General features: G+C 35.4%; 2 protein-coding genes across 4 annotated transcripts; both read left to right on the forward strand.

The window, feature by feature from the left end:
- Positions 1 to 6694: 6694 nt before the first annotated feature.
- Positions 6695 to 22614, forward strand: rnpc3 (RNA-binding region (RNP1, RRM) containing 3). 3 transcript variants are annotated; one of them, XR_001479325.2, is made up of 17 exons: positions 6695 to 6860; positions 7451 to 7618; positions 8154 to 8201; positions 8567 to 8676; positions 8987 to 9073; positions 10300 to 10411; positions 11947 to 12015; positions 14022 to 14161; positions 15281 to 15406; positions 16173 to 16315; positions 18300 to 18467; positions 18822 to 18916; positions 19725 to 19783; positions 20270 to 20402; positions 20832 to 20903; positions 21330 to 21377; positions 22512 to 22614. XR_001479325.2 is itself a non-coding variant. In XM_015355431.2 (16 exons), exons 2-15 carry the CDS (start codon positions 7454 to 7456, stop codon positions 20895 to 20897), a joined length of 1521 nt encoding a protein of 506 aa, XP_015210917.1. In that variant the 5' UTR covers positions 6695 to 6860; positions 7451 to 7453; the 3' UTR covers positions 20898 to 20903; positions 21330 to 22614. The 3 variants fall into 3 exon arrangements, 2 of the variants coding, with proteins under 2 accessions (XP_015210917.1, XP_015210918.1); XM_015355431.2 differs by having other exon boundaries at positions 21330 to 22614; XM_015355432.2 differs by lacking the exon at positions 21330 to 21377.
- Positions 22615 to 22708: 94 nt separating this feature from the next.
- On the forward strand, positions 22709 to 31934 carry amy2a (amylase alpha 2A). The gene is made up of 10 exons (XM_006634878.3): positions 22709 to 26758; positions 26966 to 27112; positions 27378 to 27575; positions 28276 to 28506; positions 28593 to 28726; positions 29093 to 29215; positions 29549 to 29648; positions 30346 to 30467; positions 30878 to 31003; positions 31710 to 31934. The coding sequence occupies exons 1-10, from the start codon at positions 26576 to 26578 to the stop codon at positions 31897 to 31899; spliced, it is 1554 nt and encodes a 517-aa protein (XP_006634941.2). The 5' UTR covers positions 22709 to 26575; the 3' UTR covers positions 31900 to 31934.
- The last annotated feature ends 40155 nt before the right edge of the window (positions 31935 to 72089 follow it).

Genomic DNA, 72089 nt, shown 5'->3' on the forward strand with positions numbered 1-72089 from the left:
TTATTTTTATTTACAAATTAATCAATATAAACTGTAACTTTAACTTTAAAAAACTGACTTTCTACATAGTAAGGTTACTTACAGTAACTCTTGTGACGTATTTCAGTGCAAAAAATACAAAATAAAAGAAAACAGCTTAAATAGTGGTCTGAAATGATTGCTGCCATTATTTTTTGAAGACATCTGCACAACACATTGTTCCAGCATGTCATTTAAATTCTTATAATTTACTTCAGAATGAGGTTTTGGATTTCTGAGTCCAATTAGAAAAATGAATATCCTGATATTTCCCGGCAACTTACAACTTAATATGACATTTTTCAACACTGGAAGTGATAACTTATAGTATATATCATCTGTCTTGATGATATAAACTCATCTGACCACCGGAAAAGGCAATAGCATTTTAAAGTGATTTGTATTCAAACAAACAACCAGTAGCTTAGACTGCCGAAAGAGAAAGAAAGCCTCATTGATCTCTCCTGATGCTGCCAACAAACAAGAGCCAGCTCCAGATGTGTTTGCTTTCAGCAATGGCCTGTGCACAAAACACATCAATCGTTACTCCAATTACTACTTCACTCAAACTTGCTTTCACTTTCTCAAAAAACGCAGCACAGGAAAACAGCTGTTCAGCTATTGTCAGTTTGATTTAATAGCAAGATGATTCAAACTTAAAATAAAACAACCAATCCTATGATGAATAAGAAACAAAAGAATGATGCTTGTTTTGCAACAATATGCTCCAAAGGATAACGTTCTTTAACTGGGATTTTTGAATGTTGTGGGATTTTTATTAAGATATTTTTTGTGTATTTCCTGAAGATCCAAATACAACAAATCAGGCAATCAGCCAATTAGTTTGGTAAGATATATGTTACATACAGTACATCTATTTAATTGTATTTATGACGGAATGAGCTATTATGCCCTATAAAAAAAATCCTATTCAAGTCATGATGATACCAACACCGGAGATACAGTATGTAGGACTATATGTAATTAATAGCAGTAATACGTCTTAATTCATTTTTCTTGACTCATTATGATACAGCAATAATCAACGTATTAGCACAGGCATGAAATGACAGTTGCAATCCACATTGTATCTGCTCCCCACAAACTGTTGGAGGATATATGGCTTTCAATGTGTGAACCAATCTGCTGTAGCAAATAACTTTATGTCAATAGACTGACTTCAAGCAGAACCCTCCCCCATACTGTACGTACTATAGCTTCCATTCACCAAGAGACCTATGGAAACAAAAGAATGGCAGGAATGAAAACCCTGCTAAAAGCTTCCATGTCAGTAGGTTGCCAGTAAATTCTAAGGTACCTCTCAGTATAACATTTTTTCTGTGTGTGAGTATGAAAACTAAAACTTTATTTCCTGCTGACTACTGCAGAAGTGGATCATCAAATTGACTCCATCTGTATTTTTACAGTTGGGTTTTTCAGCCATCCACTATAATGTGGTATTCTTTGAACTTCTTTTTTCGTCTACAGCATCATTAAAACTTATACTATGTGTATGGAAGGAAAAATACTGATGCTTGATCTGTACCACAACTGGTACATGTAATGTCTTTCTGCTTTGCCTGGGATTGTAATTAAACCGTTATCACATTCATCAACGCAATTTTAAAAATAATTCTATTTTACTTTAAACTGATTTATTATATATATATACAGTATGTGCACCCTGCGATAGACTGGCATTCCATGTTTTATTTGCAATGAAATGTCACAATTAGCATTAAACATTCTGTCACTTGGATAATTGTCAAAAGACAAGTCCTGTCTTTACACATGTCTGCTGTGTTAGAGACAGTGTCATATGACTTTGTGATCTGAAAACACACTCACTCTGTCTGACCCTCAGCTTGTCTGCAGATGGTTCAAAATCCCTTGAATTGAGGGGAGCTTCACATTTCCGACAGAGGGTATGCCTTACTGTATGTATTGACTTAATGACATGAGGAAATGGGTTGGCAAATCCTCCATGGACTGGGTAAAAATGTTTTAAAAAACTGCTGCTGACAGAAGACTTCTAATGTAATTACTAGCAGCCACTGACAAAACTAAAGTATTAAAATATAATAGGGAGTATCTTTGAAACCTGGGAGATCTTGTAACACTGCAAACAGTTGTTTTTACATCAAACAAAAAGTTAATAAAAGAGAAGTTCAAAATAAAGTATTGTTATATTTTTCAGTTATATACTATAGATCCACTTTTGCTGCTATTGTTTTTGTATGATAGCATCATGCAAACCATATCTTTATATTTTGGCATATATTAAAAAAAATATTAATACTGTATATTGTATATGTATTAGACAAATTCAGTATTTACCTATCTAAATTCATATGGAAATCCAGCCCTAACTGGAGAAAACAAATCACATATTTAATTAATGCTACATTTTTATCCTGCCTACTCTGGTAAACCTGAACAATAGGCACTTTTACTAAAACCACAGTAGAAAACAGGGCAGTTTAAGGTAGCATTGCACAACTGTCTGAGAGAAGCTTCATCACAAAATTGGTGAAAAAAGAGAATGTCACTACAAGCCATAAACATCCCACAACCTAATTATCTGTCAACACAGATAAAAAAGTAATGTTATGTAAAGTGTTGTTTGTAAATGTACAGACACTGTACAATGTTTGTAGCTTGAAGGTAGAAGACATGAAATTTTTTAGCCACCGTACTTCCCAAATTTGCAGAACTGCCAGAACACATGAAGTACTGAAAACTTTAAAAGAAGGATACAGAATTTGTGAACACATTAGTTTATCCAGCATAAATCTTTAGAATGTCTTTAGAATATTATCCTAAATTCGATTTAAAAAAATGAATATGCTGTTTACAGTTGGTCTTGAAGAGTTACTGTATAGACTGTACAGTAAGTAAAACTGTTTTGTTAAGCTGTATTCCCCAACAAAGGGGATATTTATGTGCTTTGCTTAAATTTCTATTCACCTCTATCTTCAAATGATGACTTATACAGAATAACCTAAAAAGGTCAGGCTCCACAAAACGGTAGAAATTTAAGACACATAATTGAAGGGGCCGATCATTTGTAATGATACCCATTGAAGCAGGAAACACCCACTAAACTAGAGATTTCGAATGTCTGTCTGACTTCAACACCTAAGCTCTTTCTTAAAACTGCATAACCACAGACTACTCAAGACTGATCAGTTTATGACAGTGATATAAGAATGTTGTTATAACCACTCTTGGCTCTACTTCCTGTGCTAATGAAAGGACAATGCATGCTACACTAAAATTGTGCTTTCCATAAGGCCATTATAAATAGTCCAACCATAATAGTGCATTCACCATTTCAAAAGAAAGAGCCCTTTTAGACCTTGGTGAGGTGGCTTAACTATCTACACAAGCATTAGTATTCTCTCCCTACTCAAGGTACTGTGTGTGAGAGTGTCTGAGGGCAAGGGTTGTTTTAGACCATGAAACTTTCCCTGAGGACTTCCTCTGAGGTTGTTATTCTTTGCAGTGGAATAGAAAGCCCATTCCCAACATCTGTTGAACACATCTCTATAGTAAGGAGGTTTCCTTGATAGAAATTATATTATACCTAAATGAGAACATTCCATGTGAGTCTTACAAAACTGCCACTGTGTCACTGAAATCACTCATACATATATACTGTATAGAAACAAAAAAATACGTACATGTTTTTAGCTTGACTTTGATTAAAAACCGTTTAGAAACCACGTCTTATAAATCTTAAATTACTTAACTTGCTAGAACAAAACACCACTTTCTATGGTGACTCAATGCTCAATACCCTTACAGAAGTATTATTAATAAGCTTATTTTAACAAACAACATTAAACTATATACATATAAACTAAATAACCATATTTTAGACACAAGGGTTTGGTTACAATTTTTGCAACTAGGTAGACACAGCTGTGCAAACCTTTGCATAACTGTGTGTACGTTTGCTTTCCTGCTTCAGTAAAATAGTCTAAAGCCCATAAAATTAAATACAATTAAAATCACTGGACTTTTTATTTTGATACCTGTTTAACCTCTGTCTCCAACACATCACTGAGTGGCTCGCCCTGCTCTAGCCCCTAGAGATGACATGTGCTTCACAGGGCTTTGCTAAGCAGCCACATCACTATCTTGCACATTCCTGTCACGGCCTGGCCTTCTGATATTGCTGCCATGAAGAGGTTTCTTCTCTATTCAGACTCTCCCTGCTCGGGTGGAAGTGGGACAAAATGACTGCTGTTCTCCCTTCACCTGTGAAATTTCAAAGCCTGTTAAAAAAGAAGCATTGTTTCCAGTGGAATGCTTGCTTCAGGCCATGGAGAAAATAACTAATTTGAGAAGGAATTTAGCGGCTTCTTTGGAATGTACTAAATATTGTTGAGCAAAACCTTCAATGTGCTTGGTCATTCTAGTATAATCCTAATGCCAACCTTAATTGCATTTTATGTTTCACTTCAAGACCCAGGAGTGACAGGAATATGGTGAACATTTAATTTCTGGACTCCAGCAGAAACCTTTCAATCTGCTCTCATAATTATTGAGAGGGGTAAAATAAACCTAATTAAACAATGCTGGAAACATCTGAGCAAAACATATTCTACTGAATTCTATTACCTATTTATTTCTGTTAAGTCATATAAATTAATAAGAAATCTATACAGTTTTAACAGGGAGGGACAGAATTGGAGCATCACAACGGAAAGGAGAAAGGGTTCTGTCTTGCTATCTGTCCCAGGACCAACCCCTATAAAGTAAAAGTGATCACTCAATAACTTGCAGTGAATTGTTTTCTTCAAAAGAGAACTTCTATAAAATACGCACAGCCACTCTTTGTACTTGGAAAACAATGTTTTTCAATCATAAAAAAAATTTCTGGCATCTTGCAATATGCATATGAACACAAATTAAACATGGGTTTCTGTGTTAGGTTATAAACACATATCATACATCCCAGTATATACTGTATTTAACTTGTACACACTAGGTTTTTATATTTCCCTACTCAGTCTCAATTTAAAATAGATTCACACTGAGCAAACTCTTCTCACCCTTGCTATACCACTGTGCCTAAACAAAGGACTACATTGAGAGGTTCTCCAGTTTATTTAGGTCTGAAAAAATATAGGTCTACTTAACAAAAATTTAGACAGGTTTGCCATTTTTCATGGAAATGAAAAATATGTTTGCCGACCACAACACTGACATTTGGCAAGAATAACTTGAAACGAAGCAGAGACCTTCAATTAAGTTAGATCACACAGACACACTACGCTGGCAGGCAGTCCGTATTCAACCAAGGACTGAGGCAAGAACTAAGGGTTTAACAGGCTAGGTAATTTGGCAGCCTTTAATCCTTCAGAATATGACAGCTGTATTATTTGCCAGAATTTAATTTACTTTTTTCACCCCAACCATTGTAAAAACAACAGCCAATACAATATACTGTCAAAAGTGATATAGTGTAACCTATGGACTTCATGAACCTCATGTCTTATGTACATTTAGCACATACATGCCTCAATATTTTTTCAACAAAGTACATATGTACTTGAAAAATAGTAAAAAAAACCTGAAATTTGACTGCTCATTTCACAAGGTGGACATGTTACCTTTATCCTACAAATGATTTACTAAGCCTTTTGTCTATAGATAATGCACAAAAGCTTTATACTGTATACACTTCTCTTGGTAGGCAGCACATGTGTTACTTTATGGAACAGAGTACCAGAAAATGCCAAATCTTCACTTCAGCATGATTTATTTTGCTGCTAATAGTGACCTCTAATGGTAAATCCTTAGAGTGCAAGTGAACTCTTTCACGTGACTGTAAAAGTCCTTTCCTCGTTTTAAGTTTTAATTGTTATAAGGAGACATTAGTAATACATACATTTTAGTGTTAAAATATATTGACAGAATTATATTCTGCAGCATGTACTCAAACGTATTTTTGAAATAATATGATATGTTCATAAACGTATGCATTTACAGTATAGGGGAAAGTAGTTTCAAAACATCAACTTGGCAACGGATATTGCGTGTTTAAAATTAAATTTGGAAGTAAATTTTAAAAGATTTCAGTCACAGTGATCTATGTGCAGTAAAGCAGACATAAGGGTTGGGTAACACTACACCGCTTAATAAAAGCTACTCCAAACGTATTAAAAACAATACATTTAGAAGAATTACTTTAGTTATAATTTGATTTATTAGTGGTCTTATTGATACATGCTGTATCGTGGTTGGTTCATGAGTGACTTCTGGAGAGCTTGTTATTGATTTTTTTAAAATACTGATAACTATAAAATACAGTACTGTACATATTAGAGACGAACATCTCGTATCTAGTATGGCGCGTCGTGTACTGAGTCTTTCCACGTGAAAAGATTCTCAACAGGGCGGTCAAAAAGCACACCCTGCATGACCATCTCACTCCGCCTCAAGAGCTACTGTACGCTTGTTTGATTGAAAAGACGGAAAACATACTCCGAAGAACATTTCCGCCACATGCTGCTACTACATTTGTTCGCTCACTATTTCTCCACGGCATCTCTTCCTGTACACATGATTGACGCTATTTGTAACCAGTAGAATTTCAATTTCCACGTCCTCCACTACTAGATTACAGGCTATAGGATGTCCTTGCGAGTGTATCCAATCAACTGAGGTTTTAGACGGAAACGTTTCTACGTGGGTATGTTTGGATGCTGAAGTACTTCCTGAAGTACTGTAGTTGAAATACATGCACTAATATTAAACGAGTTTAGTAAAATATGTGATTATGCTCTTATAATCCAACACAGCATTGTGAGTGAGACTTCGGTGCACTGCTGGTAAATTACTGTTTAATTTTCCTTGCTCGGTTTTTTGTATCATTTTAATAACAACGGTAACGATCGTCTTACTGTATACTGTATGAACTTACTGTGTTTTGTACGAAACTAAAGCAACATTTCTATAGTTCAACACAATAAACGACTGTCGAAATAGCTAATAGATGAAAATCTTTTAACAAAAGATCTTTGCATGCAGCTTTTATTAGTGTATAGTTAGGGGGTACATCCAGGGATTGTAAACCTGGTAAAGTAATGAGAATGTAATCCTTATGTCTTGTTGTGATTACGATAGTGTAGTTTAAAGCAAAACTTTTTGCTGTATCGGGTTTTGTTTGAATTCGAATGGTGTCATCGGAATTGATAGATTAATAGAATAAGATGTAATTTGTCTTGCTTTTTCCATGCTTCATCCGCACAATCTGTTCAAATAGTTGAAATGGATCACGCTGCTATACAACTAGAAGGCGTTTAGAGTCGTTTTTCATCTTGGGAAGGTTGTTTCTATTTTGCTTCATATTATATGTGCAGAACAAGCGTTTTGCTGTTTACGTTATAAAGAATATGCATTGTGCTTTTTGTTGGAGCAGAATATGGCTTACTCAGAGGATCCGGATAGGGACGTTGTCCTGACAAAAAAGAGCAAAACGCTGATCGTACGACATCTGCCTTCTGAACTGACTAGACATGAAAAAGAAGATCTTCTGAAGTATTTTGGAGCCACTTCAATAAGAGTGTTCTCAGATAAGGGAAGGCTGGTAAGTCACCAGGTTTCAGAACTTGGTTGTTACAGTAAATATGGAAACAGGGAATTATGTAATTTTGTTTTGAAGTATTGTTACACACAAGAAGGACTTGCGGTGTATGCTGCTGTAGTTTGTTTTCAGGACCGCCCTTAAAAGAATTGCTCTGTTATTGAGTGAAAGTTACAATATAAAGCAGAATTACCTTTTGGAAAGGGTTGGTCTAAACATTAATCTCCTGACAAATTCGAATACATGACATTTGTGTGTTCAGTTTTAATTTCCACATCTTGCAAATTCCACTCACTGGCCATTACATTAGGAACCCTAAATCAAATACATCATTTTAACGTTCGTTTGAGGTTGACTTGTGGAACATATCTGTCATTTTTTTGACACTTCAGTTTCATTGTCTTTGTTATAAATCAATACAAATGGAGCCAATATTACAATAAAGATTGTAGTGAAGTGTAGATTTCTTTTTAAAATAAATAACATTATTAAAATTGTACCCTGTTGTATTAAGAACTTCCTTTGTTTTTTTTTACAGAAACATACAGCGTTTGCAACTTTTGCAACCGAAAATGCATCTTCTAGGGTATGTAACATTGCAGTATTTATTTGTTACTGTTTTCATATCAAAATATTTATTTCTGTGTGGTTGATGTGTGTATAAAATATTGTAGAGGTAAATCATGTAAATAATTATATCCTTGTATTACAGTCTGGAGAGATTAGGTATGTTTAAATGATGAAAACCTAATGTAAAAATACTAACTGTAAAAAAATGGTTTTGTTTTCTTTTAGGTAGCAATAGGTTTTATTTCCTTGGAATGGTTTTAAAGTTAAAATCAAAACACTAGGGGAATACAATTAGTTATAACTAAAGTGAAAGTGAAGATCCAAAATTTCACAGTACCACAATAATTTTAAAACTGCATGCTATCATGATTTTTTTTTCAGGCTCTGGCAAGACTACATCAACTAAAGATCTTAAACCATACATTGGTTGTTGAATTTGCTAAAGATGAAGACAGCATAAATCTTCTGAATCAGCAGCCAGTTTCAGAACGGTATTGAATTTGCTGCCCATTACATTAACTGCTTAAACCGACTCAGCATAGCTGACCAAAATAAAAAATGTGCAGTGCATTATTTGAGAACTATTTCTAGATTTAATATTAATTATTGCCTTTGTTTGTAGTTTTTGCTTTAGTAAATCAAACATATTATCCATTTAAAAACAGATTATATATACATACAGTAAGTTGTTGAGGTAGTTAAATCTGTGAAATTCTCTTATACCTCAGTATATGAATCTAATAATTTACAAGTGTAACTTGTAATGATCACAAAATTAGCATATTTTGTCTCTATTTGTAGTTTAGATGATGAAGCAATAAAAGATGAAAAAGACAAGCAATCACAGAACATTCCTTTAATTGAAAATGGAATTGCCCCTAGCCTTGGGTAAGTATGTAGGGTATGTAACATTGCAGTGTAACCTTGGGTAAGTATGTAAGGTATGAAAAATTGCAGTGTTATTTGTGTGTGATTGATTTTACTGTTTAAAATACAGTAGAGGTAAACCAAAATACATGGTTTTATCCTTATATTTTGAAAACATTAAGTGTATTTTGCCCTTTAAATTATGAAAACCCATTGCAATTGTAGCATCTGTGTTTTGTTTTCATGTAGGTAGCAATATTCTTTTCTTAGAATGCTTTTAAAGTCAATATCAAGAAGGACACTAAGTCCTTATACATAACTTATTCCAGGCTGAAATTGAAAATAACCGCATCAGAAAAGATAGAAATGACAAAAAAAACCAAACCATACTTTTTCCATTATAAATGATAAATGTCTTTAGGCCTAGTGCAGAAAAGTTAAATCATGGACAGTCCCCTGTTTAATTATGTTATCTTCCCTTACCAGGAAAAAATTCTGTCTTGTAGTCTTGGGTAATTTTCATTATCCTCTATAATTAGTACCTAAGTTGAGGTGTTAAGTTCCCAGGCAAAAAAGTTTGCTTTTTGTCAACCTGTTTAATGTTAACAGTGTTCTTTTAATACAGCACTGTTTCAAAGCAAGTTTAAATGTAACACATTACAGCACATTACAAAGTTTTATACTTTTCCTTTTGAAAGATTTTTTAAAAAAAACTACCTGCAAATTCAATAGCTTTGCAATGGTACTAACCATTCCTCTGTGACTCACACTGTTGGAGGAAGAAACAAAGAAAAGGGAGAAAAGCAGGAATTGATTTGCACGGCATGCAGAGAAATGCCCAGCAGGGTTCAATATAGACTAAAGAAAGCCTTTGCATTTGTATAGAATATGAATAGATGGCAGATTGCATGCTGTTTCCCTATGGTTTTGATTCTTTGATATTATTGTGTACTTCATGTGCTGTTAAAGAGTAATCTAATATTAAATGTATTTTTTGTATGTACAGATTGACATTTGTGGAAAGTGGTGTTTTACAAGAAAAGGAAGAACCTACATATTCAGTACTTAACACATATTTCCTTAGTGATGGGATTATGAAATCTGTTTTTATTTGGGGGGGGGGGGGGGTGTTCTTGGAACGTCTCTTTAAAAAAATCAATGCAATAGTATCCTGAAATACTATATCACATTTTAATACTTCTCGAATTTATTAGATATAGATGTTCAATTTCAGTTTTTTTTTTCAGGTTAAAATTTCAAATGAACCCTTGTCTGAAGTATTTATACCCCCCGCCAACAAGTGGAATTCTGGCAAATATCACAAATGCACTCATAAGTGTTCCAAAGTTTTATGTTCAAGTGAGTAAACATTTTAGTTTATTATGATGTGAAGCAGAATTTTATTTATGTTAAAAATGTGGAATTTAAAAGATTTTAATTTAAAATTTAAACAATGCTTAGCGCCAGCTCTGTTAGAAGACCGACTTTGATTGATGTTCTGGGTTTCGAAGGTATTGGATCACTCACAGCTGTTATCCATGAATTACAGCAAATATATTTATTGTTGCTCTGGGTTAATATGTGCAAGAAGTGTCCTGCTGACAGTACCGTGTACATACTGGAGGGAAAACAAGTTATTCCAGGATTATGTCTGATGTGTTTTTAAACAGCTTGCATGAGAAATGACGATGATGTCAGTTTTTCACGAACAAACAAAACAGTACTGTTTAATTTTCAAAACAGTCAATTCTGTTCCAGTTGTCAGTGCAAGATCTGTAACATATCATTTCTACTTTGGATTTTGTTTTCTCTTTGTACATGCCTATTTGCAATAAACCTGTTGTTTATCAGCTCAACTAAAGCCACAGCTAGAACTCTCTTGAGAGCACAAGGGGAGAAAAGACAGTTCATGCTTTCCTCTTAAGTATAAACTTGTCACAACATTTGCAGTCATACACATTGAGTCCTATGGTGTCTTATAGCAATGTTAGTATCCGCTGGAGGAATGCTGAATTCTTCTCTGACAACACTTCACTTCGTTGTGCCTTGTCATTTCTATCATCCCTGTCAAGTTATAAGTCGTATCCCAGACTCCAAGTGGCAATGTGTAGAGATTATAGGGCTTAACTTACCCTTCACTGGTTGAGCCACTCTGTGCCTTTTGTTGTAAAATTAATTTATTAACTCCATAGATAAGTAGGTTTTGGTAGTTCTTTTAAATGGCTTAGGTTCTGTGCTCTCCTAGGGTTAATAACCAAAAGATGAAAAGCAGAACGTTATCATACAATCTAGCAATTCTTTCACTAAAAATGTATTTTTGAAAAAGCAAAGTGGCAGCCGAGAAACATGATTTAGTTCCACTCTTTTCCCCCTAGGGATTCTACACCACTGAATACAACTTGAATCATTAAAGTGGATTTTTTTAAGCTGTCTTCTGGGGGTGCTAGTGTGTTGTTCAGAAATGTAGAGCACCAGTTGCTTTCATAATGATCCAAATTAATTTTTCAGTATACCAACTTTGTTGTTGAGAGTGATTTAGTTTGTTTAGATTTAATCACCTTTGTTATTTTTTTGAATTATTTCTGGAAATCATTATTAATTGTATTTATCTGTGTTGCTTTGAATCCTATAATTGTCTTCCTATGATATAAAATACCATTTTAATGTCCAACAATTTGGGCATGATGTATTCTTTGTAGTGTGACGAAATCTACATGTTTGAGCTTCTGTACAATCCTTATCTTCAGACATAGGTGTTTTGCTGTGTTTTAATAGTGCGATATGAAAGAAAATGATACAGTATTGTGTAACACCTAAAAAACTGCAATATTTATACTGCATGTTTAGAATGAGGATTCAATGAATAGTATAATTAAAGTATGATTATTTTACAGGTGCTTCATTTAATGAACAAGATGAACTTACCAAGTCCATTTGGGCCTATAACTGCAAGGCCTCCTTTGGTAAGAAATATTGAAAGCTTTCACAGTTTGAACTTTTTCTTAACCCTTTAGAAGCTTTAAAACTATAACCAAGATTACATAGGTTAGTTTGATGATATCTGAAAAAGTGCTTACTTAATCTCTTTTTCTTTTGTAATTATTATTTTGTAAACTATTATGTTTGTCTGACAGTGCTCACAAAAGGAAACATTTTAACTGTATTATCTTATTACAAAAGCTGGTGCAGTGGGTGGAGAAATCTTTTTTTTGTTTGTTTCTTAGTCTGGTTAATAATTCTTTCAATGAGTGCATACATGTAAATGCCCTGTAGTGACAATCAACAGAATTGTGTTACAAATATGCTTTTGATAATTATAAAGGAAATCCAGTTGTCTTAAGCTAAGGTATTGGCTTTAACAACATGGCTATGTAGTCCATTCCAGTCTCCCACAGCTATTTGTGCAAAAACAAATTGTCTATTGTTTTCACTTTTAAATGCAATTCCCCATAAGTATACAATTATGTCCTGTGGCTCATATTTCACTGTTAATTCTGAAGAGGTCTGTTAGGTTGACTTTAATTCTTTGGAGCAGTTTAAATACTTGTAACAGTTCCCCTAGTTGCCTTCTCCGTTCAAGATCAAAAAGATTCATTTGTTTTGCCTGCCAGAATAGTACATTGCTTTAGGCCATGAAATGTACTGTACCTTGTAAAAATATTCACCCCCTACTGATTATCACACGTTTTCTCCATTACTAGTAACGTATAAAATTGTTTAAAACCAAAGTTTTAATTCAAAATGTGTGTTCAAACTGAACACTTATATTTGAAAAACCTCTAAAAATCTAGCAACCTCTTTAATCTAGCAATTAATGTACAAATGAATGATTTAGTCATTGCACAAGTATTCACACCCTAAGTAAGTACTCTGTAACTACCTTTTTTCAGCAATTTTTCAGCAAGTTTATTACTTGAAAGGTGTTAACCAGCTTTGCATAGTGGCATGACAAAATTCTTAAACATTTATAAGCCAGTTTAATTAGATTTGTTTGTGATCATAACCGAACCACAATCTTCAAGTCTTGCCATGAATTTTCTATTGGTTTCAAGTCAGGACTTGACTGGGCCACCTAAGGACATTCATTCTCATCTTGTCAAACCGCACCTTCTCCCTTGGGTTACGAGTCCTGCTGAAATGGGGCTTTCCAAGCAAGTCTTAGATTCTTGGCTGACTCACTCAGGTGTCTGTACTTTGCACCATTCATTTCCCCCCTCAATCTGGACAAGCTTCCCAGTCCTTGCGAAAGAGAAGCATCCCCATAACATGATGGGGACATTTGGGATTGTGTTGACTTGATATGTCATTCTTGGGCCAGACGTAACTCATCACATTTAGGCCACGGAGTTAAAATTCGGAGTTATGAGATCCAAAATCTTCTGTGATGTGTCTACAGTTTTTTTCCATATATTTCTGATATGGCTTCTGTCCAACTGCCCATCCAGGCCAACTTTTTGTAGGCACTGGAAGATTGTTACTATATCTATATGAACAGTGACTCCCATCGCAGGCATTGAACTGTGCAAATTCGCTTTTGGCTTCATACTGACTTCTCTAACAAGTTTCCTGTTTGCCCACCTGCTCAGTTTGGAAAGGTGGCCGGATCTGGTTAGTGGCTGGTTGATATTAAGCACATTTTGTATTTTTTGCATTTTGAAACAATAAATTCACTTCATTGTATTGCATTTTGGTTTCTGGTGGAATAAGCAACTGTTTATGCTTTTGATATCACTTTGGAGACCCCCCACCTATTTACTAGATCGACTTTCCCTTTATTTTGTTCCTGATTTACATTCATTTTCTCTTGGTGCTTAACACAGTAAATTCATCTCTGCTCTCTGGTCGTTATTGATAAGTGTTATTGATCTGCACCTTCTAAGGTGGTCATTAGGCTTTAGCAAAGTCTGAGACATGGACGCATCTAATGAAAATTAGATGAAATTAGATTTACTTGTTTTCTTGTTGTCAGTATGAGGATCTAGTTCCAGCTCCACCTCCACCAATGCCTCCACTTCCACCTGATGAACCGCCCCTACCAGAGGAAGAAATGGAGTTTTCCAGTGAAGAAGAGTCAGAATATGAGAGTGAGGATGATGAAACTAAAGAGAGGTATGATATGTATAACTTATTTTTTTTAGTTCAGAAAACAGTACCACCATCAAATAATAATAATTATAATAATTGCTTACACTTCTATAGCGCTTTTCTGGACACTCCACTCAAAGCGCTTTACAGGTAATGGGGACTCCCCTCCTCCACCACCAATGTGCAGTATCCACCTGTGTTTAGTGTGTTTACTTTCAGTGCAACATGAACTTTAGGTGTTAAAGCTCCCATATATGAACAGGGCATTCAAAACCCCTTTATGACAGGAGCCAAAATGTTGCTGCATTGGTGGTGGCATAGAGGTTGTTGGAAGGGAACTTGAGCAAAGATCGCTGGGTGACATTTATTGGCCCTGTCATGCCTCTTTGCACAGACTGTTTTGTTTGTTTGGTTTAAGAGCAAAATCAACAGCATTGTGAAATGTTATGTTATTGTATGTCATTTTGGGGGGAAAAAAGTATAAAAAATAAGTAATATAGGACAATTCTTAAACTTTTAGCAGACTCTGACTTGAAGTCTGAAATGCTATAAAAATGAATAATACTTACATGGACCAGAAACTGTCATCACTGCTTAGAAGGGGATTTTAGAGACTTGAGCGATTAGAAGCTTTGCCTGCAAGCTTTGCCATCCATGACTGCACAGACTGTAATGCTGAAATTTTCTAAGATGAACACTTTCCCAAATTCTGGGATGAAAAACAGACATCTTTTTTTTTCCTTTGGAAATTTGATCTTAATAAAATATTCAGTGCAAACAAAATATAGCATGGCTTTCTTATATCACTGTGAAGAGAATTTACAGTATGGGAAAACTATACTTGTCAAAGACAAGAAAAGTACAACTGTAACTTGATTAGTAAATACTACTGCATACTTTACTGTTTACTACTGGCATTTATATATGCCAGTTTATATATTTGTTCGTATCAGAATTTATTATATTTACGTTTTATCTTTTATACAAAGGGAACATTTTTCTTTTAATATGTGGCCTTTTAAGGCAGTGCAGAAATGTTTTGTTTGTTTTTGTTCTCTGATCATCCACACTCAACAGTTAAATACTACAAATAGTCACTGTCTGAAGTTCACATTCATTAACATTTGTTTTGTTATTTCAAAGAATGAATAGGCTGATGGACCTGGCTAATCTTCCATGCAAAAGACCCCAGAGAAAGAAAGTGTCTGCTTCAAGGAAGAAGCCCAGGTTAAAGGACTTTCTTAATGTACCCAAGCCAGATTCTCACAGGTATGTCTTTATTTAAAAGCAATGCATTGATCTTTTCATTGTATTCGCAGTTTTATACAGAGGTCTGCAGGGCTGTGGGCATAATACAGTTCTGTTTGTCACAGGCCCCAGCTTTGCTCATTTTGCTGCACAAAAAGCCACTGGGAAGTGGATACTGAAATTATATTTAGTTTGACACCTCAAGACAAAATATTTTACAGTGCACCACAGGCACTTTTGCCTTAGTTTAAAGGGACAGCATTTTCTAGGTGGTATTAGATATTTATTTTTCATGACAGTCTGTAATGTATCAAATGATCAGATATAAGAAACCTTTTTGTTCAAGTACACTGCTTCATTCAGACCAGTTCCAGGGGCTAGGGGAAATTTGATTCCTTCAGCAGAATGTAGAAGCTGTTTCAAACTGCCTATACTTAAATTTCTCTGTCCTGTGAAATTGTAAATATAAAAGGTAGTTCTTCTGTGATTCACGGTATTTTAGCCTCATGTTCTTTTCTCACCATTGTCATAGCTGCTAATTATTTTTGAAGGGTACTTCTCTTTTATATGTACAGTACAGTAACTCACTTATTGCTGTTAAGTGTTGTGGTGTAAACACTTCTTGGTCATTTTTTAAATATGTGTTTCCTCTCCTTTTATCTGCTTTACTAGCATTACCTGGAGTTAAACTGGGTAAACACTGTGTGTTCTATTTTGTCTCTTGTGAAATAAAACAACAGGGATTTTTGCATGGTTATTGATGAAATGCTTCAATGTCTTTTGGCAGTTCCAGTGTAGCTCTCCAGCCCTCGGATGTTTTTGAACAGCCTCAATCGTGTGGGCAGAAGAAAATTGAGTTTCACATTTCAGCAGATGTATCAGGAATTCTGCAAGAAGGAATACATCAGCAGGAGACTGACAAGACAGAAGGTAAATACTAAAAAAATGAATTTTTAATTTTAACCAAAGTGATATAAGGCTTGGGTGTATTCCCTGTTCTTTTTTTCCTGTGTTGGTCATAACAAAGTTAGATTATAAACGTAGTTGGATACTTAATACCTGTAACACACCTCTACACACAACAGCACAGAATACCTCTGTGCTGGGAGTTCAAATGTATGTGCTGACAAGTATTGTTTTCTTGATTGTTTTCAAAACAATTTTGATGTTTAAAATATGATGGACATCCAGGGAATAATGTCCCATGTTTAAACCAATAGAAAATGATGACTTCCAGTGCTGCTAACTTTATTTTAAATAAGATTAAATGTACAAGTAAGCAATGAATGTGCCACTTACATGAGAAATGATCTTTCCTTAAATATATTGTGACCAAGGGAAAAAAATATAGGCGACACTTATATAATATCTAAACAAACTTTTAAAAGATGAAAAGTTTTCAAAAGCAATTGGTGAGTCAATATCAGAACAAATTGTGTATGTAATTTTGACATTGTCCACCAGTTTCAGCAATTTGTTTCTTTATAAGGTTCTTTTATGGTTTGTCAATTAAGGTTTTGTTTGTTTATCCTGAGACACATTACAAACACAACAAATTCTATTGGTTCCAATGCAGTCTGTTATTTTTATAGCTCTCCATATGTATATAGTTAAGTGAGGTGTTTATCGTTAATTGTTTAAAAAATAGCCTTGACACTAGTTTGAATACAATTTTTAAAAGTTAAATAATTACAGATCCCATTTGTCAGACAATATCAAGAGACTCCATCTGGTTTCTTTAATTTTCCATTAACAATTTAAGGGTGCAGAAATTACCAAGCAGTTGGTTGAAAGACTAATTTATTATGCTCCAATTATATTAGACACACAAACTATTATTTCCAATAGGAGTGGACTACTTTTAAGTACTCAGCAGAGAAAGTAAATATTTCTAAGGGTAAAAATTAAGAAGGAAGAAAACTTTGTACACATATTTTTTGTTATTTCTGTAAGGTATCAAAGGTAAGTCTATATCAGCCTATTTCATTATAAGAGATTCTTTCTTTTTTGTTTTTTATATACACTAGAAGATGTAATTCATGTGATTTCTAAATCAAAGAAGAATTTTGTGATCCAAGGAAGGTGAAACAGTGAATTCTCTTGACAAACGTATTTATAGGTTATAAACCTTTTTTTTTTTTAAATGCACTTACCGAACTTACCAGATAAGGAGCAGGATGATTTGAAAGCGGGGATGTAACCCTGTAGAAATTTATCAGAACTAGTTTTTCTGTTTCCGGTTCAGCACACATGCAATGTTAGATTTGTATGACAATCTTTCTGAGGATTTGTAGAGGCTTACTTTTCCCCATAATTTATTTGTGTGCAAGCTTCATAGTACACTACTAAAGTGAACTCTTTAACCATGTTTTGGTATATTATGAGATATTTTCTGCATGAATTATTGTGACCTTCTATAAAATAGGGAGTTATAAGTAATCTTATAGTTAAATACTTAATCTGCCTTTTTTTCTTTCTCCTGCAAAGTGTCAATTATTTTAATATAACAACAATGGAGAATATACTTCCATAAGTAGCTTTATAATGTTGCATTAAAATAAATGTGTATTAATACAGTGCACTATACATATAATGCACATGTATGTCAAAAGCACATTTATTGATCTTACCATATTTAGAAATAGGTTGAATTTGACATTAACCCAGATTAATTAACCAGAATATACGGTGTCTTTTGTCTTTTGGAGCTGCATAGAACAATTTAATTTCGTGCTGTAAAATATGTGTGCTGCTTATTTGTTAATGTTTGGTTTCATTGTTAAATCCCTTCATCTTTTACTGTATAGGTATAGCAGTATAAAATATATTAACTTCATAGATTGTTACCTTTTTAAAATTGACAAACTGGATTTGAGAGTTTCGGAAAAAACATATTGTTCTTTACATTGTCTAGATAATGATGAGACAGAGGAAACCACAAAGGTAGAGGCAGTTGGATTTGGGAAAATCTACCCCAAGCCACTGGTAACAGAAAAAGAGGATGAAAGTGGTGAAGATGAGGACATCCCTTCAGGTTTTATATCCAGGAGAGAGCTGGAGAAAGGCAGGATCTCAAAAGATGGTAAATCTAAGGTTTTGTCTTTATCAATTGTATTGTGTGGTTTAGTTTTCTTCTAAAACACTACAGTACAAATATTGAATTATTAAAGGTATAGATATGAATAAAATATATTTTGGTGTAATACAAAAGAAAATATTTGAAATCACAAAAATCAAATAATTTGTTTTAAGCACCATTTTATTTTGGTTACTTTTGCCTTTTGAGGTCTCGAAGCTTTTAGCTTGTCTTTGAGTTGATCGATCATGTAAAAGTGGCAAAATAACATTGTTATATGTAGAAAAAATGTTTTTATGTTTTCCCATCTCATCCACTTCAAATAGAACACATACTATCAATGTATATACTTCTTTGCAGAAATGAAAAATCTCTCAGTGTTCAGAAATTATGAACCTGGTGATCCAACGTGTAGACTCTACGTCAAGAATGTTGCCAAGCAAGTTGAAGAAAAGGTAAGTTTATATTAAGTGAGAAGTCCTGTGTGTTACTTTGGTTGCTTTGCATGGCAGTTCTTGATAAGGTAGATAGTGCAGAATGGAAAGCCCTTTTCTATGCAAAGGTTGCTGGGTGTCTGTATCAAGCTGCCTAACAATTTTGTTCAAGGTGATTCCTTCTATTCTTTCAATTAACCAGGCAAGAAAGATGGGACAAATGCCTGCCTCCATGTAATAATTAATTTGGTCTAACACAATAAGAGTACACACATGATTTAAATATATGTGCATAAATTAGGCAGAGAGATTACTTGGCAACAAAAACATTCTCTTCTTTTGAACAGCTAGGGAATAGTAATGGTTAAAAAGATTTAACTGGAATTTAATTGTGCCTAGTCCAATTTTCTGCCTTGATGGGGAAAAAAAGACAAACACATATAAAAAAGTCATTTCATAAAGTTTGGTTTCCATTTCCACACCAGTGTGAGGAAATTGTTTCCATTCCTGTTACTCTTCACAAACAGGAAACAAATCTGCACCCTTTCAGAGTTACCTCTTAGTTTTCCTGGACCACTAATAATGATATAAGTAAGAAACTGTTCTGCCTGACCAACACTTGCTGGTTATTTAATATTTGGACCTTTTTAGCAGGAAACTATGAAGATCCTTGAGGAATATGAGTTATTTGTAGTCTTTAGACTTCATGCACATCATTTCTCATATTTGCTTGTTTTTTTTAAATTATTTCTGTACAGTTAACATAGATTTTTTTTAAATAGCATATTTAGAGAGCATCTAAGGTATTGTTTCTTTTAAATTCTTTCAGGACTTGAAATTTATCTTCGGAAGATACGTAGACATTTCTTCAGATGCTGACAGAAATATGTGAGTGACAACTATTAATATTATTATTGTACTGAGTGATATTTTCCCCCAATATGCTTAGCATAAGAAATGTGGTTTTAGTAGCATTAACAACAACTCAATAATTTTCAGAAAGAACTTCCATATTTTTATTGCTACCTTATATAAGTTCCTTTGTGATGTTTGTGTAATATGTATTGGACAAACAGGTTTTAGTAAAGTTCTACTGCTGCTCAAGTCAATGCTTTATATATCTTATATGAGATTTGGTATTGAGATTTCCGTGTGTTGTTTTGAACCTTATAATGAGGCATGTCTTTAGCCATTGATTTTGAAATGTAGAACAATATGAGTATGAATGGGTTTAAATTATTTAAAGTTCAAATTATTTTGGTGAGAAACTTTTTCCCCCAATAACTTAAATCAAAGTTACATGTAACCACAAATCATTATTTTTTTATACATTGCTATCCATGGACTTTCTTTAATTCTGTTCTTCACTTCTAGGTTTGATATTGTTTTAATGAAAGAAGGTCGTATGAAGGGACAAGCTTTTATTGGACTTCCCAGTGAGAAAGCTGCAGGAAAAGCTTTGAAGGAAACCAATGGATACGTGCTTTATGACAAACCATTGGTTGTTGTATCCTTTATATTAAGAGAAACATCAGTCTTCTTCGTCAATAGTAATGTGTTCTCGTCAGATGCTTAGCGAATAATGAATGGTGTCCAAGGCAACCAGCTAATTCTTAATGCAAGATAATAACGCATTGCTGAAATAAACAGTTATTTTAACAAATGTTTTAGCATAAAATTGCTCTAGTGGCAAAATACCAAGTCAAAAGAAACCATTTAACATATTCAAATGTATTCAAATATGCTATTAATGTAGTGTACTCAATTAGTGAAAAAATATCATAAATATATTTTGTTCTGGGTAGGAGTTGTACTAATTGGCAAACAAAAGGGGTGTTCTGTAAATGAAATATGTATGATTTTTTTCAGATTCATTGTATATCGAGTCTCTATTTAGTGATGCATTATCTATGTTTGTTAGCCTTTACTGTAAAAGCAATTTGCAAGATCTGCCAGACCAAAGCAGGACTCCAAAGATGAGAAAAAAAGTCATAAAAGGTGAAAACAGGTAAAAAACACTTTATTTCAATACTGAACATATTTAAAGATGCTTAGAAAAGGATGCTTTGGGAAGCATATTACACTTTTCAGATATCTAAAGTTAAGTGGCCTGAAAGCACATTTTTATAACATACTTGTACAAAAACATTCTCAGTAATAGCCTATTGTCAGAAACGACTGGAACACTGCCTTTTAAGTAGTAATTCTATGATTAGCAGAATTATATGAGAAACCTTTTTGGTAATATTTTATTATTTTTTATTAAGTATTTGAAGATCTGGAGTATTTTGAGAAAATAAAACAGATCCCCTATATTTGCATTTTTCTGAAAATTAGTTTCCTTTGCATTGACTTTGTTATGTGGGATATTGGTTCAGTCTATTAATAATTTCTACAAATTGTGATCATTTGACATTAAATTTCTTTGTTTAAGATATTGATGTCAAGGGTCAACCTGATAGTCTGAAGCAACAGAAATGACGTATCCTTCTTTTTACACTATATCCTTTCCTAAGTTTGTATTGTATCATGTTTGTAAAAACATGCACATAAAAATACAAATATTTAATAAACCTCTTTACCGGTAAAACAAAATTAATTTATTCAAGGATAACATTTTTGTAGAACTCCATTAATGCTGCTTTTTGAGTTATTATAGATCTTTACTAATATGAATCAGATACATGTAAACCAGCCAAAAAATGAAATTGGACCTTTCTATGTGCTTTTACAGGATCATAATTACGAGGATTATATCATTTGTTGTTGATTTTAAATGAGCTGGTAATCCCTTCGCATTGACAAAGTTTGCATTTCTTAGGTAAAAATATGATGAGCCCCAGAGATTATTTCACTCAGTGTTGTCAACATCCAGAATAGAATAGCCTTCTATATAATTAAGTTTAATAAAATTCTGGATAGAGTGCAACATCTCCAGTCTTAGTTCGCACTTCACAGTCTCAGATGTAAATAGGTAATTATGTAACACTTGGTGCCTGTAACTGAGATAGATATATCTCAGGCCCTCATGAACTCTCAGGAAGTCAAAGCCCATGTGAAAAATAGGCCCCTGCTCTGATTCTAACTCTTCCAGATACTGGTCTGTTTCCCAACTTAAATGGAGAGCAGTACAGAGCAGGTGGATAAATATTTAGAATGTTATTTAAGTGTTTTTTTTTACAATTATTATTGTGACAAAACACCAGCACTTTTCTATAGTTAACAGTGAAATTCTTTTTGTTACCTGTATTCCCCAACAACTCCAAATATTTGAGGGTACATTGTGGAAATGTTCAGTTCAAATGATTGAGGATGTCTAATGGCCTATTGAATGTTTAGCTTTTGAAATTGGATAGACATTACTCTAAGGTCTGAGATCATGAATGTTATGTATACATGCGGTAGCAACTATATGAAGGTGACACGCTGAATGCTTCAACAAATTAATCATGTGTGTTTGTTTTGCATGACGTGCAAAGGTTGAAATGTTGGAAAATGCTTTGAAAAAATGCACATACAGTGATTGTGGATTATGCAGTGAAAATGTAGCTTGAAAAACTCATTATCTGTCTGACCTTTATAAATGTTATTTAATCCTTATTTTAATATATTGTAGGCTTCCAAAACTGGAGCTGAAGCGTTGTGCATCATCTTGAAGACCACAGCTTTCACAAGTTACTTTTGGGTCTCAATAAAATAAAGATTTTCTTAATTTTTTATTTTCCGTGTAGTTATTCGTTTCTAATAGAGAACATATTTTGGAACATCCATTTCCTTTCCTTTTTAATATGGATTTGAGAGAACATGTAAAAAAGGACTTGTTTACAGTCTCCTTTGTTCATTTAACTGGACCATATAGTTGGTGAGATACAGTATAGTTAGGGATTAATTACAGATAAATTGTAAATATTACACAAATGTAATGACTAGAATATCTAATTTCAAGGATAGAAATACTAGTTTTCTATGGCCTGAGAAACTGAGATCAGAAAATAACTCAAAACCCTGGATGACCCATCTATTCAGTTGTAAATAAATACACCTTACTAGTAAAGGTTAGTACTGCCTTTTAGTCACACCTCATTACTGTTATAAAGTCCCGTCTTTCATTAATAAAATATCATATTTACGCAGTACAGTGTTTCAAACACTTGAGTTATTTATTTCCAGATTCATGCCAAAATCATGGATTATGTGACCCCAGACATGGCTGTAATGTGCATACCTGTATAACATTGAACCAACAAGCTGTTCCCATCTGCTCTGTTTATAGGCCATTACAATATGTGCTTCTGTGTTCTGCACTGTACTTAATTTGTTCATTGTTTTAGTTTTAATGTGCCTCGTTTGTTGTAAAGTGTGTTGATCTTCAGATGTCCAACCACAGTTTTGTACTGTAAATTGGGTTGCATTGAGTCAGTTGTATCTGAAATTGAAAACTATGTGGCTCTTTCTGTGAGAGCCGTTGCAGAAACAATTGGATAATATATGTTAATGTATATGCTACTTTAAACTGAGATGGAATTTTCAAACGTTCGAGGGCATTGAAGCTTGACTCCCTGGGGAGTCCTTAGGAGAAAGGTTTCCAGGGTGTCAGTTTTTCTTTATTTGCACATTGGTAATCTGCAGGTAAGCAGTTTTTGATGTTTTTTCTACATTTACACTTGGTTATATTTCAGACTTGGGGTGAATTGAAATTATAATAGAGTAATCTGTGATTTAGGATACACATATTGTAAAAGTAATCTTGCCTCCACTGTATACTTACAAAATAACATAACAGCACTTTATTAGCCCTATACAATTTCTTGCATTAGGAATTCATCTTTTCACATACCCCAGCTTGCTCTCCATGAGACACACAGATAGGGAGAGAGCCTGGGGTCAGAGCACAGGATCAGCCATTGTACAGCGCCCCTGGAGCAGTTGGGGTTAAGGGCCTTGCTCAGGAGCCCAACAGAGTAGGATTTCTCTGCCAGCTGCAGGATTTGAACCAGCAACCTTCCAGCCACAGGCACAGATCCTTAGCCATGGAGCCAGCGCTCCGTGAGGAATGCTGTATAATTAGTTAATTCACACTAAATAAAAAGGTTGTAACATCAATTTATGAAAACTGGAATACATCCCAAGTCTGTCATTCTCTGGTTATAAATGTAAAAAGGAAATAGTTGTAATTAGTAACACCTATTAACACCACATTGTCAGTCACATTTTCATTGACATCTATCCATTATCAGATTGTCCTGGTAAGCAGTGTAGAAAGCTGGAGCCTATTGTGGGATTGTTGATGTTAAAAACGGGAGAACAACATTGATATTAAAAACAACAAAAAAAGTATAGTATTTCAGTGGCTTTGACTTGATTAATGCTTGTAGAAAGTTAATTTATGATCATAGTTAAAAGCGCTAAATGCATGGTAGTGTGTCTAGCGGTAAAGACAGATCACGGGTGAGGGAGTAAAAGTTAAGATGTTTTTCTGTTTTGGGTTTTATTATTTTTTATTCCCCATTTTTTCTGCTGGAAAAGTAAGAATTTAAGCAGACAAGTGAAATACCATTGCATTTACATTTTTTGTAACCTAAATGTAATTATTCATAATCTTAAAATGCCGCAGAAGGAAAACAAACCTGCTCTTTATGGTATAAAGTAGTTCACATTTTAAAGCAGTTTTAGTTTATATACTGTAAAAGTGTACATTATACTGATAGTCATGTTGAACATCTATCTACAATATTAATCCTATAAACATACCTTCAGTACCTGAAATACCTTTTTTTTAATCTGTAGTAAAGATACATTATATCGTTGCACTTTACCTTGGAATAACCCTAGGTTTAACAAGCAAATTACCTAAGTTATGAGTTCTAGAAAAGCATGAAGACATTATTTTATTAAAATACTTTTTATCATGTGTACTGTAACAAAAAATAAAGACCAAAACAAGGAAATTTAGAAGATTGATGTCTGTGTAACTTCCAGCACTTCTTGAAGCGGTAAAAGTTAGGCTAAGCTTTAATTACAATTTTGGTTAACACTATTTTCTCTTTCATAGTCCAATCACTGGTAACAGACATCTAACATTATGTTGAGGGGGCTGTTTAGCAAAAGATAATTGATTTTTGTAAGATCAAGGGCATGGGTGTGAAACTGAGGCCCTGTCCCTTCTGGCTTGCATTTCACCTGAGTTAATCATTCGTGAAGGGATTGAACTGTTTGATTAGTTGGCCGAGTTTGGTAAACTGGTCAATGTGAACTAAAGCCCAGCTAGCCATAATGTAATTGTTTTTCATGTACGTAGTATTTAACAAATTTTAGTTTGCAATTACTTCTAATCATGTAGGACTGAGACGTGTAATATGTTTTTGTTTATAGACCTGTATTTGAAGAGTAGAGTTTTATTCATTCCAAAATAAAGCAAGAGATTAGATCTCATGCCGGTGATGGAGGGAGAGCAGAGACAGACTGAGAAAGGAGAAATGTACTAAATTTGTATTAAATTGTTTTATAATAAGTATATGATGACAGAAAAAGAAAACGCTTTACTTGAACCCAACAAGTAATTTAATCAATTAGCCTTCTTCAGACAACAATTGTGAAGCAAATCTGTGTGGAAATCATCTTCATCAAGAAGAACTGAGATTTATGGCATACATTGGTGTAAATATGTTAATGATTTTTTTAGCTCTAATTTAAGCTATAATCTAAGTAGTGATCTTGATGTTAGTAGTAGACGAAATATGAACACTATTACTTTCCAGTAATTAATTACAGTACTGTACGTATACAATATGTAGGCTGTTGTAGAGTTGCTATATTAGTACTGTCACTGCTTCAACTTCTTTTATCATGTACTGTAGAACTTGCTATGCATCAGATTGCTTATCTGGGATGACCAGACACAAATGTTTCACCCCAAGTGTCACAAATAACACCATCAGGTAATGATAGAATCAGTACATTTGTCTGTCCAGACCTACATTCTGGCTAAATTAGCCCCTGAGTTTATTCAATCTAGCCTTCCTAAAATTACACTTTAAACCAACCCGTGAAGCAATCTCCTTATCACTTCTCTGCCTGCTCTGTTGTATAAAAGGGTTGCTAGTGTACAATTGCTGCTGTGTGTCACCCAGGTACTGTAGGTACTGTACTTCAGTGGTGGATGACTTCCTACACATCAAATGCAATGAGGTTCTTTGAGACGAAAAGCAAAGTAAAATGGAATAAATTATTATTAATTATTAACTTGAAAATGTAAGAAGCATTTTGCTTTCACTAGTATCTACACATTTTTGTGAAAGCTAGTGAAATTTATTAGTGAAAGTACATTTGCTGTTCTGGGGGATAATTATGCCCTCTGGTTTCCTAAGAAAACAGTTGCTAATAAAAAATTAGTGTTTCTGTGTGTAAAAAATCGCCTTCCGTAAGGACAAAAAACAGCAACGTTTTCTTTAATTACAGAAGAAACGACATAATGTTGCACAAGGAATTTATCAAGCGATTATGATGAGAATTCAGTGAACTGTTTCACCTGTTGTCCAAGTATTATTTAAAGGAAACACACCTGGTATCTTTATTTACAATAATACAAGATAAGCATTTATTTTTGGCTTATAGCATGTGGTTGGTTTCTGAGACTATATAAATTGCTAATGTTTCCTTGCAACTTTTGGAATTATTCCCATGGAACAGGCCAGAATGAGGCTGTTTGTGTTTGTGCTGACTCTTGGGCTGTGCCTTGCTCAATACCATCCCAATACAAAGCCAGGTAGAACGTCCATCGTTCATTTATTTGAATGGCGCTGGGCTGACATAGCCGCGGAATGTGAGCGATTTTTAGCACCAAATGGATTTGGTGGGGTTCAGGTATGTAGCTTCTGTATGTGAAGTACTGTAAATATTAGTATGTCAGAAAAACAATCATTATGTAACTCAAAAACTTCCAAGTGCTAACTCTAACATTGTTTCAGCGAAGTTTTTACCTAGCAAAGTTCACATATTCTGGAAGCATTTTTCTCTTTTATTTCAATTTGTAATCTAGTCAACAGAATAATGTGAAATGTGCTCTTCTAGATCTCTCCTCCTAGTGAGAGCATCACTCTTCAGAATCCCTGGAGACCCTGGTGGGAAAGATATCAGCCAATCAGCTATAACTTGTGCTCGAGATCTGGAACTGAACAGGAGTTGAGAGATATGGTGACCAGATGTAACAATGTTGGGGTAAAGTATCAAGTAAAAAAAAGTTTTCTCGTACTGATTAGTTTGTAGGAAAAAACATGTAATAAGATATTGGAAGTGGAGGACTGCCACATTGATAAAAATCCTTGTTACATTCAGTTAGCTACCTTTATATTCAAACTTGAATCAAATCTGAAGAATACCTCAATTTTTAAGTGTAATTTGCTTACCAGGTTTGGACAATTTCTTCAGCCCTCATTCCTGAGAATTGTTAATGGTACTGTAACAATGCTCATTGTTTCTATAGGTTCACATCTATGTAGATGTTGTCATCAATCACATGTGTGGAGCAGGAGGAGGAGAGGGCACACATTCTTCATGTGGAACATACTTCAACGCCAACACTAAAGATTTCCCATCTGTGCCTTACTCTGCCTGGGATTTTAATGATGGCAAATGTAGAACTGGCAGTGGAGACATTGAAAATTACAATGAAATATTCCAGGTGTGACTTTTCAGCTTATTTTCTTTTTCCATATGTATGCCTACTATTATTATTATTTTTATTATTATTATTATAGATTTAGGATACAGGGGGCAGGCTGGAATACTGGTTTACATTGCTGCAGCACTGGGGCCTTGGTTTCAATTCTGGACTTGGGGTGCTATCTGTGTGAAGCTATCTGTATGTTCTCGCTGTGTTCATGTGGGTTTCCTCCAGCTACACCCATTTCATCCCACAGTCCAAGACATACTGGTAGGTTAATTGGCCTCTGGGAAAACTGGCTCTGGTGTGAGTCTTTGCATAATTGTGTCTATGTGTGCCCTGCGATAGACGGGCGTCCCATCCAGGGTGTATCCCACCTTGAACCCATTGGTTGCTGGGAGAGGCTCCTAAATTGATTGAGCTATTACAAAATGGATGGAAAGATTTTCCATTTGACAAGTGTTTTCTCCCTGCTTTATTTCTCTTGGACCCTTGATTTCCATATGTCAAAGACATACAATTCTCCAGTGTAATATTTAATTATTCAGCATGTGCAAGATGACGTTTACACAGTTGCTGGGCTATAAAATGCAAGACATACATTACATTTCTTACAAACTTAATACCTTAGCTGTAGCCATCCATAAGGATTTATTTAAAGTTGTCGTAATTTAATCATCTTATGAAGGGTATGTTGTGTGCATTCATTTTTCAACAGGTGCGTGACTGCCGTTTGGTGAGCCTTCTTGACCTTGCTCTTGAAAAGGACTATGTCAGAGGAAGAATTGCAGAATACATGAATTCACTGATCGACATTGGAGTTGCAGGATTCAGAGTGGATGCTTGTAAACACATGTGGCCTGGAGATTTGCAAGTTATCTTTGGCAAACTGAAGAATCTTAACAATAAATGGTTCGCCAGTGGTACAAGACCTTTTATATATCAAGAGGTTTGTTTTTTTGTTGCACTTTTTCTTTACATGTAACATATTAACATGATGTACAACAGTTGCTGAAGTTTGTTTTCCTCTTCTAGGTTATTGATCTTGGAGGGGAGCCCATTAAAGCAAGTGAATACTTTGGTTTGGGACGTGTTACAGAGTTCGCCTACAGCGCAAAACTAGGCAAAGTCATTCGCAAATGGGGAGGTGAAAAAATGGCTTATTTAAGGTGAAATATGTTCATATACTGTATTATTTTTTCTAGTATAAACAAGTAGTGCTGTGTGTGCATCACTACATTACTGAAACAGTCTCTTACCTACCACGATGATAAAAGTAAAACATTCTTACAAAAATATTGAATATAAATTGATATGAAATACTTACAGAAAGGAAGTACTCTAGAGAAAATCAAGATAGAAAAGTATACTATGCAAGGTCTGCCCTTATAAAAATGAATTGATATACTATCAACTAAGATGCTTAAGATAATCATATTTGTCTTTTATTTAAAATCTTTTTTATTAAAAATATTAAACAATATGTTAACAAGACCAGACAGTACATGAGTTTTGGTTTAAATTATTCATTACAGGAATTGGGGTGCAGGCTGGGGATTCATGCCCTCTGACAAAGCTCTTGTGTTTGTGGACAATCATGACAACCAGAGAGGCCATGGAGCCGGAGGAGCCTCAATTCTCACCTTCTGGGAACCCAGGTTTGTCAGTTTCCAGTAGTGAATTCTGAGTAACATCATGTTTTTAATTTCAGGATTGCCACGCAAAGTGAGAAATATACAGGCTTCTAGCAAAAGCATTGATGGCAAAACCATTGATGTGCTACTTAGACATATATATTTTTTTTAGGATTCGTATCCATACAAACTAGATTATCTCCATTATTAGAAATACACGTATGTGTTCCCCTGATTTATTACAGACATGACCTGACTAGAACTTACTGTTAACTAAATGCAGGGGGATGACAGTCTGGACCGTTGACTGAAAGTTGCAGGAATAAAACTTAAGCTTGTGCTTCGTTTGTTTTCCAGACTGTACAAAATGGCCATGGGTTTCATGCTGGCACATCCATATGGAGTGACACGAGTGATGTCAAGTTTCCGCTGGGATCGTCATATAGTGAATGGAAAGGTGGGATTTTATTTGGGAACATTTTAAGTAGTGCCAACCACATATACCGTAAAATGCTCGCTATGAAACACAAATATTGCACATTGAAGATGAATAAGAAGTGCAAAAGTCTTTACAATATGATTTATTATTTTGGGACTGAGATCTGATCTTAACAAATGATCCCATGAGTATAATGATCACAGAAACTGGAAAGGGGGGCAGGAGTGTGCTGCTTACTGTGGCATGCTGACAGTGTATGGATCCTGTTAAGTGGATCATCAATGAGTTAAGCACCCAAAGGTAGGAGAAGAAATACAGTATGAGTAAGGGCCACTGGTGGACTCAAATAGTCAAAAGGGGACCTCTACAAAGATATATTTGCAGCTGTGTTACTGCCTCCTGAGAGGGGGTTAATTTCTCTTTTCACAGAACAAAAACTAGACTTATGTGTCCTGGTGTGCTGGAGCATTTCAGCTGAGGCAAGACACCAGAGGTTGTTTAACATGGGTGATATTTTCAGTTATATATTATTACAAACTGAAGTACTGAATGCAATTTTATCATTAGAAAACAGTGATATTAAAAAAGAGGGTATCCTTATCAGTAGGCAACATTATTTTATTTTAGCTTATGGTGATTATTTGGACTCTAATGTGCTTTTGCTGATCAAACTGGTCCACTTCAGAAAGATAAAATGTTTTTTTTGTAATGTTAGGATCAGAATGACTGGATGGGACCACCAAGTTACAGTGATGGAACCACTAAGCCTGTTCCCATTAATCCAGACAGCACCTGTGGAGATGGCTGGGTGTGTGAACATAGATGGCGCCAAATCAAGTCCGTTACTTTTTATCTTTCTTTTTTGGTTGTATTTGTACTTGCATGTAGCACAACACAGTTGAGTCAAAACAAAAAAACAACAACAACAAATAACGTCAAATTCCCTTTGCAGATTACTGAGTGTGCAGACATTTGTTCTTTTCAAAATGCTCAGAATTTAGCATTTTTTTGTTACTCAAATGCAACCATTTCAATTACATTTAGTATGAATTCTTATGTATGTAAACTGTTCATTTTTTTTTAATATGTGAGGAACCTTTGAATCAGACAAAAATGTTATAATGTGTCTGAAAAGACACTGCTGTTGGAGAACAAGAAAAAAACTGTATGATTTTAGAATCACGTCTACAATTTCTGTTATCTGATGTAGGACAGAAATGCATCGACTCCTTGTTTTTTTTTCCCAGAAACATGGTTATTTTCCGTAATGTTGTGGAGGGCCAACCGTTTTCTAACTGGTGGGATAATGGGAGCAACCAAGTAGCTTTTGGTCGTGGTAACCAAGGATTTATTGTCTTCAACAATGATGATTGGTGAGTTATATATTTTCACACTTTGTCATATATTTCAATAGCCATGAAGAACGTTTAGTAGCTAGATGATTCATATTGAGATCCACAGTTTGCAATCAAATGTACTATAATAATCGTTCAACTTAAAAGTAATATTTTTATGCTTATTCTTTTATTACAAGCAGTTTTTATCAATTTAAAAAACTGTATTTGTGAAATGTACAGTTAATATTACACGTATGCAGACCTTCACACGACAAATATTACTTAATAAACAACATACAGTAAATAGCAAAAGAAACATTTTCTGCATTGGTTGTTCATTGATGATTTCATTTCTGAATATGTGGTATTTAGTTTATTTAACATATTAATAATTCTGTCAGAATATTAGAATATTCAGTTTGCATTGCTGCACTGGTGCTCTAACGGTTTTATATATGATGAAAGTGGATTTCATTTCAAACTGGCTGCTTTCTTTGCTTACTGGTTCTTTCTTTGATCTTTTTCATAGCATGGTCGTGAAACTGACTTTTTTTTTTTCTGAGGCTGAAGCATATACTTTACCTTATGAATTACCAGCCCCAGACTTGTAAAATTGTTTTAAAAATAATTAATAATTTTACAGTTGTTTAAAGGGAATCCAAAAATCACAATTTACTGATATGGGACACTAGAAGGTCTTAAAAATAAGGGTTTATTACAGCTATACCTCTGTATTTAACAGGAGCATGGATGTTACACTGAACACAGGCCTACCTGCTGGGACCTACTGTGATGTCATCTCTGGGCAAAAGGAAGGGGGGCATTGCACTGGGAAGGAAATCACTATCAGGGTAGATGGAAAAGGTCGCTTCCAAATTAACAGCACAGCTGAAGACCCATTTATTGCCATCCATGCTGGTTCTAAATTGTAAGTTAAATGCTAAACAATTAAAATTGTAATTGAACTGCACAACCGTTTCTCTGTGTGTTAATGTACTGCCATGTGTCTGCTGGTAAATGAAAACCTCACAATACAAATATTTTGCACATTCCACTGTTTACCAAACTATCTTTGATTACACTGGAAGGGTGAATCTATTGCTGTAATACCTCATCTGCATAAAATCATGGGGTACCAGGATATTGGTAAGTGTAAGTACAGTGTAAACCTGTGCATAGTTTTTAAATACAGGACAGTTAAGGTGTGATTTGCATAGGTTTGTATCTATATATAGTAGTTAGGTCAAGATGATTTATATAATTTATATATAGTATTTACTATAGTGACATAGCTGGGATGTTCAATTGTACACCTATTTGGCCAGAAGAAGGAGCTGCCTCTATTACATTGGCCTCCCTGGTAACAGCAATATAAAATAATGCAATTATTTAAAAAGGCCAAACTTAAAAATATTTCACATACCAACATCCAGTACTAAGCATCAAAAGACAGTGTCATTTTAGTTCTGCATGCATTTTTTAGAGACATCAAGTGTACAGATCTGGAGTATTTAATATTTTTAGTGCAGTTTTGATTAATTGATCTGCCATGAGTGATACACCTGAGTGACTTGACTGTTGCATGAACACTTGATCACCACATTAGTGACAGAAGTGAAAAGCATAAGTGATGAGGGTGTTTTTCCTGTTGAATGTCAAACCTGGTGAAAATCAAGAATGAAAAACAAAGTAAGGAACCAATATGATTGCTTGTCATCTGTGGTGTTTACAGTCAGCAAATTCTAATCTTGGAAGACATTATAGCCAGGCATAGTGATAAGTGCAGTGATTGGCTGGAATCTGGAGGACAGTACACTTGTGTTGTCATTTTCTAAGGTACCATGGTGCATTTGTTGCAGTTATAGGTGGTATAGTATTTTTCTTTTGATCTGCAGTAAATTGTAATTCTTCCAGATGAATGAGGTAATCAAACACCTCAAACAGTTTTATACTGCATATTGTCTGCTTCACAAGTTGTGGAAACGTGGATAATCACTACTGCGTAAACTGAGGACAGAAAAGGCCTTGCTTCCAGACAAGTAGTCTAGAGCTTCATAGATAAATGACACTGTGTATTGATCAGGGACGGTACTTCTGTTAAGTGTCCAGTAATCAATACACACTGCACCTCTCCATCCGTCTTTCTAGTGATGACATTTGTTGATGTATAGGGGCTTTGTGGCTCACCAATGAAATTTGTGGCTGACAGCAGCTCTATATGCCTGCAGACACCTCCAATGTTTGCTGAAGCCTGGAACTCTCTCTTTCAGGTCATAAAGTATATCAAAAATACATTGGATTGCACAGTCGTCAACCTCTTATGTAGTATTTATTTCCAGTTCTCTGGAATAGGTGGATTTTCTGACACAAACAACACTAAGCTGCAAGCAGTTGAATGTTTATTTCATCATACTGTATAACTCTTATTAGCACACAGTACTGTGGGACTATGGTTTCTGCAGGAAGAATTAATTTTTGACTGTTCCTGCAGCTAAACTCCACCAATGATGATACAGGTATCAAGACTGTTGTAGACTCACTAATGTCTGTCTCTGGTTTATCTCACTCTCATTCCTACTGGCCTACATGATTTTCCTAAATCTCCAGTATGTTGGCTTCTGCTTGATAGTGTTATTTTTAATGGGATGTTTCAAATATGGTTATTAGGTGCTGAATGTGTATGAGACTCCTGGTGCCTCATGGCAGGATTTACATATTAAGAGAAAATTATCAGTTGAAAATCATTTCACTAGAAAAAAATGTATGTTAAAGGGAAACAAGATAAAGATCTACAGTGAAAGTCCATGAACATTATTTTAATTTATTAGCATTGCAAATTATTTGTGATTCCGAAGTATATATACAGTATATAAAGAAAAGTGCAACATTAAAGCTTTTGAGTGCTTGTTAGTATTTAAGTATAGTAGTATATACTTTTTTATTTAGTATCTACGTTTGGCTTACCTTTTTTATAGGAACCTAGGAAAAGGCTGGGGAAACATGTATGTGATAAAGCTCTTGTGTTTGTGGACAATAATGACAAACAGAGTCATTATTGTCTACAGAGTAGGAGTAATGTCATTTCCTTTCTTCTGGGATCCTAGATAAAGACTTACTGTTTTGAAATTCAGCTTAGCACCATTATTTTACAGTAGTTACAAGGAATTCCAGGAACAAAATCCTGTGGGATTCCTACAAAAGCCTAAGTGCATTTCATATTCTTAGTTTTGTGGAGTCATAATAAAATCCACCCAGTTTCAACAATTCTTTAGTTGAAAACTGACACCATTTAACACACATAAACAGGTGGATTATCATAGTCTTTAGATTTTAGGAGGACAACTGCAACACCCAGTTAAAACCCCACCAGTTAAAACCCACATAGGCACAGGGAGAATGTACAAACACGTAGAAGAACCATAGATCCACAAAGAAGGCACCCAAGGCTCGCACTATACCATATATTCATGTTTTATATAATTACATGTATAAACATATTATATATTTTATTTAACTTGATATAATTATCAGATCAACAGCTTGCTGTTCAATATTGTAACAGGCATTCTGATCCTTTTTCATTACATATATAGTAGCAACAAAAATAACACTTTCATGTCAGACATTTGGTCTTCTGAATAGCTCAGAACTGTCCCAATTTAATTTTAATTGTTGTTTTTTAGACTATTTCACTAATAGTTTAAATACTGTTAATCACAATGCTAGTTGTTCCACTTTCTCAAAGATCTAGCTATTTTCAAAGAGTGTTCACCTGTCCAGCTCCAATTATCAACAGCTGGGTCTCAAGAACACTAAGAAATATGGATCTGCTTTACATAACTCATTGTAATAGAGAGATGTCACTTTGTCAGGAAGAACTCACTTCCAAATTAGCAACACGGTTGAAGACCAATTTGTTGTTATCCATGCTGGTGTATCAATACATTGTAATTTAAAACCTATTAAATTAAAATTCTACTTCAGTTTTCTTCAGTCATAGACCTAATATTGCAATTTCTATAGGAATATATTCTGCTATGCTTCTGATGATGAATGAAAACCCTAAAATACAGGTACATATCAGTACAAAGTTGCCAAAGAATGAAATCATTTTATATATTCCAAATGTATTTTGCAGTTTAATTGCACATAGATACTTCTAACTACATTGATCAGTTACAAAGAAAGCTTAAATCTCCTATATTAAAAATTATCACACCTGCATGTTCTGATATTGTATCTGGATATGTGTTCCCCAGGGCATCTTCTTATGAATAGTAGACTTACTAAAGTGTTTTGATATGGTTGGGATGGTTACAATGCACATGAATTCTATATGATATTCTACAAAACAAGCACACTTGTTGCTGATTAAATCTTTTCCCCACTCCAAAACCTTCCCTGAGCTTTTATTTTGAAATGGTATTATAAGAAAGAAAACAAGGTTATGTATAGTATATGCAAACAAACACACTGTTTTGATGCTTTAATATTTATCAGTAAACCTTATGCAGAAACACATTCATACTTTGCAAAAACTGGAAATGTTAAATGGAAATGTGTCTCTAAATGCTGAGCCACCTCTAAATTGCAATTTGTCCATAATTTTTGAAAATGAACAACACTACGGTATGACCTCTGTCTTTTTCGTTGTTGTTGTATATGTCTGAAATATTAAAGAGGACCAAGTTTTTGCCATGTGTATTAGAAAACTATTAACACTTTCAAGCAATCTTAAGAAACTTTAATCTTCTTACTGTGTTTTCTTTTGATGGGCATTTATATTCCTTGCCAAAATCTACGTGAAATAATTATTGTGATTAGAGATTTTCCGCAACAAGTTTAAACATTAGCATGACAAACCCCTCCAGGCCAGAGTTAAAGATAAACCAATCATGTGAAAGATTCACTGAAGACCCAGCAATGCAAATCAATTCACAGTGATAGTGACCCATGCGGTAGGAATGATTGATGGCAAAAGGGACCAAGCTCATACGTGACCAGAATGCTTGTCTCACTACTTGTTTAAGGAATACATGAAATAAACATAGCACACTCCACTCCCTGCTGCCAATCACAAACAGACATTCAGGGGATAAAAAATGAAAACTGCATGGCTGTATCGAGTTAGACTTACGTCTGCATGTTAATAAATGCACATTTTATTTGGCAATGCTTTAAAATGTTGTCAACATCTGAAGAGCTTGCCCTGTTATACATATGCATGGATTTGCATAAATGGTAAAAAGCCAAGGCAAATAGAGGACAAACTTCAAGACATCTTCTATGTTTTATGTTTACTAAATCTTAACTGAATATCCTCATGTTATTCAGTGACCCTCATTATTCTCTACAGTTACTGCCAATGTATTTACATTACCATAACTCTGGATAAGCAATATATGATTATTACAAACATCTAATTTTCTACATGGACTCTAGTGCACTCAGTAATCAGAATGTATATAATCTCCCTGTTTTGGTATTGCATCATAATGATTCAGATGCACTGCTACGTTTTAAAATGTACTTATTTGCAGTTTCTCCACATTGAGAGTTCTCGATGATGTGAATTTGAAAAGTTAAAAATGAAGGTTAATCGGAAGTATTTTACTTATACAGATTATCGTATCTTCAGTTATTTTTGCACATACAGTACAGCAACCATGTACAATTTCTGAAATATACCCCTAAAACGCAAGTACTACAGATGAGAGGTCCGGTGGCCTATGTTGCTGGTTTGCAACAAGATAAAATTCCAAAATGAGAAGTTTCATATTCATCCAACATAAAACGTATTATTCCTGGTTAATGGTCAAGAGAATATAAAGGACTACAGTACATCCTGGCCAGGGTACAAGCCCATAACAGGGCACACAAACTAGTCAACAAGGACAGAATTTTGTTAAACGTGGAAGAAAAATAGAGCACCAGGTGAAAATGCATGGGGACACAATGAGAACATGTAAACTCAAAACAGAGTGCGTTTCTGGACCCAGGAGCTGAGAGGCAGTGTACAGTATGTACTAACCACTGCACCACCATGCCACCCTTATGTCCCTCCTGTCAAAGGTGATTCATTTTTCCACAAAACAATGGTAGATATATTACTATTGTGTTAAAATGTCTGATATTTCATAATGTTAATTCACCCCTTATCAAGCTGCAGTATAAACCGTATATGGTATGTTATTCTTCACACAAAGATTAAGGCCAAATGGAAGCAATGAAATACATTACACAGTACCTCTCAATAGTGTATAAAGGCAGTGAAACACCAAAAAGTAATATTTGCCATACTACACATCTATACATAATTTTTAAAAAAGTGATATACTGTACAGCATCATTGTAAACTGGAAAAAAGAAGAAAGAGAACACAACGTTTCGGCCGTGGAGCCTTCTTCAGGTGTGGACACCTGAAGAAGGCTCCACGGCCGAAAAGTTGTGTTCTCTTTCTTCTTTTTTTCAGCATGGAATAAACCTATTACTTGTTCCTTTGCAGCCTACGCATGCTGACGCAGCTACCCACCTGAACTATCATTGTAAACTGACTGTTAAAGCTTGAATTGTGTAATTGTCTATATAACGACAGAACCAGTAGATGGTTTGTTACTGTTCTGTGGACTTTTCATTGCACAGTGGATATTACTGGAAACAGACAGTATATAAATAATCACTTTAAATAAAGCATTAGGGAGTTGTTGGATATCTTTGTAACTGCGAGAGCTGCAGCTGATGAGCTGATCAGACAGCATTATAATTGCACCATTGAAAAGTAATCCCATGATCACATTCATCATTGTCAACCTTGCAAATTAATAACTAAATACGTGTAGCAATGAAGAAAGAAATATTGGTACTATTTTAAGTGGCACAAGGCAAGCTCAATTATCTCCAGTAATATCAAAGCTTTGTAACAAATTTCAGTACATGTAAGTTAAAAGCTACTAAGTGAGCTGTAACATCAGCTAATTTGTTATGAAATCAAAGAAAGGCAATGCTCATACCATTAAAGTCTGACAATCTTTTTGTTGAGTTCATAACTCTAATGTAATGTCAAGTAGCTGCTACATTCAAAGAGCTTTATATTTGATGCAGCTGACAGGGTACAGTCACACAATGGCTGATGCTGTCTCAGTTAAAGATTTAGCTTCCAGAATTTTCTGTTGGAGAAAGACTTATTTGGAACTCCGTCATCCATTTCTTCATGTCCTGCCTGATAGGTGATAGATTTGATCAATTCTCATATTGTAGAATAATTAGGAAATAAGAAAAAAATGTTCACTTCTTTTTTGTTTTTAAGTTCTTTATAACTAAAATGTTATAATGCAGTCAACATAATAGAAATGTGTTTTAGCATTTGTGGTAATACTGAAAAAAGATCTAAGTCAGAGGAAGCAAAGGGTTACAGTTGTAATTTAGGGGATGTTGTACATAATACCTCTGCAACTTCACCTCTCCAGAATGTGTTTGGAGAAAACAGTCTGTCTCTTCCTACTCGGACTTGAAACAACAAGTTAAAAAAATTATAATAATTTAATTCTTAAAGAACTGGTGGAGCTATGGCACTGTCTAAAATTAGCTTCATTCTCAGTCCAGGGTTATCTTTGTTAAGGTAAGAGAAATATGTTTTGTTATATACAGTACTATATATTGTACGCAACATGAATACACATGCTACAGACGCAAATGGTCCTGGCATATTGAAGTCATACTTGATGCCATTCCAAAGGTGCTTAAAATGACCTTGAAAATCACTTGAAAGATTTGTATGCCTTACATGCTACTTCTTTATTGCAAAACCAATTATTATTGCATCCTCTTAATTTATTAGTGGACTAAACATTGAGTGTGCATTCTTTTAATGTGACAGATGCCTCCATTATTAATGGAATAAAAATATGGAACATAACATGCATCCTAATCTTATGGCATTCCCTTTGTATTTGAAAGACTATTCCTCAAAGGAGATGTAAGTGAACTAGAGGCGCTGAATATCAATTAGGGTAAGGGAAATCTGAAGCTGAGGCTGAAGTAGTGCATTGTGAATGCAAATTAAGAAGGAAAAGTTGACCTGCACACACTAATTAAGTGAAAACAGGTTATTTAATTACAAACAACATCTATTTAGATGACAAAGTATGTTTAATCAGGATTATTTCAACAACATATGATGCCAATATCATTTGTAGGGTTCCAAAATATTAGTTAGGTGTTACAGATCATAAGTAAATTTGGAACATGTTAAATATAAATTATAAACTTAGTATTGAAATGAAAATCAGGGCTTTTATTCATTCAAAGTATAATTTCAAATTTTAATGAATGTATTTTCTTTAGCATTGGTTGATAAGGATACAGCTCCATTTAGATATTAAACTGGAAACAATTATGGATATATTTGTAAAGAATCCTAAACACTAGCAATGACCATAGGCCAACTAAGATTATTTTGACATTGTCTCATTATTTTAAGAATGTCTCTAATTTGTCTGCAAAGATGAATTTGCGAGACTGATGCCAATTCTAAACACTTAAATATAAAAAGGGATTAGCAAGACTCATGCATAAATTAAATATTTACAGATATTGAGAATGATGAACCACTAAAATTGCTAAGACTACAGTACATTGTACACAGTACAGTAATTAATACAGTAATTAATTTGAAATGGATTGGACAATTCTTAAAAAGTGCAAACTATAATACAGTAAAATAAGTTATTAATTTAATGTACATTTTTGCTAGATTTCACTGTGTGGACAAGCTACCATACTGTATATGGCAATTACTTATTAGTAACCTGTTATACTTAAACATTTCAACAATTACATTTCTTGAGGGGATAATAGGAAGAATATTTTCTTTTCATAGAAATGGTTAGGTGTGAACAATAGTGTGGATATGCAGTATAGATATTTGTATTGCTCCACATCTTAGGAAGTCACTAATGTATTATTAATTAGTAGATAGAGGAAGATCTTTTAAAAGCACCTTTCACATCTTGGGACACTCAGATAAGATAAACAGCCCTTCACTGAATGGGGGCACCATACCGTTGACAAGTTGAGGCTGGAATTTCACCAAGTTGGACCAGAGAAGTAGGAGAGAAGGAAAAAGGGATAATTGTGTTCTGGAGTTATAGAAAATCTTCACTTCTTGGACTCTCCTACCTGAAGAACCAAAAATAAGGTAGTGGTCACTTAGATTTAAGGAAAGGAGCTGCATTTGAATACGGGTGGAAATATTTACATTTACTTTTAAAATTCAAAACACAAATCATTTGTGATGCCACAAGAGGCAGTCTTTATAGGCAGGTCCCTGTCCAACTGATACACCCAAACACAATTAGTAAGAAAAAATAATGATCATAATTTAATTATAGAATTAGTAATTTAGAACAGTGCAAATACACAACTACCATTAAAGAAAAGCTAAGAAAGAACACCCAGCCCTTCGTTGGGCTCCTGACAATCACTCAATGCAACTACAGTAAAAAGTCGGGCAGGTAGCTGCTTCACACAAAGCATTCACACAAAAACAGAACTTCAATAACAAGGTCATTTGTGGTTACACACACACTTTTCTCTTCTGGTCCATCTTCTCTTGAACTTTAGATCAGGACTCATAGTCCTGATTATTATCATCGGAGTTCTGTTTTATAACGGATCGCTCCAACCTCTCTCACAGGCAGCGCTTTTCATCTCCACTACAGCCCCTCAATCCCAAACTCCTTTTAAATACATAACGGTCGGTACTTTTTTTACTTCCAGCTTCCTCTTTTGTCGTTTCTAGTGTACCTTGCAGCCCCCTGCCCTATACGTGTAAGCTTTCTCTCTCTTTTTTACTCTAGCCCAGTTATTTCTCTTCCATTTCATTTTCTCTCTCTGACGCCTTCTGTAGTGTCTAGCCCTTCCCTAACAGTATCTACTTTATTCTTTTGTGGCGTTTTAGCCTAACGCCGTATCACCCGAACTCTCCCTCACTTTCCCAAACACCACAATATGTTACTCCCTTTCTAGGGCGTCTCTGGGGCGGGGCTACGGGCTTATATCGGTTATAAACACCTGCACCTCATTTGAGCACCTGCTGTAATTAAGCTACAACCCACGGCTCCTGTCAGGTTCCCATATAAGGTCATAAGAGAATTAAAGGCGCATTACGTTTAGGAAAAAGAAACAGCCCTCCATGGACCCTGGCAATGGAGGCAAAACATTTTTGTTTGTACTCAGATACAGTATATTCTTTTATAGGGACAAAAGCTTGTCCCCTTGTACAATCAGTCAAAACTTCGTGCTTATGTGAGGAATCACAGAATCAGGTATAGCACTGGTTACTTTTTGAAAACCATTTATCTTTCCAATATAAACTATATATTGTTAGTGTTTATCGAGTATTTAAATGTGAAAGATCAAATGCAGTGTTTTGCACTCTGGACCTCCCTCCAATATACTGTACATGCAAATATTGGTTTGTGAGTTTTGAGTCTTGTGTGGCTGTAGGTTAATAAATTAATTAAGACATTGCAGATTTTTTTCCACTTCCAAATTGCTCATGGAAAAATTAAGCCTGACCTTGTTAGGTATTCCCTGACTTGTGGAGAGTCTGACTGACCGCAGTATTCAACACCTTCAAATCTGATTTTGGCAGATTTCCGAAATTAAAGAAGGAAAGGTCTGGTCAGCGTTTTGGGATAGGAGAACTCTGAGAAAAAAGCAGGTTACTGGTTTAAGTAGTTTTTGATATCCCTCTGCAGCAGAATTTCCAAACTAATGGCTTAGCATGGTGACCATTAGACATTAAATGTTGGTCCTCACTACTCGGTCATTAAATATCCCATAGCTTTAATCAAAGGAGTAGAAGTATTAACCCTAATGTCCTGGCTAAATTGCATTCTAGCCATTCTACACTTTTTCAATATGACCTAAAATTCAATTTACAATGAAATTACTTCTCATTTCTTGGCACTGTGGCATGGCAGTTAGACTTTGCATCTTTACCATTGTTGGATGCTGGATAAACCTTCAGATAGGAAAAATCCTGTATGGTATAACATCACTTTATTAACCCTTTACAATTTCTTGCATTAGGAATTATCTTTTTGCATACCCCAGCTTGCTCTCCATGAGACACACAGACAGGGAGAGAGCCTGGGGTCAGAGCACAGGGTCTGCCATTGTACAGCACCCCTGGAGCAGTTGGGGTTAAGGGCCTTGCTCAGGGGCCCACTGGAGTAGAACTCCTCTGCTTTCTGCAGGATTTGAGCCAGCAACCTTCCAGCCACAGGCACAGATCCACCACTCCACCTGGAGTAGGATTCCTCTGCCAGCCACAGGATTTGAACCAGCAACTTTCCAACCACAAGCACAGATTCTTAGCCACAGTGCCACCACTATGCCCAATGGGTCATGTGGGTTTTCTCTTTCCTTCCAATTGCCAAATACATGTACAGTAGCTACTTTATGTTTTCTCTGTACTGTATGTACTGTATGCTCTGCAATGGACTGAGGTCCCAAACAGGGTTTAGATTCTCATTATGCTCTATGCATTTGGAAGAAGTTCCTGGGTGTCTAGAAAATTATGAAAAACAAAAAGGCTTTCTGATAAGAGATGAACAGATTGATCTGTTTTAACTAGATCATCATGAAACTACCATAAGCCAGCAGCCATGTCACCCTGCAACTTACAATTGGCAGCCCACTGAAGCTAAGCAGGTGTGAGCCTGGTCAGTACCTGGATGGGAGACCTCCTGGGAAAAACTAAGGTTGCTGCTGGAAGAGGTGTTAGTGAGGCCAGCAGGGGGTGCTCACCCTCTGGTCCATGTGGGTCCTAATGCCCCAGTATAGTGATGGGAACACTATACTGTAAACAAGTGCTGTCTTTTGGATGAGATGTAAAACTGAGGTCCTGACTCTCTGTGGTCATGTCAGCTCAAAGATTTGGTTCAAACCACCAAATGGAGATGGATGTGCCAACAAGCAGACCCCAGTGAGCTGGGATTAATGCTAGGATCATGAAAATACTGTACCTTTAAAATGTACATTAATAATCAATCACCATTAACCTAAAACATTTAGGATATATAAAATTATGGAAAAAAGCATGCACCTGTTCTGTTATTTCTAAGTAATACCTATACTGTAGACTCCTTTTCTCCCCCTTTAACCTCAAATGCATCTGCAAACATAGATCTGTAAACACAGAAATACAGGTCACAAATCCAATAAATTTCTATGGTGGATATCAAGCTATAGAGATGCCTTGGGATTTTCACTTTCTATATAATAGCCAGGAAATCAATAAGACAAGTAAATCCTCCGCACTTGTGTAATCAGCTATGAGCTAACAGGTAATTGCCTAAATTGATATAATCCCCAATGTTCCCCTCATGTGGCAAAGTTAATATCTAAAGAATCATTTGATTCAATAGTGAAAAGCCCAATGCTATTTCTTATTAATCCTTAAATAAAGAACAATTAGGTTGGCAGTTCAAAATAAATGACCTTGACTTGTCTTAGTTAAGAAAAGACATATTTAATACCTAGAGGGTGTGCCTTACTGTGATAGGACACTTGGGATGATACATTTAAATATTCAGATATAAAGTTGTATTGCTGTATGATATGCATTTGCTGTAATTATAGCATATGCATGTTTTAGAACTACAAGTTAATTATTTTCAAAAGCCATTGGACTAAACTTTTAATTCTTAGTTCAGTATTTGCTACATTAAGTCTCATACTTCCTGTGTGAAAAAGCATTTTGGTAATGTAGCCTAAAGTCATTTGGACCTTATTTTCAAGATTTTGACTTAAAATATGTTTTAGCATTCAAAGCATTCTATAGCATTCTGTTAAAGCTAATATCAAGTAAGGGTGGTATTAAACATAATAATATGATAAAGTGTGTCTCACTGCATCTAAGAAATATGCATTTTCTCTATACTGCACCAGTTCTTTGCAGCATTTGTTCAGTAATCTTAGGATTCTGACTTATCATACAGCAAAGATTATATGATCTTATTAGCTCTCAAAAACGACTGAGCCTTGGAGAGTTTCATAAGCATGTGAGTCCATTTTTCCCTTATCATGACATTTCAAATATGCATTCACCACAGTCTCTGTGACTATATTTTGCACTGCAGTCTTACCCAAGTGGGCTTTGTATAAATCCCTGTTGATACCATGTTTTAATTCAGCTGCAAGACAGCTCTCTTTTGCATCTTATAAAAAAGCATTAACATTTTTGTGAGATGAATTTTAAAACATCAATCCTCCAATGTGTAGTTTTTCCAGTATTTTTTAATTGATGAGATTTAAAGTCCTCATTTGAGGTACCTGTTGAGTTAATTGTGAAAACCAGTGTCAGATTAATCATAATCTGAAGAATTCAAAGAAGCATATGAAATAGACAATGGGTCATTCAAAGTACAATTATTAACCATTTTCTCTTGAAGCACAGACATTTTTCAATTTCTAATTACCATTTGCTTCCCACATGAAAAACTGTTCTTTTGTTGCTTGGTAACCTCAGAATTGCATTGTAAATATTTGTTTGCATATTCTGAAACAAATCAATATAATAAACTTATCAGCTTTTATGACTTGCACAAGATTTATTTCTCACTTTAGTGACTTGAAGAAAGCGTTAATTATTCATCAGCTCTTTAGATGTGAAATAATTAGTAGGTGGATAAATAAGCCACTAACTACAGTCTCTCTCTATATTATTTATCATTGATATACAGTATATAAAAGTAACTGAGGAGGTTGGGAAAAATAGTAATTGATTTACAGCACTAAGATGAAAGTGTATCATGATGAGCAAATGTCTTATCATATGACTTGTATTACAAAACAGATTGTCAGATCCCTCTTAAAACTAAAAAGTATTCTAAAAAGTGTAATTCAATTGTTTGTCAACAACAAATTATCTACTGTATATTCTGTGCAAATGCCTAGATGACAGAACATACTGTACAATGAGTACTATTCAATCCGTGTTGTGTGTTATGTTGTCTCCTTAGCCACAGTGCGAAGCAGGGTGCTCTTTTTCCTGAAGAGTTTACAGGGGAAATAAAGCGATTCATTTTTCTCTTAATTTCCCAGGTGAATTGTGACCTATGGTGTTTGAGCTAAACTATCAGAACAATCAAAATAATGCTGAAAGTCATATTCTAGAAAGACACATACTGTAGCACAGTGTGCAGCAATTCATGTGTGCTGTCAGTATGTTGAGTAACTCTTTAAGAACATAAAAAGAGACAAAGAGAAAACAGTTAGGTGCATATGCTATATAGAGTAAATAAGCAGAAGGTAATAGGACAAAACTATATGTATTTCTCAAAAGCCTGTGTTTTTCCCTGGAAGCTTATTTTATTAGAATTAGTGCAGGACTTACCTGTTTAGGCAAAAAATAAAACCAAGTATCATGCAACGTTATGAAGACTTGCAGAAATATGTTGAATAACAGATATCTGTAAGACACAAATGGTTCTTTTAATTTATTCTGTATTGTATTTGAAGAGAAGAAAATAGTCCTTTAAATGCTCCTTGATCTTAATTTTTTTGCATCAGATGTAAGGCTTTTATGCAGGAGGACAGGCAAAGAAATCTTCCTTAGGGGTGGGATTGCATGTCACTGGCACCCTTGATACAGTGTGAATGAATCAGGGCTTCTTGCTTTCAAAGGGCTTTTAAAGAGAATACGTCCACTATATATAAAAGGAATGTATTCCACCAAAACAGAATTTTGAATGACACTTCCCTTTCAGAGTGAGAAACAAACAAGCCCAGCTTACAGTACCTCCTGGTCTGTGCTAGACTTTTTGAAATTGCAAGTAGTTTTTTTTATCAGTAAAGGGATGATTCTACAGTGAAGGCAGGTGAAGCTGCCTCACAGTTGGCCCCAGCGTGATGTGTAATAATGACCTGTCAGAAACACAGGCTTGATGCCAACACATGAAACATGGATAATCTATTGAGGCTATCCTGCTTTATGAATTTGAAAATGAACCGGTATGCTTAATGGTGTAAAAAATACTTAATCTATTTGTTTGTATCAAAACTGACACTAACATCTTCATACAATATAGTGCTCTTGAAAAGCACTTTCACATTTATTTTTTTATTGTGGCCAATTTTGATGATCGCATTGTTTAGTCTTTTTCTAAAAAATACTGTACATCCTCGATAAAGCTGCAAAAATGACTTACAAATGTACAGTATGTTCTGTCTCCTGTTCTTCATATGTGTTCAATGCAGCCAGTTGCTGACGAGTAGTGTCTGTATTTATATACTGTATATGGATATGAATTAGGTAACATACACTTGTACTTGTATGTATAAACAATATAAACAATTAATAAAGAGGTCATCCAAACCTTTAGTTTAACATACAGTTTTATAACTAAACATTAAACACTGCAGCCAATATTAAATGATCTGTCTAAATATCCACCTACTCAGAGACATACTGTACATACTGTAAATATTGAACTACACTTCAGATTGTAATTTCTTACAGAAATACTATCGATTACAGATTGTTCATGAATACTGTATATTTTATACTTAAACATGATATTTTATACTTAGACATTGAATAAAGACAAAATACATTTTCAGACTATTTTTAATGAGCACTTCTATTTCGTTTAGATCCAACTGGGATATATATTGTTTCACCACTTTTAATGACATATATCTGATAATTTTATGACCTGTAGCATCTTAGTATGGGAAAGTCAATTGTTATACAATATTTTTAAAATGTTTTACAAAACCCATGTTTCCATTTTAAACATAGCCTCTAAACAAAACATACTGTATCTATAATCTCTGCTGAAGCAAACCATGTCTAGAATATATAATTTTCAATATACTGACTTACTAATTGATTTTAAAGAAACTGCATTGAATGAGATGGATCTGTAAACATTTTCATTCAGGATACTACAATGGAAACTGGTTATCAAATTCTAAATAGACTGTTTACAAAACACATACTTAAGTACTCTACCAAACAGTAAATGAGAATCTAAATTATATTAGTTTTTTTCTATATAAATCTAGTGCTTTTAACCAATATGTTTTGGAGAATAAAGACTATTTAGCTTAGAAGTAATATTTGTCTCTTTTGAAAAATCATACCTATTGTGGTCACATTTATGTTAATTTCGATTTAATCTCTCTGTCTGGCAGTGTTAAGTATTTTTGATCACCTACAAAATCATGTACAGTATTTCACAGATTACCAATTTTTTACAAAAGCAACACTACATTTTATGCCCCAAAACACTACTACGAATTCACATTTGGAACCGAATTTTCTTAAATTTCATATTAACACATATTAAAACAAAAAGACTATATACAATAAAAAGTATCCATAACTAAAATAAAAAATAAAGACAATTTGAAAATCTTAGAGAACATTATTCTCTTCTTTTGTTTGAACTTTGAGGACAGCCATTTACTTGCAGAACTACATTAGTTTCACCTCAGTGGTAGCCATGGCACACTCTATTTGAAAAGAGGGATGTAGACAGCCAGTTTGTGAATTAGTGGTTCCTCAAATCTCATGAGGGAAGATTCCAAGGACAATCTGAGAGGAAATTTGAAATCAGACATCTGTATGTGAACTGCATCCTCCATGTTTGCACTGAGGAGAGAACACCATATGAGGCGAGACAGCAAAGGTGAAATTCAGCACGACATTCTACTTTGTTGTCATAGCAACCCCACCCTGATGAAAAGCTAAAAAACAATAAAACATATTTAGAAAAAAAGGAAAGAAAAATCACTGAGCTACACCTAGGGAATTGAGAGGAAGATGCACTGTAAGGAGAAGTTTGACATTTCTACCAATATTTGATGACTCTGTACAATGAGAGGACAAGACAGCGATTTTTAGAAAAGTTGCATCGGCTGAACATATTGCACCTGCTAAATTATTTACCCTGTTCCGTTGCTTAATTCTGAACAACAGTGAAAGCTGTACCTGCAGATTAGAACCTCACATGTCAGAGGAACAGGTCAGAGTTTTAGTCCTGTCATTTTTACTGATACATTTTGACATAATTGTCAACAGTGTCCCCATCTTATTGTATATTTCATTATGTTCAATGCAAACCTGAATTTTAATGCATCCATGGACAGTCTAGTCTAGTCAATTGAGCGAGAGACAAAAGAAAAAGAAGGGGGCATTTTAAATGGCAAGTCATTTACTTCACTTATTCTGACCTTTTCTGTACCACAGATCAAGGTTTAACCAACACTAATTTTAACTGACTTCGAGAAGACCTGTTGGTTAAAGTATTATAAAATGGTTGATTACAAAGGCAAAAAAAAACCCATTATTAGCTATTTTCCATGAGCTGTGTTCCCCATCTACTATTTTGTAACTATATATTTCAGACATATAATATTATGTTTTCCTGCATTAATATTGGCAACACAGGATTTACAGTAATTAACAACTTCCTTCTTAAAAAATGAGGTGAACAATATAGATTAGACATTCGAAGGATCTTATTGTTATCATTTTAAACTGATCTTGTACAGTACCTTATCTTTATGCAAATACTTTATTGGTGTCATTTTCTCAAGTCCTCTCAGGCATTTATCTCACAGATTTCACAAGACTAAGAGTGCAATGGGTAATGGATGGGTAATTAATGTGCTCCTTGATCAGCAGCACCAATAAATTAGCACAGTTTGTAAACGGAAAAAAATATATCCGTTCTTTAGCTGTGACTGCATTCACTATCTCAACCACTATTACTACTGAAGTAATAAACAGTTTTAAATGCTTTCAAAATACTTTGTTTTAACAAGGTAAAAAAATAAAATTCAATAATTTATATTGATTTTCTTATTGTATATACAGTTTTAATTTTAAGATTCTAATTTTACCCAGGTTTTAGGGATGTAGCAACTGGATTGGGTTAGAAACCCTGTAATATTATGTGGAAAATTACAGTACCACTAGCCACAGCATGTAAGAAACTGCAGATATGAATAGCAAATACTATATTTCCACACTTTTCCCTCACCAGTTACAAAGGTCCCTTTATATTAAGCAATTCTGTTATCAACAAGAGATCCCACTTTATGCACTAGAACGTAACATTAGAAAGTATTAAAATGTTACTCATTTTGCAAAATAAGAAAAACTGTTTTGGTGAAATCAAAGTTCTTTGTTTCTTCATTTTTAGAATGTGATTTAATAAATGTAAGTTTATTTTGTTTTTTCCACATGGTGGCAGTGTTGAAACAAATAACTTGTTTCAATACTCAAAAATGTCATTTTCATCATTTAAACAAATCTTATTTTTTATTTAAGGTTATTCTATCTTAAACTACCAACAAACTACAAAAATACAAAAATATTATTTCGTTTGTATGCTTTATTACAGAATAGATCATGCTATGACAGAAGTAAAGTGACAAATTTTACAAGCAGAGGATGATCTACCTTCCAAGTATAGACCATATTTTTGTATCCTTTATCAATCTCTTAACACTATTATCAGCTGTAATCTAAAGCATATTTTATTCTAAGCATAAAACTCAATTAATATTTTAACAAAACTTTTGAAAATGTAGCATTAAAAATATTTCATGAATGGGCCATTCATGTTTGTTTTCCCCATGTCTTACATAGACAATAATGGATAATGTGGATAATGTTAAAACTTAAAAATAGACTTAGTAACTTAATTATTTCTTTATGAAAATGACAACTCTCATAAAGTACTGTACATACTATACTAGATTAGCAAAAGCCTGAATGTCAGAGACAAAGCCTATCCAGCCACCTGTAATTAACTGAATCAACCAAATCTTACTGTTTACTGTGGGGACCACAATAAGCTTCTAGTATTATCATTTGAAAAAAAGTGTCATTTTTCAATATTTCATAGGACAGCAATATGCAGTAGTATGAAACAGAACAACACAACAGCTTCAGCTTTTTTTTGGCAGCTAAAGATTGTCATCATCCTGACCATAAAACAGAAAATGAATACACTCAAAATCATTAGACCAAAGACACATGATACTGACTATAACATAGACGTCGGGTTTTAGATTTAAATTTTCATTTAAATAAATATGTACATTATATTTTTTATTCTTCAAGGAAGTTGTTTTTAATTGCTTTCTGTAATTTCTTGATCCATGCAAACCCTCAAACAGAGGTATTTAGTCATAACATGAATATGCAAACTAAAATGAAGTTAGAAATCGGAATGGCATAGGGATTATGTAAATCAGGAAGCCAGAGGAGATAAGAGAGATAATACTCTTGAAAGGGGCAAGGCATTTGAGGATTTGGAATATCTGACTTGCTTTCAGACTATGAGTGGGTGATATGTTTGTTAGGAACCACAATGACTCCTCCAGGATATACTTCTTTTTATTTGAAACAACAAATTGCCCTTTTTGACGGATTTCTTTGATGTTTAGGGTTCCTGAACACACTTCTTCATGAATTGTGCTGCAATAATGTTCTCAGAAGCCAACACTGAGTTATCGCTGTACTGGATACAATGTAACTTACATATTACACTACTAGGAAAGTCTAATGATCATGAATCCAATGTCATCTGTAAATTGTTTTGTATGCAATAGGCTGTTATTTTATGTATGTATTAAAATGTCAGTTTTACATACTATCATGCATTTTGTCTTTTCATTTTCTTTTTTTAATGAATACATTTTAATGAAGAAGTACATTTTCTTTTTTGCCAGGACCTATTGAACATTCCTGATTTCTTCAGCATTATCTGTAAAGGTGTAATTTTAATTTTATATCCTTTTATAACAATAATGGATTTTGCATGCCTGGGCAAGCCAGAGCCCGTAACTCTATTTGCATGAGGAGCTGAACACCTCTCAGGTGCTAATTCCATGAGGCCCTGGATATTTAAACCCTGGACTGACACTGATCTGGTGCTCTGTCATTGAGTTCCTTCTGACCAAGGTAGGACTCTCAGCTTTACTAACCCACTCTTAAAGGGACACTCAGCCCCTGAATCCAGCCCGAGAGATTCTCTATCTGTCCAGAACCTGCTCTGCCTGCCTGCGCCCTGTTGCCTATACCAAGCGCCAGATAAGTAGCACATTCCTGAAGCCATTCCACTCTGTTATCCTGCAAGGCGGCGCAGACACCCTGCCTGGATCAGCTGTGCCTGCCTTCTTTCACAAATCAGTCTTGTCTGCAACTGCTTTCTGTCCTGCCTCAGCAATCTCTGTCCAGCCAAGCTTTCCGTCCTGCCTTGGCTAAGTACGATGGCCTTCACTCTCTGTCCTGCTTTATAGTCAGTTCTCACCACTCTACAGGCTTTCACTGGGCTCAGCTATTGGCTTCATCACCCTGTCAGCAAGATGCGGCTTTCCTCCCCTGCTCGCTGCGTCATAACAGGATTGATAACAGATTAAAATAAAGTAAACGAGATTATGTGCAGATGTCCTGATTTTTACAGTGTCCTTATTAATAAAAGCCAAGATTTCCAATGCGTATTATACTTTTCTCATTCATCCTTATTTTGTAAAAGATAAATCCATATCTGTTTTCAGAAAGATGCTGAGAATCCTAAGAAAAAAATGCATGTGGATATTCTCACCTTTAACAGGGCACCACTCATTTGCAGGACCATGGAGAACAGGCTAGTTTACAAATGTAGCCAACCTGTCTTTGGGAAGTGGCAGGAAACTTGAACCCCAGAAGTACACCAACATTGACACAAATGCAGAGTGAACATACACAGAAGACAAACTGGATTTAAAGTGATGGAAGTTTTTCACCAAAATATTAAGCCTCTTATTTCTTCTATAATTAACCTTATAAGTGCTGTTAGGCTGTGGTTTTACCTCAGTGCTTGCTGGTGCCACAGTTATTATTTTTCCCCTTGTTTGCTCCAATCTGCTTTAGCAGCAAGGCTTATTGAATTAGGAGATGTTATGGATCTCCAGACAGGTATCCATTAGATTTTGATCTGATCCTTCAATGGTGTACCTTTTGGAAATGGAAATGGAAACTTGCATCTTATGTGTCACAATGTGGTTCTTTAATTCTAGAAGTAGTGTACTGTGGCTTTCTCCAGAATCTGCAGAAGTTTAACTTCAATTACTTTTTTTTTCTAACTATTTTCACATGGTCCTGCCTAATTTTCAATTTTGTCTGTTAAATGCTTTGTGGGGGTTTTATTAACCTGGATGGTGAAACATGGATGGCACTCCAAGAATTGCTATATTAAGTATAAGACATTCTCTCTGAGGCTGGCTAACATGTGTGGATGTCCTGCTCAACTTGTCAGTCAGATGTCAAAAACCTGGGGGTTTGCATGAACTTGTGTAACAAATCCTTTGGCGTTACTGGTGTATGCTCTTCTCAGAACAGAGGTACAGAAAATGAAACTAAGGGTTAGACAATTCAATTCAGATTCTGACAGATAAGTTTTCTTATCTTTGCTATGGTATGTTTGGAGACAGAGAGCTGAAGATGTGTTTAATTTCTTTCTTTCCTGCCATCTTATTTTTGGCTTTCCATAGCTATTTAGATTCTTTGGTTGGTTTGGTTTGTAGTTCGGTAATGTTCTACAGGCTGATGCTCTAATGAAGTTGGACTCTTTGAGACTCCTTTACCAACATTTTCCACAGGTTTTTATATCCTATTTTTTATGAGGGTAGCTGTGAGCTGGCATGGCATTATCTTGTGCAGTATTTTGTATTCTGTATTTTCCCATGGGAATTCCCAGAGAGCTTGATGGAAGTCTCACACTACACTGCATCAAATGCAGAGGATGCTCTTGGGAGTCAAAATGGCCTTTTTGAACTCTTTCCCTCTTGTCTTGCCACATAAGTAAAAAAAACAATCAATGAACCATGTTGAATTCAACAACAAAAATAATATTGCATCAAAAGACACCGAAACAAAGAGACAAAACACAAATAATACATAACACAGAGCTTTTATCTTTAGCTACTTAATAGGTGAATTAAAATATTCACGGCTACTGAAAGTCATTTAACTAAATATCAAATAATCTTCTTTGACATTTCTATTTACAACATACAACATTACAACATTCACCATATGTAAAATTAGTAAAAGTTTAATTTTCTCTCTGTAAATGTTTTGGATCAATTTGCCATAATGTCTCAGACTTATCAAACTTCTAAAGCAGTGAGAATGTGGCTATTTTTCCCAGACTATGGTTCCCGAAGTATAACCCATCAGTATCATATGAGGGGCCAAAACACACACTGACAACAATTTTATAGAGTCCTATAGAGCTAATTTCCATTTTCGGGTGTGCACCACTTCACACAGGTATCTGAGCTCAGAAGCCTTAATAACCCAGCCTTAACTTGGATGCCATCCATTATTGAAAATGAATAAATTGTTAATTTAATTGTTAATTGTTAATACAGTTCAGAACAAATTCAGGAAACATGTCCTTATTCCCATTGAAGGTGAACTGTTTGGCAGTAGTGGAACTGCAAAGTGATGAACTAGATATGATTCCATTTTAAAAGAAAAATCATTTGAAGAATCTGAGAATTCTTGAGGAGTATTTGAGTTCTAGACCTTCCAGTCCACTCTACTGCAAGTCTGCCGTGTGATTATGTAATTGAATTAATTATTCTATTAATTAAACAATTAAATATCTAATTGTTAGCAAATGCAATTGTAATGGGATCATTTGAGAGATCTCGTATTTAATTACTCCTGCCTTTAGGTGTTAACCCTTGTGTTAGCAGTGTCCAGTTTAAAAAAAAATGTATTGTACTGTTTGTTCTTGTTTTGTGAGGTTTTTAGAAAGTGTTTAATAAATAAAACATACAGATGTTCTCATAAATTCAATTAGTCTGCACATTCTCTTTTTCTATGGATTGAGAATGGCACAAAAGTTCAATCAAAACCATGCTCCAAAGTGAATCTCTTTTATATGGAAATCATTCAATGTTTCTCATTTTCAATATTATTGTTTTATAAACCATTTAACAGTTGGTAATGAATGGCTGTTGCATATGGTTTGTAAATTATTATTGGCATTGCCTCCTCATTTTGAGACTTCACTGTCTTCCAAGTAACTCATTAATGTTTAGCCTGCCTGACCAGACGAAAGCCCTGAGCAGGAAGGCAGTGTACCAAAGCCAAAAAAGGAGGAGAACATTGTTGATAAGGAGGTGAAACCAAACTTACAGTGGAAACTTCCAATTAACTCCTTCATTGCTCATTGGCTGATGTTGATTTTTAATTATTGAATGACAACTAGTTCCTCTGCAGATGATGTGCTGATTTACACAGTCAGTACAAATGAAGAGCGCTTTATAGTATGTGATTTAAGTGATTCCCCTGCCTGATTCCAGCTGAACCAACAGCTTTTCTTGAGTTAATGATATGATCAAACGAAATTATAACTTTTTTCATGCATGTAGATTAAGCACATGGAACACTCTGCAGAGAGTTTAAAGCCAGGCACAACATTAACTTTTAAAAAGCTACTTCATGAACTAACATTAACTAAGTTTAATAAGAAATGGGATAACCATTTGCAAATGTACAATGCAGGCTTTTATTGTACATTTGAAATGCAGTATACAAAACTAAAAAGTGGCTCGCACATAACTTTAATTATGACACACTTTTCTTTCATACTTTTCAAATTCCAGACTTTTGCAATGGCAGCTGTATCTACAAGACCTATTGAGAGTTGAAGCAAGGTTTAATGACACACTCATGTGAAAAATTGAGCTTTAGCTGCAGCATATGAATAATAACTTCCTTTTTCACAAACAACCATTATTTAAGCCCCACAAGCACAATAAAAGTTCTCCAAACAGCTCTTTTTTTCTTCCTCTTGGAGAATACAAATTGAAATCAGAATACATGTAGAAAGCTCTGAGTTTTGTTTCCTCTAGCCATTCATTCTGTAAATTCTCAATATTGGCAGGCTGAAACTTATGTGAAGGGCAAACAAATGCATTGCTCGAGGTGACTTGAAGGCATGGAAAGATTGAATTTTCTTGGCTATGTTGAGGAAAAGGGCGAGTCTCCAGAAATAGTCAGTGATAGATGAGGCACATGAAGCCAGACAGCTTCCCACAGCCTCCAGCCCGGCAGAATTAGGCTAACAATCCCAGAGCAAAATACCTTTCACAGAGCATTGCTTACAACCATCCTTTTTTAAACACTATTTACAGAATATACTCTACTGTTATTCATGAAACGTAGCAGAAAACATTTAATTTTGTTTGCAAAATTAACATTCAATGACAAAGCAATAAACAATTATGGTCTCATTCTCACTTTAATTGTAAGTTGCAAAGAGTTATTGTGGAATTGCTTTTGATGACGTATTTGAAAGCAAGGCTTAATTTGCACCATATCACTCACTTGAGCAGTGTCGAGGTATACCTTTTTTTTCCATGTTAAACAAAAAAGTGTGCATATTATGTTGGTAAAAACAATGAAACTTAAAAAACAGCATGTTTTACGGTACGGAGGGGATGTGAAGACTACTTCTTCATTTTGGGCTGAAAAGTTCTGATAGCTTGAACGTGAAGTTATAACCAGCAAATAGACCAAAGTGAGAAGGTTTTACCTGTAAGAATTTTTCATGACTTCAATTCAATTTCCAGGTTTGTTAAGACATATGTATTGTGATGTTTTAACTGTCACTTACTGAAGAATTACAGAAGAAGTTGCATATTCAGTACTGTAAAAGCTTTTAATTTCACATAGGCTTATTTTTTCCATCCTGATATTGATTATATTTCATTACATCTCATAGCAATTATAATCTCAACAAATTTAATAGGCACAAAGAGAGATATGGGTCTACAAGGCATGTAGACACTCTTCCCACTCAATGTGAGTTTAAACTAAAGGTAATACTGTAACGGACACGGACTGGAATCCGTGTCGGATCTTGTAGAAGACCCTATGCGATGCGGTAAGAGCTGGAGAAAACAGGAGGCGTGGTAAAAAGGAACACACAGGGGTTTAATAGTGCACAAATAATAGTGACAGTCCGTGAGACAGTGTACGGGGAAGACAAAACGGCATCCAAATCCAAACGGGTCCAAGGGCAGGTCAAAGCACAGTCCGAAAGTCCATAAACTGGAAATCCATCCTGGGACGCGACAAAGTTAAAATCCCCGGGAGGGGGGAGCACACGGACAAACGAAACATGGAGGTCCAAGGGTGACGGGGCGAGATCCTCCAGACCCCAGGCTCAGGAAGCGGGAGGTGTCGGGGATGAGGCCTATGCCCTCAGGAGACGGACGTAGGGTTTCCTGGTGCTAGGCGGGCCTCGCGACATCTTACCCTAATGATGAGCCCCGAGGACTGGAGGAGCTGGTCTTTAAATAATAACACTAAAAGGGTACACCTGGAGAGCTAAATGACACGAACAATAATGAGAGCAGTAGAGCACGCTCTAGGGAGGGATGTCGGGCGTGACAAATACCAGGCTCCAAAAGACTCAACCATTAAAGATGCTCACTCAGAGATCAGATTGAACCATATAGATTAGACGTTGTCAGGATCAGGATACAGTATGTCTTTAGCTGACTGATTTATTAGGAGGCAGCCCACAATTCACAAGAAAGTTGCAGGGTGAGCTCTGTTCAGTCAAGGCCTCCTCAGCTTTGTGTGCTATTGACTACTGGGATTTACAGAGCAGCTTGTGGTGATGCCTGTAACAAACATACAATTCTGCAATCAGTGCTTACTGGCCTATTTGGGAAGGAGTGTAAGAGGGTCATGTTTACATAGAACTGGGCTCATGGTAAGCAAGGTTGATAAACAACAAATAATTTCTTATCGGGTGGATATAATACAGAAATCAGATGACTATTCCAAATGGAAAAAAAAATCCTTCCATCTATCTATCCAACAACCTTAATGATTGATGATCCATTAATCTTAATCTAATATGGGGCCACAGGGAAGCTGAAGGGCACAGACAGACAGAAGCACGCAGACACTCACACCAGTGCACATTTTCCCCCAAAACCAATAAACTTACCAGTATGTCTTTGGACTGTGGGGGGAAACCAGAGCACCCAGAAGAAACCCATGTGAACACAATGAGAACATACTGTACAAACTCCATGCAGATATCACCCATGGAATTTTACCCAGGGCCCAGCACTGCGAGGAAAGCCATTCTAACCACTACCTCTAAAAGCAATTAAAATATGTAAAAGGATACATACTGTATACATTTTTCAGTATGGTAGTCCGAGCCCAAATGCTCCGGTACCGTTTTCCAGATGGTAGAGGGTCATACAGTCTGTAGCTGGGGTGTGTGGGGTCTTTGATGATACTTAGAGCTTTCCTCAAGTACTGTCTGTCATAAATGTCCTGTATTGATTGGAGGGCAACCCCAGTGATGGACTGGACAGTTTTCATCACCCGCTGTAGGGCTTTGCGGTCAGCAATACTGCAGTTGCCATACCACACTATGGTCAAAAAGGTCAAAAAAGAAATATGACTTATGTATTTTCAAATAGTGAACCAGCAAAATCACATTTTGCACTTGGCTGAATAAACTGATTGTGTGAAAAAATACCTGATTATTTCTTAATATTTAGGTTGCACATTGTCAATTGAAAGTCATGAACAGTAACTTAACTAAGGATCCTACACAGTCTTACCAAACATGGACAATAATGCTCTGGTTTCCTAGTGTTCTCCTTCCTTTCCTCTTTGATGTACAATACAGTAGAGTCTTGACAAACATTTGCAAAATCGCTTATTTACAATTTAGTCTGGCTGATGGGGTCTTGGAAGAAGAGGAGAGTGGGATGAAACCGTGTCAGAGATCATTAAGTTTAGCTTTTAAATTAGCTGCACAACACATTATTATAGTAAGATTAATCTAGGTATTGAGTGAGCCTCTCCCTGCCCCCTGCACAAGTACTGGCTAATCAACATCTGCATCTCAATGTGGTCTTGTTTTTGTATTGTCACAAACGGTCACAGTTTTGTGTCTGAGATGTGGGGGGACAAACTGGAGACAACTTTACAGGCTCACTTGCAGTTTTGTTGCCCTTTTTATTAGGTGAAAATTGTGGAGCTGGGAAGACAGAGAAAACACAGGCATCCCCTGGATGCTGAGGAGGGATTCATGTTATTTTAGCAGATAACTTATTTTTGTATTCATTTTGTTTTAGTTGTTTGATGTTATTTTAATTCACTTAAAGCCAAATCACTAGTGCCTTAATTATCATATAAGGGAAACTTAGTTATGTCTTTTAACCATACCATATACTGTATAATGTTATGCTTACTACTGTTTGTTCATATGCAAAATAACCCTTGTGAATTTTGAGACCCTACTGTACTTGTTTCTGAATTGGCTATGTCAAGTGATTAAAACATTTTACCAGTTAGTAGGCAATTTTCAAAGTTTTCTCCACAGAAAAAATGGTCACATTTTCTTTTAAAAAAAGGTTTAGAGCTATTGGCCTAACAAGAGCCAATATTAAAAGAAAAATTACATTCATTTTCATATTTTACTCAACAATAATTCTAAATATTAGCTGGAAAGCTTTCTTGTAATTATAGTAAACAGGACTGCAAAACGAAATAATATATATATATATATCTTGGCTTATGCTTTATTTAAAAACACAAATACATTTTGTTGTGTATCATTTAATTCAACAAGAACTCTGTACAAACCAAATTTGCATGCCTTCTTTGCAGGTTTCCTGTGGATCACATTGCTTTTTAAACAAGTGCTCATCAAGGATCTTGTATTTAATCACTGGGACTTAATACTTTACAAACAGACTGAACATTTTAATGAGTATTCCTAATTAACTGATCGTGAAACTATAATTACTTCAGAAACAAATTAAGCTATGGGTATTATACTCAAGTAATGAAGTTCAATAGTCCACTCCCAGCCCCTTTTCAGTGTTGTCATCTTCAAAGCAGAGGAATAAAATGTGCTTGGTTTGCCCTTAAACTTTGCTCATGCATGGTTAAGTAAATATGAAATTCTTAATCCTGCTGAACAAAAGCTTTAGTCTTAATTGAGCAATGAATCTCAGACTGTGACTTCTGTCTGCAAAACATAATTTATCTTTTCTTGTTTGGACCCTACATTTCTTTATCAGATTACATTTGGAAAAATAAAAGACTTTTATGATTGTTTTGAAGTGAAATTAAACAAAATAAAACAACCTCTATGACACAATTATATGTTCTGTAAAGATTGGATTGATTTGGAAAATCTTCTTGATGTTGAAATTACTGTGTGATAGTCATGCTAAAAAGAGCATAAAACATGATGTAGGATGAAAAATCTGTCCTAATAAAAAACGGAGCTATTTATGTTGAGCTTTAGAACATCTCCTCCCCACTACTATGTAGTCATGGGTTTAATTAGTCAGAGAGTTTGAATCGTAAGTGTCAACATCTGCCAGATAATATTACAATGATTAAAACCTCATAAGCAAAATGCAGAGAACACTTAAGGTCATTTAATTTTTATTGCATTCGTTTTAATAGTGTGAAGTGAATAAAAAGCATTCACAAGCCTTTAATGTGAAAATAACTGGTAATAAGATGCTTTCTAAAATTATCTGCTGCAGTGCTGTCTTTCCCCAGAGTGCATTAGAAATCGTCACAGTCGCTGGTGGACACCATAAAGGCAGAGCACAATCTGTCCTAGACTGATGTAGTTGGCTCCCTTCCTCATAATGTGATTCCTGATGGGCCTAGTTTCTTTGTGGAGAATTCAATAGGAAAAGCTTTGATTTTCTGAGTTGGATTCAAGATAACAGTAGAGGCCCTATTGTCTTGCAAATAGGCATCAAAGGGACTCCCAAGTGGCTGAACTGCTAAAAGCTTGCTCTTGCAGCTTACAGTAGGTTAGGCTCTTCACCCCAAAGACTGCTGGTTCGAATCTGAGCTGTCATTAGCTTACTATAAACATGATTCCCAAAGGATGGTGCGCAGTTAACCAAGAGCCAGTGTGGTGACAGAGTTGGTCATAGCTTTTCTGGTGTCCTGTACTGTGGGCACCTATTGAGCTAGCCAGGCACCTGCATTCTTACACAGAAAGCTTCAGTAGTCTTTACGTCTTGATGCCTTAGCCCTGCTGTTTACCTTATAGTCTTGCTACAATGCTATATTTCCTATAGGAAAACACAGATGGTCTAACAGTATATATTTTTATATTGCAAAGGAACAAGTAATAGGTTTATTCCATGCTGAAAAGAGAAGAAAGAAAACACAACTTTTCGGCCGTGGAGCTTTCTACCCAACTGAACTATATTTTTATATTGTCCACATCTTTATCATTATAGATCACTATATCATCTAAAAAGTCATTGTACTTCACATATATATGCACGTACAAGCCGGAGTCCCCACCTGCTTTAAGACAACCACCATCATCCCAATACCGAAGAAAACCACAGTGACATGTCTTAATGACTACCAACCGGTGGCACTAACACCTGTCATCATGAAGTGCTTCGAGAGGCTGGTCATGAAGCACATTAAGGACTCCATTCCAAACACACTGGACCTATCCCAATTTGCCTATCAGCTCAACAGATCCACAGATGATGCAATCTCCATTCCATTACACACTGCCCCATCCCATCTGGATAAAAAGAACACATATGCAAGACTACTATTCATCAACTTCAGCTCAGCTTTTAACACTATCATTCCAGAGAAACTAGTTAAGAAACTCAGTGCACTGGGTCTCGACACCACCCTCTGCAACTGGATTCAGGACTTTCTGACAGGCAGACCTCAGGCTGTTAGGCTTGGAAACCACACCTCCGGCACACTAACTCTGAACAATGGGGTCCCCCAGGGGTGTGTGCTTAGTGTGCTTAGTCCATTACTCTATTCCCTCTACACCCACAACTGTAAGGCCAAACACAACACCAACTCCATCATCAATTTTGCCGATGACACCACAGTTGTACTGAAGGTCTGATCACAAACAATGATGAGAGGACCTACAGGGAGGAGGTTAATCTCCTTTCAACGTGGTGTGAAGACAACAACCTCACCTCAGCAAAACCAAGGAGCTAATCGTTGATTTCACGAATCTGCAAAACGGACATGCCCCTGTCCACATCAATGGGACTGAAGTGGAAAGGGTCAGTAACTTCAAATTCCTTGGCATCCATATCACTGAGGACCTCACATGGTCTCTCATCACCACCTGTCTGATCAAGAAAGCACAACAGCGCCTGTACTTCCTAAGATGGTTGAAGAAGGCTAAGATATGTCCCCAGATCCTCACTAACTTTTACAGATGTACTACAGAAAGCACACTGACAGGTTTCATCATAGTGTGGTATGGCAACTGCAGTATTGCTGACCGCAAAGCCCTACAGCAAGTGATGAAAACTGTCCAGTCCATCACTGGGGTTGCCCTCCAATCCATACAGGACATTTATGACAGACGGTACTTGAGGAAAGCTCTAAGTATCATCAAAGACCCCACACACCCCAGCTACAGACTGTATGACCCTCTACCATCTGGAAAACGGTACCGGAGCATTTGGGCTCGGACTACCAGACTCAGAGACAGTTTTTATCCCTGCACTATCAAACTACTCAACTCCCAGCCTCTCTGACCTATGATCTGAACCTCACAGTGCCTTCTCTTACCAAAAACTCAAACACACATTGAAATCTACCTCTACCTCACTCCCCATAATTTTCTATCCTTTATATCATTCCATTGATGTATGTTTTTGCACATCTGATGTTGTTTTGCACATTACCTGTAACCTGTTGTTGTTTTGCACACTGCCTGTTGTCTCTGTCTTTCTTTTATTATACAATTGTATTGTTGTTCTTTTGTAATACTTATCGTCTGAGAGCTAGCTAAATAGCATTCCGTTATACCATATAGCTGTATATGAGAATAGTGACAATAAACTTGAACTTGTACTTGAAACATATATTTTCCCTGCTTTAATGTGAAACCTTCCCCTCACTCAAAATATATTTGTAACATGTTATTTGGAAATGTTTTGAACTTTGATATAAATGTTTTGAACTTTGATATAAATGTTTTGAACTGATAATTATTTTTGAAAATCTAACTGTTAACCTCGGAATTATTAACAAATGTCTGAAAATGAGAATTTGGCTCATCTAGCGCCTTTGCTGTTCCTGAGACCTGATATTCTCTCCTGGTCCTGGAGGGCTGCTGTGACTAATTTTCTTTCTGCACTTTTAATTACTTGATTTTACCCCAGTTTTCATTTATTTGGCCTTTATTACCACTGTAACCAGTGCCTAGGTCTTTACTCACTGGGCATGATAAGTTACATATAAAATTTGATAGCTGATAGACTGTGGCTTTCAAAGATCAGGAGTACAGTTATATCACCATCCAATCATAAAAAGAACAAGATGGCTATTATCTACAGTAATACAGTATGTAACATTTCTATAAAGCTAATCAAGTAAAAACTGGCTATCCACTTTTCTATTCAAAGTGTAATCATTATTAAAGAATGATTTGAAAGAGAAATGTATGACATCACCTCTTGGTTTTCAATTTATTTGATTTTATTTCCATGTTTCATATCCTACGGACCATGTATGGCCAACAATACTCCTAAGAAACAACCTCTTAATACTCTTAAGAAACTGATGTAAAACTGTGGTTTAAGGTTTTATCCCTAATCGTTCAGCTTCCATATTTAATTTATTTTAAGTTTGTTTTACTAAGCTGTGTCAGAAACATTTTATGTGTAAAATTGTTAGGTTGTTGGATAAGATATTGTCAAAACAAAGTTAGGTTATACACAAATGACCAAGCTGCTTAATCAATTCCTGCTTATTCTTCATTTTCGTGACCTGCCGTCTGTAACAGTATTGTATGTTTCTCATTGTATGTTTCTCACTGTTTTGAGGCAGAAAAAAACATCATTAATTATTTAATAAACAGCAATAATGCACATCCCTATCCCCCAATTAGTCTGTTAAACAAAGTGTTTATTGTATTGGGAATCTTAGTTAGATACTTAAGTGATATGTTGATAACATGTTAACTCTCAAAAAGAGGACTCAAGGGAAGAAAATACATATGGCAGTATCAAGCAACCTTTCCTCAGACCTTGTAGATGAGGATTAATTTACAGTTTTAAGTGAATCTTTTTCTACTGTTTGAAGCAACTATGTGAAAAGGAGAAGAAACCCATGAGATTTTTAACTTTCATTTGAAGTGTCATTATTCCTTTTTTTAATGTTTTTTGGGAGGTGGAAAGAAGCCTCTTTCTACCTTCAGTATTTTCTATTTAGAGGGGCACTGCTTATTTATTAGCAGACGGAACATAGCCAGATTACAGAGGCCAGATTTCATAATCTGCCAGAAAAAGACTGGTGAATTTGCTTTTACAATTAATTAATGTCAGGTTTGCTTAGGTATTTTACTTTCTTCTTTCAGTGTCACCTGAAATTTAAGCATTTTTCAACAGTATTTTATTAACTCAGCACCTCTTAATAAGCAATAGATGTTTCTTCCTTTATTGAAAGCATACCAAGGGCTAATGCAGCATTTATACTCTATGACCCATTGAACATTTTTCTATTTTATGTTCTGTCTTCCATTTTTTCCATTACCCTAGACCTCATAAAGCATTAAATGCCCAGTATCCCCATTTTCATTCTATAAAGAATGTTTCTTGCAATCATAAATTATGCAAACTATATTTAGAGGTATAGTGACCTTTTAAAAGACCTATTTGTATGGAGATTTCATTTGTATTTTAGGCTTTGAAATGTTCAGTTGTGAAATTGGGATGAGGATGGTGGGGGGTGGTGGTCACTAAACAGCACAGCTAAATGCCAGTAATATTTTGTTATAATAAAATTATTTTGAGCAGTTTATTCTTGTGCTGTAAAATGTTAACTTGTTGATAATCAATCTTAAATCAATTACCATGTAATTGCTGAGTCAATGGGAGAGGTAGTTAAATATTGATAAGTGTCTAAAAGCTCCATCAGGACTTATTGACAAGATCGAAGATGAATGTAATCCTTTGCCAGAGGAAAACCGGACCAGCAGTGATTTGATGGAAGGTAGGCCTTGTTTGAGTTTACACTCCTTTAATGCTGTTGGATTTGCTGATCAATATCGGCACGCCTCTGCCCTGTCAGCATCAAGAAGAGAGCCGGATGATAATGATAAACAAAGAAAAATGCAGAATACTACGGCAGGAACAAAATAGGAAGCTTTGCGAATGAAGTGGCCATTTATTTAACAGACCTAGGTTTTTATGTTGACATCATTTGCATCTTCTAAACAGTGTGGAGTAGCAATAAAAAGGAAAACTAAATGCAAAGATATATAATTAAAACTGTAGACTTTAAATGAAGTAATGTCAGGAGAAAATTGTAAAATACGCTAGTAACACCATATTTAAAATATTGCTGCTCTGGATTCAGTCCAGAAAACAAAACTTGGTATGTTATGGGGCTTAAAGAAATGCTCTGCATTGCCTGATTCAAATATTCAAAATTTTCAAAAGCACTGGCAATGTCAACCCAATAAATCTTTTCAGTACAACAGTACTGTAAAACAGTACAACACTAATCTGAGGACAAAAGTGAAATCTATGCGGAACTGTATTTAAAACCACTAAGTTTACACAGAACATGTTTTGTACTTAGATGTAAAAAAATGGGTGTGTGGATCAAGCTACAGTACCAAGCTCTGCTGTTGAAGCCGATACAATGTCAGGCTTGATTGAGATTCTTGAATTAATTTCGTACTAGAACTACCAAACGCTGAGCTTGATAAATTGTCTAAGTGGGGCATTTACAGACCATTCTTCTTACATTGTACCTTAGATGTTTCTTTTTACAGTGTATATTTGTACATTTGGAAATTAAAAGTATTGTGTGAGTAATGTGCAACACCCTAAATAATAATAAAAATGGTGTTCCCAATTTAAATCTAAAACAACTGCATTGAAAGTTTTCAACATTAGCCTATTAATGTTGAAAAATATGAATAAAACTATTATTTTCAAAATGTTATGTACATGGTTTATAGACTTGTGCATTTCCTTTTGTACCTTGTACCCATAATGGTCATATGACAGAGATCCAGTTAAGCTGAGAACAAATTCAATTTGACCCAATTTCACATGTTTCAAAATTACATTGACCAATGGTAATCAATATGAACACAGAGGACTGTATAATAAAAATACAAGGAGAATGAAAAAGTAACTATATTGAAACGTACTGTACAACTCAGGATTGACGCACGAAAGGTTTCAATGTATATTTTATTTGCACTTGTATATATAATTTACCAATATGTTTAAATGGGGGTATTTCCAAGTAGAATTCTGTGTCAAAATGTTGATCTCCCAAAATACAAAAGGTCCATGCCCAACAAACCTAATTAACCCAAAAAGCACTTACAGATTATTTTCATTGTTGCTTTCTTCACATACTTCAACAAATCGATCAAGAACACATTTTGTGACTTGTCACAGTCATCATCTGTGTTCCCTGCCCTGTTGGCATGTTTATAACATTGAGCAATGAAGAAAAAATAAGCATATATGGAAATGAGCATTTTGAGTAATAAAGGTTAAAACATACACTTTTTCTTTCAGTCGTGCATGGGGAAGTAAACCGTTGATGAAACTGCTGAAATATGCTATAGAGGGAAAAGGGATAATGAGTGTTGAGAGCTCCAGAAAGTTAAAGACTATAATTATTGAAATACTACAGTTTAGTACAGTATGACACAAATGGTAGGAAGTGACATCGAGGAGTAAGTGTCTGACACATAGAAATAGTTATTTTGCTAGGACAAATGTATTGCAATTTGTGTACTCCTAAATACAAATATTTTAATCAGAATTGTAGAACTATTCATGCTTAATTTAAATTTCTATTTTATTCTAAATTATGGATGAAGCTTTATTATAATGTGCATGACATTACTTAATTATAACAGATATAAGATGAATTGTTGCTGCACATTTTAATTAATCCAATGTACAATCACCACTGAACCTTCGGGAACAACTTTATCAGAGGATGGATGAAAAGTGGACTCAGTGTGCAAAGGACCTGCAATCCCTACACTGCTGTGGTCATAGCTGTCTTTAGCAAAGCTAAGGATCTGGGAACAGTAGATACCTCAAATGTATTATGTAGCCCTCTGCCCCAGGCTTGGACAATTCAGCTGCTAAATACAGGCAGAGTAAAGTGCCCTGAGCTGTACTCACCAGATCATATATCCCCAAACTGTTGAAGATAGAGCTACTGTAAGTGCCCAGAGCTGTGGTCAACAGAGTTACAGTACATTTCCCTGATAAAAAGACATTGGATTTAATGGCTGCAATCTGCAGACATACAGTAGCAATTTGTCAGCTATAATGCAAATTTTAAAGTGCATATTGTGACATGCTTGATTAGGCTGAAATCCTGAACTCCCCTGTGTATCATCCTTTTTTAAAGAACTGAAAAAAATATTTTATGACATTTGGGGCTAATACAATTGTGTTCAGCTTTCACGTTCTTAGTCAGCAACACACATACTGTTCAAATTTCGACATTAATGCAATAGAAATAAAAACAAAAATACACTTCCTAAGGTTTTTTTTAATTCACATAAATTCTTTTAACTTTTGTTTGGTATAATAACTCAAAAACAAAAATTTCACAAAGTTAGTCTTAGGTTTCAATGTATATAAAATTCATTCTGGCATTCAAACTGCTTGAAAATCTAGTTTAAAAATGTTACAACTATAAAATGTTCCATTTTATACACCCTTTGTTTTCTTAATCCTGAGATAATTGTCCAGAGCTTGAGATAAATTTATCAAACATACAGTTCTTTGATTTTCTTGATATAGTGTAGAAATTTTAATAAGATATACTGTATATGAGCATCAAAAGAAATCTACAGTATCTGTTAAAACCACAATACATTTCACAAAGTCAGGAAAGTGACACATTTTTCATGCCAGGTGCACTGACATTTTATTGGACATGTATGACAAAGGTAAATTCATTTTACTGATAACATTTGTCATTGCCATGATGATCAACTGGGTATATAATGTCAAAGTCACAGACTAGTACCACGTGTCCACTGTTGGAAGCAATACAAACTGTACATCTATGACATATGCTTTGCATTGGACTGCAGCTGCTGTCTTGTGTGAGTTACTCCCATTACACTCTGACTGGACAATGACCCATAGATGTCACGTCATCTTAACTCACCCCTCAAATGTTCAACGGGCCTCAGGTGTGGCAAGTAGTGCATCCACAGCACAACGGTTTCCTTTTGAGATTAAACTGTTTCTGTTGTTATGCAAACAGCGTACATTGTCCTGCTGGAATGATGTCATGTCATCATGAGCCTGCAGGAAGGGCTGCATATGATGTACAAGTGCTTGATCAATCTGGCACTATGCAGTTGGATATTCATTAATCACAAGTAGAGTTTTGTGGCGACTTAACACTGTTGCCCAGATCATCATATTTAGTCTGTTATAGACAGTTAAACAGTAAGTATAACATTCTACATTCTAGACTCATTGATGTCTACTAGGGTGGTCTACACAAAACCATGATTCGTTGCTAATGAGGACCTGGCTCTAATGCCAGCAGTTGTGGCTGACTTAGGTCAGTCTCCACCATAAACAAAGCATTCAAGCATTGATATTAAGATATGATGTATACGTATCTCTTGAGGATGGCACAGTACTGGGGTTCTTGAGTTCGATTCACCTCACAGTACTGGGATTCTTGGGGTCAGTTCCTGGGGTACTATCTGAATTGAGTTTGCAAGTTCTCCCCATGTTCACATGGGTTTCCTCCTGGGATTCCTCTTTTCTCCCACACTCTAAAGACATGCTGCTTGTTTAAATGGCTTCAGTAAAAATTGACCCTAGTTTGAGTGTGTGCATGTGTGTGTCTGTGTGTGCCCACCCCATCCATTGATTCCAGGAATAAACTCTGGGCCACTGTGTCCCTGAACTGGGTAGGTTGTAATAGAAAGTGATGTGATGATGATGGCATTTCCCTTGATAAATGACAAGTCATTTTGATTCCTTTATGTGTTTCCTTTTTGCTTTTCTTTCTTAATTTCCACCAACATTCAACAGGTTAAATCACCTCCTCACCTGTCCCCAATCTGTGCCAACTTATGAGGTAATTTAGTTCTTCTGCAAAATTCAAACTCACTTGAAAGTATCACAGTACTAAATTAGTGTATGAATAAATCAAATTCAAACATCAAAAACCATTTAATTATGTGAAACTTATTTAAAAAAAACAATCTCTAAAATGGTCTTTTGTTGCCTAGGAAATATCTGAAATGGTAAAAGAAATACATTATATTAAACACTGGTTTCATAAAATTGAATAAAAATGGTCCAGTGGTTTGTTTCTGGACACATTCATAGAAGTAGTGCAGTTTAATGCTCACAGAGCAAATGTAGTGACTGTCTTTCCAAGGTGAACTGAATTTGTTATTTATTTATGACTTCCCTTCCTCCCCAGGGATGTTAGCTGTTGTGTCCCAGATACTTGACATATACAGGGTAAGAAAGGCATGCTAAGGCACTGCCAAGATTGGATTGCCCTAAAATTGTATGAGCGTAAAAGGTTTGTCTCACTGCTGCTACAAAACAAACATGGCCTGTTTCTTGTATATTACTATCGTCAGAATCCTCTACAATATTCTATAGTACCCATAGATGTTTTTAACGGCAATATAAAGATTTCTGATTGAATTTTTATAACTTTACTGTCAAATTCCACACTATTCAACAATCTTGGATTTTGTCACAGTGTAAGAATGTGAGAGAAAAGGAGACACCAACAACCAACACCAATTTTTTCCCTCCCTGTAAATACAAGAACACTGTTTTACTGGTACTGCTGTGTTCGTTTTCATATGGTGGAGGATGCAGAACTATGTTGTGGTCTTGAGGTCACTCAAATGGCCGTGTCATGACATTGATAGGGAATTTCTTAGATTTTTTGAGAAAACAAGTTGACCTTGGATAAGTGTGAATAACGGATCCCATTACTCCCCTCTTTCTGAAGGCGGGTGGCTGGAAACACTTTCTCCAAGCTATACAAAAATGATTTTGAACTTTCTGGAGACAGATAAAGAGATAAGCCATATAGTGATAATCTCACTATTTGAGAGACCCCTCTATGCCATTGCAGACTTGGTCAGGGAGGTGGATAATCCTTATAATCCTAGGAGAAGAAGCTTGCTCTTGCGGGCTCCTCATTGTGTTTGGATTGTAATGAGTAAAGCACCCAACAGGACTCATACAGAGGGAAAAGATAACGTGAAGGAGATGCTAGATGAGACAGCCAAACATACAAAATGGGGAAGACAGGAGTCTACCTGTGTCAAACTGATACTGATAGAACAGGCTAGTTGAGGAAATCCCCAGAACATTGATTAGGCTACCTATTGGACTTAGAGAAAGTAAAATACTGAGCTTCAAGTGGATGCTAAATGGACTAATGTACTAAATGAGGAAAGTTAAGCCCTGCAAGCTGATGAGCAGCAAAGGAAAAGCCTGAAAGATGACTGACTTTAAGAAACAGACCAACCAGCTCTAATTAACCTGGGTGAAAACAAATACATTGTAGAAATGTCTAAATGAAGTATGTGAAGAGCCAAGAAAGACCCAGAGCAAAAATGAAAGCCTCCAGGCAGGAATATGTTCTGCTCAGACTGAAAGGATATTTTGGAGCAGCTGCTGTGATGGTGGCCAGCAAAGGCAAAAGAGGCTTTTCAGAATTTTCTTTCCAGAAAGTGTTCTCAGCCAGGCTGCCACAGAATCAGATGGTAAAGTTAAAACAGGCAGAGGGGTCTTACGAGTGCATTACAAGAAAAGTGCGAGCAGTACGGAAATGTTCTGGATGCACAGTAACAAACAAGAAGAGGCCATTTGGCCCAGCTAGAAAATGGATTAAAATGAAGGCACGCTGAAGAACCTTTGAAGAAGTATGTCTGAATGAGTGGCACAGTTAAAGGGCTTATTAAAGACATCTATAAGCCTGGCAGAGTGACCAAGCTAGATGCAAGAACTGAGTGAAGATCTGGCTTTAGTCTGGCTGCACCTTAGCTAGATGAAGAAGCAGATACAGAATGGGGAGGTAGCTGGAACTCTGAGAGCTCACACGATAATTGTTTCAGATGAATCAAACCTTAGCAGTTCTGAAAGCTACCTAGGTGCACTTTCAGGAAATGGATAAAAACGATAATTGTTGTCCACAAAGAAAGAGAAAGCTCCTTCTCTGTCCTGTCCCTAGTTTCCGGTCTGCTGTCCTTCCTGTCCCCCCCTTTCCCTTGGGCTATATATTTGCACTCTGTCCTCGCTCAGCATTGACGTTCGGATGTCCTGAGAGCCGCCTAGCACCAGGGCGCCCCATGTCTGCTCCCTGAGGGCATAGGTTTCTATACGGCATTCCTGAACTCTTTGCACTAATGAGCCTGGGCCTTTTTCCCATCTCGCCGCTACGCATATGGGTCTTTTTCCGCTCTCCTACTTCCCACGGTTAGTCCCTTTGGACGTCTGTGACAGAAAGTTGAGGAATAACACAGCTGCTGCCCATGTCCTAAGAGACCCCAGAGGTGAAAGAGGGAGCTGTTTTCATTCCAAATCTCCTTAAGGTGAGGAAAGACTTCTTGTCACAGAGACCAGAGACTGATGACAACCCACCTTGGCTTGACCACGAAGAGGAGGAAGGAAATTTTAAGTTACATTTACTCCTGTGGTTTGAGCTTGAGGGATAAAATCTTAAGTCAGGGAAAGGACCACCAGAGTATATGGTGACAGAGACACACGAGAAGATGACACTACTGTTCTGGCACGAAGGTGTGCCTTAAGAGGACCACAAAAGGAGGAAGACTAGCCACTGTCTCTTTGAAAAGAGCCAGGAGCCATGTTGCCAATTGGGAAGGAAGAGATGATGCTTCCAATTTTTCCCAAATCAGGAAATGAAGAAAAGTGTGAGTGTCCGTTTTCCCCAAGACCAGCTTATTTAATGTTCACTGCTTCTACACTACCCCATACCAGTGTCACAACAGATGGAGTGAATACTCAAACTGAGATTATATCATTAGAGGAATAACATAGGACTCTGAACTGTGACTGCTGTTCTTCCTAATTTATATAAATGATTTAGATGCTGGCATATTTAATGAAGTAGTCATTTTGCTTCTGATATCAAATTAGGCTGATTAGAAAACACAATTTTTGGAAGACGACATTTAATGTGGTCAATTACCGTATATAGCATTACATAGAGGTTTAGGTGTTTATGTCAACACTATTTATGTCTGCTAGATAATGTGGAGAAGCAGAAAAAAGACAGGTTAAGATTTGCCCTGACGTGTAATTCTATTTAAAACTCCACTCAGAATAGACCAATTATTTGAAAAAGCATAATGTATACATGTTCATGTTTTACCAAAAGACAAGCACTATTTATTGCATATACTAAACTACAGTATTGAGTGACCTACAGTGATAGAGAATGGTTTTCAGAGACAGTTTTCACTAAACAGGCATATCCCCCTGACATCATTGTGAATTTAATTTTCATAGAGAAGCCTCATACTAGTTTAAAAACTACAATTTAACCATATGAGCGCTATTAGAGCTTTGCGACAGAAATCAATTGCTTAACAACTTCAACAGTTTTTTATGGAAATTAGCAAGTTTACTAAAATTGCAAACACATGGGTAAATACTAAAAGGACTGAAAGTACTTCAAAGTGCATTCAAGATCAATGGAAGTGGACTACTTCACACCATTTACATTTAAGGCTATTAGATGGATAACAAATCATTTACTTTTGATGTTTTTTTTAATGTGAAGGTTATAAAGAACTCAACCCTGTGCTTTAGTCAATGATATTTATATAAGCTTTTTTATGCCACACCATTTATAATTAGTTTCTCAGAAAGGTTTTGTGATTAATCACATTTGTTCTTTTTCTTCTTTTTGGTCATTTATCATGCAAAATGCTTTAAAGAAGAAAAAGATTCAAAAAGTCACTGGATTGATTTATTACATTTTAAATATTTGATA

Source organism: Lepisosteus oculatus, chromosome 9 (genome assembly GCF_040954835.1).
Source record: "Lepisosteus oculatus isolate fLepOcu1 chromosome 9, fLepOcu1.hap2, whole genome shotgun sequence".
NCBI classification, from domain to species: Eukaryota; Metazoa; Chordata; class Actinopteri; order Semionotiformes; family Lepisosteidae; genus Lepisosteus; species Lepisosteus oculatus.

What these genes read in the sequence shown, in the direction of transcription:
- rnpc3 (XM_015355431.2), top strand. Translation starts at nt 7,454, where the DNA reads ATGGCTTACTCAGAGGATCCGGATAGGGACGTTGTCCTGACAAAAAAG. An exon ending in GATGATGAAACTAAAGAGAG is followed by an intron (nt 14,162 to 15,280) that starts GTATGATATGTA and finishes GTTATTTCAAAG; the next exon opens with AATGAATAGGCTGATGGACC. An exon ending in GGAGACTGACAAGACAGAAG is followed by an intron (nt 16,316 to 18,299) that starts GTAAATACTAAA and finishes TACATTGTCTAG; the next exon opens with ATAATGATGAGACAGAGGAA.
- amy2a (XM_006634878.3), top strand. Translation starts at nt 26,576, where the DNA reads ATGGAACAGGCCAGAATGAGGCTGTTTGTGTTTGTGCTGACTCTTGGG. An exon ending in ATTACAATGAAATATTCCAG is followed by an intron (nt 27,576 to 28,275) that starts GTGTGACTTTTC and finishes ATTTTTCAACAG; the next exon opens with GTGCGTGACTGCCGTTTGGT. An exon ending in GTCTTCAACAATGATGATTG is followed by an intron (nt 31,004 to 31,709) that starts GTGAGTTATATA and finishes TGTATTTAACAG; the next exon opens with GAGCATGGATGTTACACTGA.